This window comes from Coregonus clupeaformis, unplaced genomic scaffold (genome assembly GCF_020615455.1).
Source record: "Coregonus clupeaformis isolate EN_2021a unplaced genomic scaffold, ASM2061545v1 scaf0700, whole genome shotgun sequence".
Lineage (NCBI taxonomy): Eukaryota > Metazoa > Chordata > Actinopteri > Salmoniformes > Salmonidae > Coregonus > Coregonus clupeaformis.
The window spans coordinates 153,231-225,319 of NW_025534155.1; the positions used below are offsets into that span (position 1 = coordinate 153,231).

General features: G+C 42.9%; 1 protein-coding gene and 3 pseudogenes across 1 annotated transcript; all 4 read left to right on the plus strand.

The window, feature by feature from the left end:
• The first annotated feature begins 5,003 nt into the window (after positions 1 to 5,003).
• On the plus strand, positions 5,004 to 19,988 carry LOC123485459 (annotated as a pseudogene).
• A 3,416-nt stretch (positions 19,989 to 23,404) lies between these two features.
• LOC121543872 lies at positions 23,405 to 37,253 on the plus strand (annotated as a pseudogene).
• A 4,607-nt stretch (positions 37,254 to 41,860) lies between these two features.
• Positions 41,861 to 47,232, plus strand: LOC123481147. Its single transcript, XM_045216384.1, has 6 exons — positions 41,861 to 42,888; positions 44,692 to 44,771; positions 44,948 to 45,239; positions 45,733 to 45,887; positions 45,984 to 46,269; positions 46,904 to 47,232. The coding sequence occupies exons 2-6, from the start codon at positions 44,702 to 44,704 to the stop codon at positions 47,052 to 47,054; spliced, it is 954 nt and encodes a 317-aa protein (XP_045072319.1). The 5' UTR covers positions 41,861 to 42,888; positions 44,692 to 44,701; the 3' UTR covers positions 47,055 to 47,232.
• A 10,494-nt stretch (positions 47,233 to 57,726) lies between these two features.
• Positions 57,727 to 72,089, plus strand: part of LOC121543873 — a 19,465-nt pseudogene continuing 5,102 nt past the window's right edge.

Below are 72,089 nucleotides of genomic sequence, written 5' to 3' on the forward strand. Positions count from 1 at the left end.
CCAAGCATACTTCCAAAGTTGTGGCAAAATGGCTTAAGGACAACAAAGTCAAGGTATTGGAGTGGCCATCACAAAGCCCTGACCTCAATCCTATAGAAAATGTGTGGGCAGAACTGAAAAAGCGTGTGCGAGCAAGGAGGCCTACAAACCTGACTCAGTTACACCAGCTCTGTCAGGAGGAATGGGCCAAAATTCACCCAACTTATTGTGGGAAGCTTGTGGAAGGCTACCCGGAACATTTGACCCAAGTAAAATTTTTTAAAGGTAATGCTACCAAATACTAATTGAGTGTATGTGAACTTCTGACCCACTGGGAATGTGATGAAAGAAATAAAAGCTGAAATAAATCATTCTCTCTACTATTATTCTGAAATTTCACATTCTTAAAATAAAGTGGTGATCCTAACTGACCTAAGACAGGGAATTTTTACTAGGATTAATTGTCAGTAATTGTGAAAAACTGAGTTTAAATGTATTTGGCTAAGGTGTATGTAAACTTCAGACTTCAACTGTATAGCTAGCTGAACAATATGTAAACAATACGTGAGTTAAGCTATTCTCTGCTTCAGATGCACATTGCAAATGCCCATAAGGCTAATGCCATCATACTGTAGGCCAGTGGTTCCCAACTCCGGTCCTCGTGTACCCCCAACAGTACAGTTTTATTGTAGCCCTGGACAAACACACCTGATTCAACTTGTCAGGTAGTCATCAGGCACTCAATCAGGTATGTTTGTCAGGGGCCTCAACAAAAATGGGTGCTGTTGGAGGCACTCAAGGGCTGGAGTTGGGAACCTCTGCTGAAGGCCTATGGCTGCATTGGCGTTGCATTCCATTATCAGCTGCAAAATGGGTTCACATGGCTGATATCCTGAAAAAATAGTGACAATCAAATAAAAATAATTGGAGAGCATATGACTGAACAAAAAGGTCATGTTCATTTGAGAATATGAAACAGACAAATTAGAGACAGATTCCCTTCCCCTATTTATTGCAGGATTGTGATCTGTGATTAATCAACATCAACACTAGTTCACCTTGAATAATAGTTAAGTTAACAATTAAAACAAGTTTAAACACTTAACTTCAAAGAATCAACACTATTTCATATCATTTCAAAGTGTACAAGTAAGCTAACTCATCTGTAAAGGTTACATTTAAATATGTGAAATGGTATAAGAGAGCATGTAATGTAAGTACACTAAGTAGAACAGTTTCCTTGTTGCCCTCAGTCCACCCTTATTTTTCTGCAAATGTTTCCTGTTGTTGTATCACACATCATTCCACACATTTGATCACGTACTGTATAACTCCATAAACTGGAATCACGTTTTAGTTATTTATCTTGAATGTTATTGCACCTTATCTATTCTGAAAAATACCATGCGTGTTTTGCATGAAAAAACAAAGTAATAAACGTCACACTATCTTTGAATTGGTACTCTGACTGGTGTATACAGTCGCTAGTGAAAGTCTACACACCCCTTGCAGCCTTCACATTTTGCTGCCTTAAAATTACATCTAAAAATGGATGTTTTTTATTTTATTTTACCGATCTACCTACTCCACATTTTCAAAGTGAAAGAATAATTATAGATCCACACATACTAGAACACCAACATTGAAAATGCACAACAAAGAATATACACACCCTGACTCAACATATAAGAGTCCCTTGAGTCAGGGCGTGACAGTACCCCCCCTCCCCCCAAAGGTGCGGACTCCGACCGCACAACATAAACATAACAGGGTAGGGGCCGGGTGGGCATTCCGCCTCGGAGGTGGATCCGGCTCGGGGCGTGACGACCTCTCACTCTCCGCCTCCCTGTTGCGCCCCTGGTCTGGTCTGGACCTCGGTGCACTACTTCCCCTCTCCTTCCTCCCACGATACGCCAGGCCCTGTCTGGACCCTGGTGTGGGAGACCCCGAACCTGGAGAGGGGCTGACGTCATGGTCTGGACTGGAGCCACTGACCGGAGCTGGACTAGGCACCGGTGGAGCGGACTGCTCTGGCTCCGTAGTGGAACAGCTGACCGGCACTGGATCAGGCACCGGTGGAGAGGACTGCTCTGGCTCCGGAGTGGAGCAGCTGACCAGTGCCGGACCAGGCACCGGTGGAACGGGCCATGCCGGACTGGACAAACGCACCACTGGTCTGGTGCGAGGAGCAGGTACGGGCCGAACCGGACTAGGAACACGCACCACTGGCTTGGTGCGAGGGACAGGAACGGGCCGGGCCGGACGGGCGACGCGCACCACTGGCTTGGTGCGAGGAGCAGGAACAGGCCGGGCCGGGCTGGCGACGCGCACCACTGGCTTGGTGCGAGGAGCAGGAACAGGCCGGGCCGGGCTGGCGAAGCACACCACTGGCTTGGTGCGAGGAGAAGGAACAGGCCGGGCCGGGCTGGCGACGCGCACCACTGACTTGGTGCGAGGAGAAGGAACAGGCCGGGCCGGGCTGGCGACGCGCACCACTGGCTTGGTGCGAGGAGAAGGAACAGGCCGGGCCGGGCTGGCGACGCGCACCACTGGCTTGGTGCGAGGAGCAGGAACAGGCCGGGCCGGGCTGGTGACGCGCACTACTGACTTGGTGCGAGGAGCAGGAACAGGCCGGGCCGGACTGTGAAGGCGGACTGGAGGTCTAGAGCGGAGAGCTGGCACAACCCGTCCTGGCTGGCTGCCCACTTTCGCACTGCACGTGTGGGGTGCTGGCACAGGACGCACTGGGCTGTCCACGCAAACTAGCGATACAGTTCGTAGAATTGTTGCAGGATATGCGGGACTGAGGAGGCGTACTGGAGACCAGGAGCATTGAGCCGGCACACCCCGTCCTGGCTGGATGCCCATCTGGTGCAAGCACAGGACGTACAGGACTGTGCCGGCGCACTGGCGACACAGTATGTAGCTCCGCATAACACGGAGCTTGCCCAGTCATACGCCTCTTCGCGTGAGTACGGGGAGTTGGCTCTGCTCTAACCCTAGGCTCCGCCAACCACCCTGTGTGCCCCCCCAAAATTTTTCTTGGGGCTGCTTCTCGGGCTTCCTCCTCGACCGGCCTCCTCCATGTTGCCGTTGCTCCTATCCTGCCTGGGCATCTAACTTAGCCCATGGTCCTTTCCCCGCAAATATCTCCTCCCATGACCACAATTTGGCCACCTGTGACATGGCCATCCACTCCGCCTGGGCACGCTGCTTGGTCCTCGTTTGGTGGGATCTTCTGTCACGTTCGTTGAATGACGGGTCAGACCAAGGCGCAGCGTGATATACGTACATGTTTATTTACTGATAAACACCACGACAAAACAACAAACTAAACAAAACGTGAAGTCCAAGGTAGCACACACAACATACCTTACAAGGAACAAGATCCCACAACTAGACAGTGCCAATAGGCTGCCTAAGTATGGTCCCCAATCAGAGACAACGAGCGACAGCTGCCTCTGATTGGGAACCACACCGGCCAACATAGATCCACACATACTAGAACACCAACATAGAAAAAGCACAACAAAGAATATACACACCCTGACTCAACGTATAAGAGTCCCCTGAGTCAGGGCGTGACAATCTCAGAAAAGCCAAATGATGCCGAGAACAGTATAAACATATACAAATTATAAATATTGTAAACCCAAAGTCAGTAACAGTATAAAAATCTGTTCATTCATTTTGAGAGCAGCGAGATGCAATATGGAATAAGTAAAGTTTTGAGTTACCCAAATGTATCTAAGGAAATGGCTATGTTGTTGACCACTACCCATAATAACTCATTATTTCTCCTCAGGGCTAGGGTGATTTCCTTTATTCCAGCAGGTAGATCTCTCATTCTGAGGTGGACATCAGGTGTAGAAGGACGTTATGTGACCGTTGTTCTACCAGGCAAGAACAGAATTCTAACACTCTGTGAAGTGGAGGTTTATGGGTACCACACCCCACTGATTGGCTCAAACGCATTAAGAAGGAAAGAAATTCCACAAATTAACTTTTAAGAAGGCACACCTGTTAATTGAAATGCATTCCAGGTGACTACCTCATGAAGCTGGTTGAGAGAATGCCAAGAGTGTGCAAAGCTTTCATCAAGGCAAAGGGTGGCTATTTGAAGAATCTCAAATATAAAATATATTTTGATTTGTTTAAAACCATATGTGTTATTTCATAGTTTTGATCTCTTCACTATTATTCTGCAATGTAAAAAATTGTAAAAATAAAGAAAAACCCTTGAATGAGTAGGTGTGTCCAAACTTTTGACTGGTAGTGTATGTTTTATTGAAACTGTACATACTGTAATGGTTCCTATCATTGTACTGTATTGCATGTTAATGTATTTTGAGAAGATAAAGTGTAACACAACACCTACGTTTCAGAAGCATTTTATGGTTTCACCCAGAATGCAATTATCAAAGATGTTTTGCTAGTAATATTAAGTTCTATGGCCCTATGTTTTTTGTATTCTCAAAACCAAGACATTTAGCTGTGCATGCACTCATACATGCACGCACACACATACTGTATACACACTCACTTGGTCATGCAGAAGAGTGCTGATTGCAATTGTACCAGGACCGTATGGAAACATTGAAGTAATTTTATAATAGTCTACTTTTATCTAATGGAATTTAGTCATCAACTGCAGTAGAATATCTGATGTGGAATAAGTATATATACAATATGTTGCCTGCTCCTGTACATACTCTTGAGATTATATGTGTAGTAATGTTAATAACTACTCTGTTACAAGTTGAACATGTGTAGATGTTTCCTGTTATTCCCTTCCATACCACTATATCCTGATGATTCAATTATACTGTCTGTATATCGCCATAAATTGGAATCATGTTTTAGTTATCTATCTCAAAGATTACTCATCCTTATCTATTCTGATAATAGCATATGCCGCAAGTTTTACATGTACAGTATAAAACAATAAAGATCACAAGGTCATTGACTTGGTGACTGGTGTATAAATACCTCTGTGAGATTCAGCTTAGTCTACATAACCTTTACCTACATTAACATCAACAGTGACTTTGTTATTTTGAGTGTGAAGGTAAGAGGATATGACAATCTAATACTATTTGGAATTGCTTTATATTATATTATATTTTCTGCCTAACTACAACCCCTAATTTACATAACAGTTATGGCATAATAACGATGTAATCATTCAGCAGTGACTTGAATTGTAGATTTAATGAAACCTGCCATGGACATTTTTCTGCATTGTATACTGTATCTTTGTTTACACAACTAGAAGCTGCTTACCTGTGAGGAAAGTCTGTTTGTTATTTATTTTTTTACAATACAAACAAAAAGATAAAACAGGGAGCACTGCTTTGTAAAGAATAGAAATGGTATCAAACAAAAATGTATGTTTAGCTGGTGCAATATGGGTCTGTTTATAAGTTGTGAGCCCTGTGTGTGAGCCCTGTGTCTGAGCAATGTGTCTGTACCACTGAATCTGCAATGTGCCTGTACCACTGAATCTGCAATGTGCCTGTACCACTGAATCTCCTGCCACAGCATCTGTACATTTGCTTGTTCTGTGTTTCCCCTCCAGGAAGATGAGACAGGCCATGTTCTTCCTCTTGCTGGCTCTTGTAGGAATGCCTACTGGTGCCATTGTTCCAAGTAAACACTTTCTCTTGTTGTTATCTCTAGATATATGACTCCCTAGATTGACTGGGCAAAGCCTCTCATAATCAATACTAAGAGTGATATCAGTTTCTAAGTAGCCAAGAGTACTGGTGTCTCGTTATCATTTACGACACGTCTGTTATAGAATAGATAATAACCACACACAAGGAACTAGAAATTGGAATGAGCAGATTAGAATGTTATTGTCTCACGTGCACCATTAAAATGCTCTCCTGCAGTCAAACAATATTATCCTCCTGCAGAAAATCTTGCCTTGCGTGGAAAAGCTACTCAGTCAAACCTCATCGAGAACCCATGGTCAGGTTATAGCCATCCCTCAAATGCCATTGATGGGAACCGCAATTCACATTTCCATCATGGGTCCTGCGCTCTCACTGACTCTGAGACTAATCCCTGGTGGAGAGTGGACCTGCTTGATACGTACATAGTCACCTCTGTCACCATCACCAACAGAGGTGACTGCTGCCATACAAATATCAACGGTGCTGAAGTTCGCATTGGGAACTCCTTACAGGATGAGGGCATTCACAACACACTGTAAGACCACAATTACTTTCAGGAATGTTTTATGTATGATTGTTCTTTCGACTGTTCTTTCGATTGCTCATTCTCTCTCTCTCTCTCTCTCTCTCTCTCTCTCTCTCTCTCTCTCTCTCTCTCTCTCTCTCTCTCTCTGTCTCTTTCTAGAGCTGGGGTGATCTCCTCCCTTGCAGCAGGTAGATCTCTCACTCTGAGGTGGACATCAGGTGTGGAAGGACGTTATGTGACTGTGGTTCTACCAGGGACAGGAAGACAACTGACACTCTGTGAAGTAGAGGTGTATGGGTATCTCGCCCCAACTGGTAAGGATAAGAGCTATTACTTAAATTCATGCATGTCGTTTTGGAATTGTACATGTTATTAGCACAAGTATTATAATGTAGGCACATATAGTGAAAATTAAATACAGAAATATCTCATTTCAATAAGTATTCACACCCCTGAGTCAATACATGTTAGAATCACCTTTGGCAGCGATTACAGATGTGAGTCTTTGCACACCTGGATTGAACAATATTTGCCCATTATTCTTTTCAAAATTCTTCAAGCTCTGTCAAATTGGTTGTTGTGTCACGCCCTGGCTCTGGGGACTCTGTTATGTTGAGCCAGGGTGTGTAGAGTCTATGTTATGTGTTTCTATGTTGGCCGGGGTGGTTCTCAATCAGAGGCAACGTGAATCAGCTGTTGCTTGTTGTCTCTGATTGGGAACCATACTTAGGTAGTCGTTTGGCATTTGTGTGGTGTGGTATCTTGTTCCGTGTTGGTTTGTGTATGTACCCAAGGACTTCACGTATCGTTTTGTTGTTTTTGTTCGTGTGGTGAAATATAAATAAAAGATGTTCGCATTCCACGCTGCGCATTGGCCCGTTTCTTCAAATGACGATCGTGACATGTTGATTACTGCTAGACAACCATTTTCAAGTCTTTCCATAGATTTTCAAGCAAATCTAAGTTAAAACTGTAACTCGGCCACTCAGAAACCTTCACTGTCTTCTTGGTAAGCAACTCCAGTGTAGATTTGGTCTTGTGTTTTAGGTTATTGCCCTGCTGAAAGGTGATTTCATCTCCCAGTGTCTGGTGGAAAGCAGACATGTACCAGGTTTTCCTCTAGGATTTTGCTTGTGCTTAGCCCCATTCCATTTATTTTTTATCCCGAAAAACTCCCCAGTCGTTAACGATTACAAGCATACCCATAACATGATGCAGCCACCACTATGCTTGAAAATATGGAGAGTGGTATTCAGTAATGTGTTGTATTGGATTTTGCCCCAAACATAACACTTTGTATTCAGGACAGAAAGTTAATTACTTTGCCACATTTCTTGCAGTATTACTTTAGTGCCGTGATGCAAACAGGATGCATGTGTTGGAATATTTGTATTCTGTACAGGCTTCTTTCTTTTCACTCTGTCAATTAGGTTAGTATTGTGGAGTAACTACAATGTTGTTGATCCATCCTCAGTTTTCTCCTATCAGAGCCATTCAACTCCGTAACTATTTAAAAGTCACCATTGGCCTCATGGTGAAATCCCTGAGCGGTTTCCTTCCCCTCCGGCAACTGAGTTAGGAAGGACGCCTGTATCTTTGTAGTGACTGGGTGTATTGATACATCATCCAAAGTATAATTAATAACTTCACCATGCTCAAAGGGATATCTGCTTGTTTTTTACCCATCTACCAATAGGTGCCCTTGTTTGCGAGTCTTTGAAAAACCTCCCTGTTCTTTGTGGTTGAATTTGTGTTTGAAATTCACTGCTCGACTGAGGGACCTTACAGATAATTGTATGTGTGGGGTGCAGAGATAAGGTAGTCATTCAAAAATCATGTTAAACACTATTTTTGATTAATGATAAGAACCCGTCTGCGCTTTTTTAAGAATCCTGAAAGAGATGGAGATACACACTGTCGAAAAAATAAATAAATCCAAAACTGAGGCTTGAATGCAAAATAAATATGTTTATTAGAACACCATGGTGCCCAAAAAAAATCATAATTCAAGAAAGTACATAAACAAAAGGTAAAAACAAAACCACAGTTTCGCCTCAGGCCTCAGGCCATCATCAATGTAAATCGTCGGCACACACACACCTGGCTTCTACTTCAAGGATAATTGCATATGTCACATGATCAAGAAAACGTATCAGAAAATCTATAAAACAGAACCTATTACAATAGAATGCATGATCTACATTATAGATAAAATATACGCGGAAAGAGAAATATCATCAATTATTACTTTTACAAATATCATGTGAACATTTCCTCAGAATAAATAACACAGGATTGTAAGAGTTGGAGGCTAGAGACACCACTAGATGAGGGTATCGAACACCAACAAGAGACAGTAAACCAGTTACAGAAAACACATCAATAACAATTCTTCGTTCATGCCAGATGGGTGGAGAGTTTTTAAATAAAACATCCAGCTGCATTCTGTCTGGAGAAGACATAATTCAAGATGACCACCTCTATGTGAACGTTGTATCTGCTGTATAGCACAGAAGGACATGGAAAAGACGGGGTGAGAAATGACATGCAATAGGGGATTTAGGTTCATTTCTCCTTATACTGATGATGGCCTGAGGCCGAAACACTTGTTTTGTTTTCACCTTTCATTTATGCACTTTCTTGCACTAAGATTTTTTGGGCACAATGATGTTTTAATAAACATCTTTATTTGTGTATTATTTTTTTCAAGCCTCAGTTTTGGATGTATTCCTTTTTTTGACAGGTCTCCATCTCTCCCAAACACTATTATTGTACACAGAGTGAGTCCATGCGACTTATCATGTGACTTGTTAAGCAAATGTTTACTCCTGAACTTATTTAGGCTTGCCATAACAAAGGGGTTGAATACTTATTGGCTCAAGATATTTCAGCTTTTCATTTTTTATTAATTTGTCAATTTTGGGGAAAAACATAATTTCACTTTGACATTATGGGGTATTGTGTGTATGCCAGGGACAAATAAATCTGAATTGAATCCATTTTGAATTCAGGCAGTAACACAACAAAATGTGTTAAAAGTCAAGGGGTGTGAATACTTTCTAAAGGCACTGTACTTTGTATCCCTAATTTACTCAAGTGTTTCCATTATCTTGGCAGTTACCTGTACATAACACCTTCATGAAACCAGTCATAACAGCTTTATTCAACATAATTCATAAGAAATGTTCAAAATACTGTAAAGTCCCCTCGATTATAGCTCTTTATTTATCAGTTCAACAGAAATTCATATTTTCACTGTAACAGTACCCAACCCACTGACACATTATTCACACAGCACCGGGTAAGCCTCAGAGAATTACCCAGGTAGCAGTGAAGGGGTTTATATGCCTTGCTCAAGGCCACAATGACAGTAAGGCAGGTGTGTCAAAATCAACTCCTGGAGCATGTGTCTAATGGTTTTTGTTATTTCCTTTCAATTAGTATCCAGTTAACACCTAGACAACCAGGTGAGTGGAGTTCCTAACTAATCAATGACCTTAATTGATTAATAACAGAAGGCCCGAATACCCGCAGACACTCTGCCCTCCAGGAATTGGGTTTAACACACCTGCTTTAGGGGTTGCAATCAGACCTGCTTTAGGGGTTGCAATCAAATTATTATCTTGCAATGAAAACATTTTATTATTTTTTAAGGTTCTTTATGAATGATGTTGAATAAATGTGTTATGAAGGTTGTTATGAATGATACTGCAACATTGACGAAGGGGTCATTAATGGTTTCATAAAGGTGTTATGAATGCATTATGTATACCCCCTTCATATAAATTAGTACCGTTATTATAAAGTGTTTCACAGGACAAATAGATTTCTTCACATTTCTGTCTAGGAATGAATGTGGCGATGACAGGAAAGGCCACCCAGTCATCATTACATGGGTTTGGGTTTGCTAACAATGCTATCGATGGGAACCGAAATGGTATTTATGAAGATGGTACCTGCACCCACACCAAAGCCAACTATAACGCCTGGTGGAGGGTGGACCTTCTGAAGACCTACAAAGTGTTCTCCATCACCATCACCAACACAGTCAGTGTTCCCAGCAGACTCGATGGAGCTGAGATTCGCATTGGAGATTCCCTGGAAAACAACAATGGCAACAACAATCCCAGGTGAACAAAAGTGTTCTTCGGCTGTCCCCATAGGAGAACCCTTTGAAGAATCCTTTTTGGTTCCAGGTAGAACCCTTTTGAGTTCCATGTAAAACTATATACACAGAGGGTTCTACACAGAACCTAAAATAGTTATACCTGGAACCAAAAAGGGTTCTACCTGGAACCAAAACGGATTCTTCAAAGGGTTCTCCTATGGGGACAGCTTTTGGAACCCTTTTTACTAAGAGTGTAGAGTCTAACTGACTAGATTTGCTAAAGTGTGTGAGGTACATGTGACAGTGTGCAAACGGTGTCATAGATACCTTTGCTGCAGTGACTTATCAGTGTGTTTGATTGTGCAGGTGTGCTGTGATCTCCTCTATACCCGGGGGCTTCTCCAACACCTTCCAGTGTAACGGCATGGAGGGTCGATACATCAATGTGGTCATCCCAGGAAGAAGTGAATACCTGATCCTGTGTGAGGTGGAGGTCTATGGGTCACCACTGGACTGACAGATCCAGAGCATTTATTACCAAAATATAATCTGGAGCACAGTATACACTGTTTTCTGGGGGGGTTACAGGTACAAAGCAAAGAAAGTAACAAAAGTCTAAGTTAATATACAGTACATCATTGGTTTGTATGTGTGGGGCTTTGGCTGAGAATACTGACCTATATCACTGGTGACCTGGCTGCTCAATTGTTCCTTGACTAGCACCATGTCATTTTTTCACAGCACCTGACCTCTGTGATTGCCAACAAGGGTTTTGCCACCAAGTACTAAGTCATGTTTTGCAGAGGGGTCAAATACTTATTTCCCTCATTAAAATGCAAATCAATTTATAACATTTTTGACATGCGTTTGTTTGGATTTTTTTGGTTGTTATTCTGTCTCTCACTGTTCAAATAAACCTACCATTAAAACTATAGACTGATCATGTCTTTGTCAGTGGGCAAACATACAAAATCAGCAGGGGATCAAATACTTTTTTCCCTCACTGTAAATGCCTAGAATATTTCAATATTGGAGAATCTCTAATACAATGGGTTAAAGTTATGTATAGTAACCCTAGGTGTAAAATAGTAAATAATGGCTACTTCTCAGAAGGTATTAAACTGTCAAGAGGAGTAAAACAAGGTTGTCCACTATCGGCATATCTATTTATTATGGCCATTGTGTCACGAGTTACAAAGCCAGAACCCAGAAGCAGACCAGGACAAGGTAAGTTGAAACGAAGGTGAGTGTTTATTTACAAATTCACGAGTGATGCTGAATAATCCAGGGAACAGAGCGGGCGGCGTGGATGAGTTGTTGAGGGTGCAGTTGTTGGTCCAATGATGGCTCGGCAGCCGCCGACCATCAGGCAGAGGTAGGGTGAAGGTTCCGGACGAGTGACTGCAGATGGAACAAAACGGAGGTAAGTGAACAACAAACCAACAAGGTGCAAAACAACAAAACTAACGCTAGAAGCTCTAAGACTGATACTCTGATAAACCTACTGTTCATGGCTAACGATCCGGCAGGGAATGGATGTTAGGCCAGAGCCTAAGAAGGGTGATGATCAGGACCAGGTGTGCAGATTGCTGATGGGATGCAGGTGCGGAAATCAAGAGAGCTTCCCGGAGCGTTCCAGAACCCTCGGGAAACTGGAGATCCCGAGCAGAAAAACTAGTCCACAGACAGGACCCGACTCAGACTGCCGGGATCGTTACACATTGCAATATTAGCTATTAAAATCAGATCCAACAATAATATCAAGGGGCTAGAAATCCAGGGCTTAAAAACAAAGGTGTCATTGTATGCAGATGATTCATGTTTTCCTTTACATCCACAATTTGTATCCCTCCATAGTCTCATAGAGGATCTAGATACTTTTTTTAACCTCTCTGGATTACAACCAAATTATGATAAATGTACTATATTACGTATTGGATCACTAAAAAATACAACTTTTACATTACCGTGTGGTTTACCAATAAAATGGTCTGACAGTGAAGTGGACATACTTGGTATTAATATCCCGAAATAAATACATTCTCACTACAATACATTTTTATAGAAAGTTAGCAAAAATAGATAAGCTCTTGCTACCATGGAAAGGAAAAAACCTGTCCATTTGTGGAAAAATCACCCTGATTAACTCTTTATCCATATACCAGTTGACCTATTTGCGTATGGCACTTCCTAACGACTTGTTTTTTTAAATTATATGAGCAAAAAATATTCTATTTAATATGGAATGGGAAACCAGAAAAAATGTGACGGGCCTATTTATATAATTAATTCAAATTCAGAGGGCAGAAATTATTAAATATTGAAGCATTAGACCGCTCACTAAAGGCTTCAGTCAGACAAAAGCTATACTTAAATCCAAACTGGTTCTCTAGCAGATTAGTATGAATGGCTCAGCCGTGTTTAAGAATGGCCTGTTTCCCTTTATTCAGATTACAACCTCTCACTTTTGGTTATTTGAAAATGAAATATTGCTATTTTAGAAATGATATCATAATTTGGACTGGTAGAGTTATGTCACACATGCAGCTAACAAAAATATATGGAAATGTCTTCTCTATCCAAAATTACAACCAACTAATTGCAGCATTACTGCAAAAATGGAAAAGGCAAGTGGAAGGGGGAGAAAGTAAGGAACTTGTCTGTCGGCCCTGCATTAAATACTAAAATTGGTTAAAGAAAACTGTGATAAACAAAAAAGTATACCAGTTTCATTTAAGGACCAAAACATTGACAGCTGTGCCATAGAGATTGCAAAATAGTTGGGAAGAGATTTTTATGTACCGATGTACTGACACAGGAGGCGGATAGTACGAGTCTCAGAGTTTATTACAGTACAAGGGCAGGCAAAGAGTCGTAATCCAAATCAGAGTCAGGCAGGTACAGGACGGCAGGTGGGATCAGGGTCAGGCAGAAAGGTCAGAACTGGGAAGACTAGAAAAAGCAAAACAGGAGACAAAGGGCTGTGAGAAAGGGGTTTAATTCTAGATACATGGAAAGTGGGATGTACAGTTGAAGTCGGAAGTTTACATACATCTTAGCCAAATACATTTAAACTCAGTTTTTCACAATTCCTGACATTTAATCATAGTAAAAATTCCCTGTCTTAGGTCAGTTAGGATCACCACTTTATTTTAAGAATGTGAAATGTCAGAATAATAGTAGAGAGAATGATTTATTTAAGTTTTATTTCTTTCATCACATTCCCAGTGGGTCAGAAGTTTACATACACTCAATTAGTATTTGGTAGCATTGGCTTTAAATTGTTTAACTTTGGTCAAACGTTTCGGGTAGCCTTCAACAAGCTTCCCACAATAAATTGGGTGAATTTTTGCCCATTCCTCCTGACAGAGTGAGTCAGGTTTGTAGGCCTCCTTGTTCGCACACGCTTTTTCAGTTCTGCCCACATATTTTCTATAGGATTGAGGTCAGGGCTTTGTGATGGCCACTCCAATACCTTGACTTTGTTGTCCTTAAGCCATTTTGCCACAACTTTGGAAGTATGCTTGGGGTCATTGTCCATTTGGAAGACCCATTTGCGACCAAGCTTTAACTTCCTGACTGATGTCTTGAGATGTTGCTTTAATATATCCACATAATTTTGCCTGTTTCCTCCAGCATCTTCACAAGGTCCTTTGCTGTTGTTCTGGGATTGATTTGCACTTTTCGCACCAAAGTACGTTCATCTCTAGGAGACAGAACGCGTCTCCTTCCTGATGACGGCTGCGTGGTCCCATGGTGTTTATACTTGCGTACTATTGTTTGTACAGATGAACGTGGTACCTTCAGGCGTTTGGAAATTGCTCCCAAGGATGAACCAGACTTGTGGAGGTCTACAATTTATTTTCTGAGGTCTTGGCTGATTTCTTTTGATATTCCCATGATGTCAAGCAAAGAGGCACTGAGTTTGAAGGTAGGCCTTGAAATACATGCACAGGTACACCTCCAATTGACTCAAATTATGTCAATTAGCCTATCAGAAGCTTCTGAAGCCATGACATCATTTTCTGGAATTTTCCAAGCTGTTTAAAGGGACAGTCAACTTAGTGTATGTAAACGTCTGACCCACTGGAATTGTGATACAGTGAATTATAAGTGAAATAATCTGTCTTTAAACAATTGTTGGAAAAATGTATTGTGTCATGCACAAAGTAAATGTCCTAACCGACTTGCCAAAACTATAGTTTGTTAACAAGAAATTTGTGGAGTGGTTGAAAAACAAGTTTTAATGACCTAAGTGTATGTAAACTTCAGACTTCAACTGTATACGGAAGGTGCGGGGCAACAGAAGGCGAACCGCAGAGGGGCAAAGGACCTTAGAGATGGGGAAAGGGCTGATAAAATGGGGGGAAAGTTTGCGGGACTCCACCTAGAGGGGCAGATCACGAGTGGAAAGCCATACCTTCTGCCCAAGACGGTAGCGGGGAGCAGGGGTCCAGTGGCGGTCCGCCTGTCGTTGATATCTGGAGGTGGTCTTGAGAAGAATGGCCCGGGCTCTCTTCCGGGTACGGCGACAGCGACGGACGAACATCTGGACAGAAGGTATGCTGACCTCTTCCTCTTGCTCCGGGAAGAGCGGGGGTTGATATCCCAGGGAACACTCAAAAGGCGAGAGACCAGTAGCAGAACAGGGAAGGGTGTTGCAGGCATATTCCACCCACACGAGTTGCTGGCTCCGGGTGGTGGGATTGGTGAAGACGAGGCAACGAAGAGTCGTCTCAAGGTCCTGATTGGCTCCCTCCGACTGGCCGTTAGACTGGGGATGAAAACCAGAGGACAGGCTGGCCGACGACCCAATGAGGGTGCAGAACGCCTTCCAGAACTGGGATGAGAACTGAGGACCGCGATCGGAGACCATGTCGACCGGAAGACCATGGATCCGGAAAACGTGCTGCACCATGAGCTGGACCGTCTCCTTAGCTGAGGGCAACTTAGGAAGGGATATATTGGACCAGGGGCGGTGAGGAACAGGGAGTGGTTGAAGGAGGCCAGCCAGAGCTTGCCGCAGAGTCTTGTTTTGCACACACACAGTGCAGGTGGCAACGAATGCGGAGACGTCAGGATCCATGGTGGACACCAAAAACGTTGTCGGACGAAAGCCAAGGTCCGACTGGATCCAGGATGACAGGTGAGTCTTGAGGAATGTTCCCCCCCCCCGATGTCGTCGAGGTAGACAAACACAAATCGATTCAACATGTCATGGAGCACATCATTGACCAGGGCCTGGAACACAGCGGGAGTGTTGGTCAGTCCGAATGGCATCACCAGGTACTCGTAGTGCCCGCTAGCCATGTTGAAGGCTGTCTTCCACTCGTCTCCTTCCCGTATCTGAACCAGATGGTAGGCGTTCCGAAGGTTCAACTTGGTGAAGATGACCGCCCCTGGAGAGGTTTGAAAGCCGAGGAGATGAGTGGTAGTGGGTAACAGTTTTTAACCGTAATGTCATTAAGACCCCGGTTGTCGATACACGGACACAGGGTCTTGTCCTTCTTCTCCACAAAGAACAACCCTGCGCCGGCGGGGGAGGCAGATGGACGCATAATCCCTGCAGCGAGAGAGTCCTCAATGTACCCTTCCATTGGTCTCTGGACATAACAGGGAATAAAGTCACCCCCGAGGCAATGCGGTGCCTAGGAGATGGACCTAGACTTGGCTCTCCTGTACCACCTGCAGTGCGGTAGAAGAGAGAACAGTCTATGACTTGGGTGGCTGGAGACTTTGACAATTTTTAGGGCCTTCCTCTGACACCGCCTGGTATAGAGGTCCTGGATGGCAGGAAGCTTGGCCCCAGTTATGTACTGGGCCATATGCATTACCCTCTGTAGCCCCTTGCGGTCGGATGCCGAGCAGTTGCCATACCAGGCGATGATGGAACCAGTCACGATGCTCTCGATGGTGCAGATGTAAAACTGTTTGAGGATCTGAGGACCCATGACAAATATTTTCATTCTCCTGAGGGGGAATAGGCATTGTCATGCCCTCTTCATGACTGTCTTGATGTGTCCGGATTAGTGTCCCGCTCCTTGAAAGCGGCAGCTCTAGCCTTTAGCTAAATGCGGATGTTGCCTGTAATCCATGGCTTCTTGTTGGGATATGTACGTACAGTCACTGTGGGGACGACGTCATCGATGCACTTATTGATGAAGCCGGTGACTGATGTGGTATACTCCTAGGAGGCACAAAAGGTACAACCTTAATATATAACACTATGTCTTTTTAGTTCTCACATGCACACACGCACATACACACACACACACTTGGTCATGTAACAGGGTGGATTGCAATTGCACCAGGCCAGCAGATGTAAGGAAACATTGAAGTAATTTCATAATTGGACACTTTAAGTCTGACACCTACTACAAATCTTATTGAATTTAGTAATCAATCGCAGTAGAATATCTGAAGTGGAATAAGAATACATAGAGTGTATAACATGTTGCCTGGTTCCTGTATGCCCTTATAAAAATAATATGCCATTTAGCAGACGCTTTTATCCAAAGCGACTTACAGTCATGCGTGCATACATTTTCTTTTTGTGTATGGGTGGTCCCGGGGATCGAACCCACTACCTTGGCGTTACAAGCGCCGTGCTCTACCAGCTGAGCTACAGAGGATCACATAAGATCCCATGTGTAGCAATGTTAACAACTACTCTGTTACACATTGAACATGTGATGTTTCCTGTTATTCCCTTCCATATCACTCTATCCTGATCATTCAATTATACTGTCTTTATGTAACAGTGTTGCTTCCGTCCCTCTCCTCGCCCCTACCTGGGCTTGAACCAGGGACCCTCTGCACACATCGACAACAGTCACCCTCGAAGCACCGTTACCCGTCGCTCCACAAAAGCCGCGTCCCTTGCAGAGCAAGGGAAACAACTACTTCAAGGTCTCAGAGCGAGTGACATCACCGATTGAAACGCTACTAGCGTGCACCGCTAACTAGCCATTTCACACTGGTTACATTTATATCTCCATAAAATTTGAATCACGTTTTAGTTATCTATCTCAAAGATGACTCAGCCTTATCTATTCTGATAATAGCATGTGCTGCACATTTTACATGTAGAAAACAAAGGTCACAAGTTCATTGACATGGTGACAGGTGTATAAATACCTCTGTCAGATTCAGCTTAGTCTACATAACCTTTACCTACATCAACATCAACAGTGACTTTATTATTTTGAGTGTGAAGGTAAGAGGATATGACAATCTAATACTATTTGGAATTGCTTTATATTATATTGTATTTTCTGCCTAACTACAACCCTTAATTTACATAACAGTTATGGCATAATAACGATGTAATCATTCAGCAGTGAATTAAATTGTAGATTTAATCAAACCTGCCATGGGGAAAAAATTGCGGTATCTTTGTTTACACAAGTAAGCTGTTTACATGTTAGGAAAGTATGCGTTAAAAAAAATAAACAGGAGCAGTGTATAAATGGTACAAAAATGTGTTATGTGGTGGGGTCTGTTTATATGTTACTGCAATGTGAGCCCTGTGTCTGAGCAATGTGCCTGTACCACTGAATCTGCAATGTGCCTGTACCACTGAATCTGCAATGTGCCTGTACCACTGAATCTCCTGCCACAGCATCTGTACATTTGCTTGTTCTGTGTTTCCCCTCCAGGATGATGAGACAGGCCATGTTCTTCCTCTTGCTGGCTCTTCTAGGAATGCCTACTGGTGCCAGTGTTCCAAGTAAACGCTTCCTCTTGTTGTTATCTCTAGATATATGATGCTCTTTAGATTGACAGAGAAATGCCTATAGTTACCAACATTAAAAGTGGTATCAGTTCACAAGGAGCCAAGAGTTGATTGTTTTGTTTATGACACACCTGTAATATAATCAATCCTTATCACACACAAATAACAAGGAACTGGTGCACCAGTGTTATTCCTATGGTAGATCTCTCACTCTGAGGTGAACATCAAGTGTAGAAGGACGTTATTGTCTGTGGTTCTACCAGGCCAGAACAGTCTTCTAACACTCTGTAAAGTGGAGGTTTATGGGTACCACGCCCCAGCTGGTGAGGATAAGCCTCATCACGTTTAATTCCATTTGAATATTATTGAAGTAAATACTTTTAGTAAGTAACTCAGAGCAATCATGTCTTCTACTGACTCATTTAATGCAGACAAAGATTCAAGTGATGTCTTGGGTATACATACTGTATGATACGATACACTATAAATAATGTATCATTGCCTAAACAGTAGTTAAAAACTTGGTTTAAAGTCTGCTGCCAAATCTGTAAAATGTGAAGCTGTGTATCCTCTTTCAATTACAAGGGGATTACATGAACATCAGCATACTAATGCAAGCGCTAACAGGAAATAATGTAGTTTTACAGGGAAAACCCACCCAGTCATCATTGTATGGGTTTGGTTTTGCTTATAATGCCATTGATGGGAATCACAATGGTATTTTGGAAGATGGTTCCTCCTCCTGCACCCACACCAAAGTAAACTTTAACCCACACAAAGGGTTCTCTATCACCATCACCAACAGAATGGATGGGACTTTCAGTAGACTGAATGGGTCTGAGTTCCGCATTGGTGACTCCCTGAAAACAACAAGAACAATGGCAACAACAATCCCAGGTGAACTATGGGAGTTAGAGTCAATGCTATATTTATAGCAAACCTGTGTGCAGACCGTAGAGATAGTTACAGTGGCTTGCGAAAGTATTCACCTCCCTTGGCATTTTTCCTATTTTGTTGCCTTACAACTTGGAATAAAAATGGATTTTTGTGGGGTTTGTATCATTTGATTTACACAACATGCCTACCACTTTGAAGATGCAAAATATTTTTTGTTGTGAAAAAAACTAGAAATAAGACAAAAAAACTGAAAACTTGAGCGTGCATAACTATTCATTTCACCAATTAGGACTATTTTGTGTATGTCCATTACATGAAATCCAAATAAAAATCTATTTAAATTACAGGTTGTAATGCAACAAAATAGGAAAAATGGCAAGGGGGATAAATACTTTTGCCAGGCACTGTAGAGGACGCAACATTGTATCTGTCCCATTATGGTGTCTGTGAGAGCATGGGCAGTGCCATTGAGGCCATCTCCATTTTGAAGTAGTCCATTTTATTTTTCTACTACTTCTATGAGTTGGTAAACAAACCTTGAATGTGTTGTTTGAACAGGTATAAAGCCAAGATTGACGATTTACTGCCACCTGCAGTTACGGAATATTTGTTCACAAGTATAATTTATAGGCTGATCCCTCCTGGAATTATGTGATCCTTCCTTAACCCATAGGAAGTCCCACCCAGTTGACTACTTCAAAATGGTGAAAGTCCTCAATGGCGCTCCATATGCTAAAATGGGCGTTTGGTCACTTGAGTCCTCTATCTATCTCTATGGTGCAGCCTGACTACACCAGGAAATGTGTTGAATTGTCAACATTATTGAGTGGTTCACCATATGAGTCTAATGAGTTAACATGGAGCTGCTTGTGTCATAGTTACTGTTCTAAAGCAGTTTTGGTTTCCTCCTACATGTGTGCTGTGATCTCTTCTATTCCAGCTGGCTTCTCCAGCACCTTCCAGTGTAACGGCATGGAGGGTCGACACATCAACGTGGTCATCGCAGGAAGAAGTGAACACCTGATCCTGTGTGAGGTGGAGGTCTATGGGTCACCACTGGACTGACAGATCCAGAGCATTTATTACCAAAATATAATCTGAAGCACAGTATACACTGTTTTCTGGGCTTGATAGATAACTTATATTGTAGGTAATATTCTCTACACTCTTAGAAAAAAGGGCTCCAAAAGGGTTCTTCGGCTGTCCCCATAGGATAACCCCTTTGAGTTCAAGCTAGAACCGTTTTGGGTTCGATGTAGAACCCTCTTTAGAAAGGTTTTTACATGGAATCCAAAAGGGTTCTTCATGGAACCAAAAAGGATTCTTCAAAGGGTTGTCCTATGAGGACAGCCGAAGAACCCTTTAAGTGTCTAGATCGCACCTTTCTTTTCTAAGAGTGTATGTGTAGGGAAAATCCATGTTTAAATTCATTAACAGTTTAGCTTTTGTCAAACGGCTGATGTCGATGTGTGGTGGGAGTCAGGCGCAGGACACAGAGGCTCAATCAAAACGACTTTACTGGACTGAAAATAAACACTCAATACAAAAATAAAGACCTCGACACAGGAGGTAAAACGAACACGCAAACTATGCGTAACAATAATATCCGACCAAGGAAAACCAAACTGACAACCCCAGACAGGCGGACAATTACACACAAATACCCACAAACAAAGCGAGAAACTTATAGGGGACATAATGAACACTAAATAGAAACAGGTGTACAAACAAGACAAAACCAAACAAACATCGATAACATACAACGGTGGCAGCTAGTACTCCGGGGACGACGAACGCCGAAGCCTGCCCGAGCAAGGAGAAGGAGCAGTCTCGGCAGAATTCGTGACAGCTTTTTAATTTCACACTGTAAATATAGTTATATTGAGCACATTCATTTAGATCTGTTTTATTGAAACTGTACATACTGTAATGGTTCCTATCATTGTACTGTATTGCATGTTAATGTATTTTGAGAAGATAAAGTGTAACACAACACCTACGTTTCAGAAGTGTTTCATGGTTTCACCCAGAATGCAATTATCAAAGATGTTTTGATAGGAATATTAAGTTCTATGGCCCTATGTTTTTTGTATTCTCAAAACCAAGACATTTACTTAAGTCACCTGCGAATGCACACAAGCATGTACGCACGCATGCACTCACATGCACGCACACACATACTGTATACACACTCACTTGGTCATGTAGAAGAGTGTGGATTGCAATTGTACCACGACCGTAAGGAAACATTGAAGTAATTTTATCATTAGACCACTTTTAGTCTACTTTTATCTAATTGAATTTAGTCATCAACTGCAGTAGAATATCTGATGTGGAATAAGTATACAGTGCATACGGAAAGTATTCAGACCCCTTGACTTTTTCCACATTTTGTTACCTTACAGCCTTATTCGTGGTCCTCTGTAGCTCAATTGGTAGAGCATGGTGCTTGTAATGCCAGGGTAGTGGGTTCGCATGACTGTAAGTCGCTTTGGATAAAAGCGTCTGCTAAATGGCATATTATATTATATATTATTATATTATATTCTAAAATATATTCAATAAAAAATGTTCCTCATCAATCTACACACAATACCCCATGATGACAAAGCGAAAACAGCATTTTAGAATTTTTTGCAAATTTATAAAAAATTAAAAACAGAAATACCTTATTTACATAAGTATTCAGACCCTTTGCTATGAAACTTGAAATTGATCTCAGGTGCATCCTGTTTCCATTGATCATCCTTGAGATGTTTCTACAACTTGATTGGAGTCCAACTGCGGGAAATTCAATTGATTGGACATTATTTGGAAAGGCACACACCTGTCTATATAAGGTCCCACAGTTGACAGTGCATGTCAGAGCAAAAACCAAGCCATGAGGTCGAAGGAATTGTCCGTAGAGCGCCGAGACAGGATTGTGTCGAGGCACAGATCTGGGGAAGGGTACCAAAACATTTCTGCGGCATTGAAGGTCTCCAAGACCACAGTAGCCTCCATCATTCTTAAATGGAAGAAGTTTGGAACCACCAAGACTCTTCCTAGTGCTGGCACCCCGGCCAAACTGAGCAATCAGGGGAGAAGGGCCTTGGTCAGGGAGATGACCAAGAACCTGATGGTTACTCTGACAGAGCTCCAGAGTTCCTCTGTGGAGATGGGAGAACCTTCCAGAAGGACAACCATCTCTGCAGCATCCACCAATCAGGCCTTTATGGTAGAGTGGCCAGACGGAAGCCACTCCTCAGTAAGGGCACATACAGCCCGCTTGGAGTTTGCCAAAAGGCGCCTAAAGGACTCTCAGAACATGAGAAACAAGATTATCTGGTCTGATGAAACCAAGATTGAACTCTTTGGCCTGAATGCCAAGTGTCACATCTGGAGGAAACCTGGTACCATCCCTATGGTGAGACCTGAGAATAGCTATGCAGCGACGCTCCCCATTCAACCTGACAGAACTTGAGAGGATCTGCAGAGAAGAATGGGAGACACTCCCCAAATACAGGTGTGCCAAGCTAGTAGCGTCATATCCAAGAAGACTCAAGGCTGTAATCGCTGCCAAAGTGCTTCAACAAAGTACTGAGTAAAAGGTCTGAATACTTATGTAAATGTATATTTCAGCTTTTAATTAATTAAAATTAATTTTTAAAAACCTGTTTTTGCTTTGTCATTGTGAGGTATTGTGTGTAGCTTAATGAGGGGAAAAAAACGATTTAATCAATTTTAGAATAAGGCTGTAATGTAACAAAATGTGGAAAAAGTCAAGGGGTCTGAATACTTTCCGAATGCACTGTACATATCATATGTTGCCTGCTCCTGTACATGCTCTTGAGATTATATGTGTAGTAATGTTAACAACTACTCTGTTACAAGTTGAACATGTGTAGATGTTTCCTGTTATTCCCTTCCATACCACTATATCCTGATGATTCAATTATACTGTCTGTATATCGCCATAAATTGGAATAATGTTTTAGTTATTTATCTCAATGATTATGTCACAGGGTGGAAAAGTGACAGGCTCTAAGGTCTGAGTTGAGCAGGCAGAGGCAAAAACTATATTTTTAACATTTATTTTCATAGGGCATAGTTTACAGTTGTCACCGTTTCAGTAATCAAGTTTCAACACATGAAAAATTATTTACAATTCAGTGAGAATGCTTCATCTCCGTATCAAATCATCAGACAAGCATTCAATCCAAACCAAAGAAATAAAGGGGCACATTAAGCGGTTCAGGCCAGCAGGTAGGTTGCAACAAGGATCCACCCAAAGCAAATGTTTCACACAAAAATAAATAAACCCCCATATTTACTCATAGCAAACAACAAAGTCCTCTTGAGCATGAAGTCCTCCAATACCTGCTAGCAGCCCTCCCACATGGTGCCCTGGGGCAGGCAGGGCCGTTCTTGTAGTCTTCTACTAACACAACACATTATTTGATCTTGTCATCGGGACGTTAAGTGACGGTCACAAGGAAATGTTCTCTAGGAGGCTTTTGTCTAGTTCCCTCTGTGGTCCTGGGACGTCAATGAGGACCAGATAAATATGTTTTTAGGACGTTCTCAAGACATTCAGTCTATCAGTTGTCAGGATGTATATAATGGTCCCAAAGAAACGTCACTAGGGTGTTGTAACGGATCCTGTCCGTTAGTGGTTAGATTCCAGTATTTTGCAGAAGTATCTCTTGTGTTCCCTCCTTAAATGCCCGGTCATGATACAAGCAGCCCTGTTGATGATTCACTGGAGCTGGTTGAGACCTGTCTTATTGCACTGAAGTAGTGCTGGAAGTCAAACTATGGCACAGTAGTGCAGGTGATTAGTTATCATGGTATGGTAAATGATCAGGAGGATGTCCTTGGAGACAACATCGGACATTGGGGTGTATAAATGAATCAATCAGATTCAGTTGTCTACAGAATGTTTACCTACATCAACATCAACAGTGACCTTATTTTTGTTGAGTGTGAAGGTAAGAGGATATTACAATCTAATACTATTTGGAATTGCTGTCTATTACATTATATTTTCTGCCTTACACAACCTTACATTAACTGTTGATTTACATAACAGTTATGTCATAACAATAATGTCATAATTCAGCAGTGGGTTGAATTCAGATGGGCGTGATGTTCCCATAATCCAATCCTTTACTTAAATGCATGCTGTTTGCAAGTAGGCTATGTTGTTGACTCTCCTGGGGCTGGCAGGCTCTATTGGTGCGACTGTCCCAAGTAATCACATCTTTAATTCCATTTCCTCCTGTTAACTGACAGATATACAGCCTGGTCTCAGAGCATTTTGTATTATTCTGTACTTATATCTGAGAAGCTTCATTTAGTATGATATGTTACTTTTGGTATGTGTTCCGCATTTACTCACAGAATAATACGAAATGCTCTGAGACCAGGTTGAGATATAATGCCCTTTAGATTAACAGGTCAATGTCTCTTACTATGAAACGTGAGGTTATATTATATCTCAATGTATTTATGACACCAACAGGCAGATTTATGTACTAGGATCACAGTCCGGGGCCTTGGCGTAAAAAAATGATGAAAGCGTTACGGAGCCGATTAAAGCATCAAATTTGGTAGGGATGCTCTTTGGGATGTATTAATTGTCCCCAACGATGAAATCGGGGAGGGGACTGTGGATCGGTCTGCGTCTGTCCGTCCGTCCATCTGTCCGTTCGTTAGTCAAACCCGATATCTCAGACACCGCTGGGCCGATTTTGACTAAACTTGTGTGAATGATGCGTCTTGCCATAGAGATCCGGCATTTACAAAATTTCACTGATTGGCCCAAGGCGGGAGCTATAGCAAAGACCTGAAATGTGTGAGTCACACCAGAGAGCGAAGTGAGAGGGACAATTGGGACCAAAATCTGTGGTGTTTTTTATTTGGCACGTGACATGGAGTACAGGGAGTGGACTAGCTAAAGAGACTGGTACCCAGGCTAATCGCCTTCCATTTTTGAAGACATTTATTTTCTGAGCAGCCAATTGAGTATCTGGTCAATATAATGGATAATCTGTGGTCACACAAGATAACATACATTTGTTTGTCACACGCGATATCTCAATTGGCCCAATTGGCAATGCATCCTTTCTGGGGGAAGAGATGTTGTTGATATTAGAAGGGGTTCCCAAAAATGGGGGCATGGCACCCCTATTACATTTTTTTTTACATAATATAGCTGACAATATGGAATCAGATTTTGGAAATGTGATATTACTGTTGACTTTTTGTAGCCATGTACATGTATAATACAAATCTTGTGTATTTGTAAACTGGCAGAACTGGCCTGGAAACACCCCAACTCAACCTGTAAACCACTCAAATGTGGTTTGAATCACCTCAACAAATGTCCAAAAGGTTAAAAACATAATGTTATCAAGTTTTAAAATTGCCAACACACCCAAGGAGTTGTATTATGTAGCTTATTGATGTAGCTAAAAACATTTCTCCCCACGCTGCAGACGTCTGAATTGGTCCGCTAATACAGGAGAAGTAAAGACCAAGTGCACAACTTTTATGAGAAAAAATGTTTACCGCACTGCAGAGGGCTTTATTGGTCCGTTAATACAGGCAAGACCGTCACGCTAATTAGGCAGGATTAGATTGAAGAGGCCTTTTCTGTAGCCTACAGGCTGGAGATAAAATGTATGAAAATACAATGAGACAGACACATTTTAGATCATGCAGGTTTCTCCGATCATAGCGTAACCTAAATGGCGGCCAATCAAAACAAAATGTGCTGACACGTTAACAAACAACATATCCTAAAAACAGGACAGCAGTCTTTTTTTGGTGCATTCCAGACCTTGATTTGGCTCAAACATAGATGTCTATGTTCGGTTCAGATTTTGTCTGGTCTGGACCAGCCTTGATTTGCCCCAAACATAGATGTCTAAATGATGTCTTTTCAACTTTAATTCAGAACTGAAAATGAACCTGATTTCAACGTCCGGAAAATAATATTTTCAATGTCTGGAAAATAGGTATTTTCAACGTCCGGAAAATACGTATTTTAGACTTATTTTCAACGCCATTTGTATTACTGGGACTATTCTAGTTTTGTGGGGCTGCAATGTTGAATACAGGAGTAGCAAAGGCCCAGTACACTACTTTTGAAAGAAAAACTAAGGGAAAGTTGTAAGGTGCTGGGTATGCCCATGATGGGGTTGCCAATTTCAGGGACAGCAGACTCATTCTTGAAGGCAGCACGCTTGACCGAAACCAGGCACAGTCATCAAGTTACTTTGCTTTCATTGTCAAAACTCCTGAAAGATGCTTGGTTGTTGGAGTCCACATGCTCTTCTTTTGATACATGGAAAGCAGAAAGCAGGTATCCAACCTTCCAGCTCTGGAACTTTGTTCTTGAATTTGAAAGATTGACCGTGCACACAGAACTAGAGATTTTGGTCTTTGTGTTGATAAGATGCCTTGACACCCTGGTTCTTTGCACTGGACATAATAAACTACGCAAGGTGGATTCCTATCCACATTCGAGACATGAAAGCTCTACCAGCTAAAATCAGAGAAGAATTCTCAGACTTCTGGGTCCTGCCAAAAACACAAAACAAGTTCTAATACATGCCACTTGACCAGGCCCATGAGCAAAACCATTAGCTGGTAAAAAGGATCAGGGGGAGCCATTGGTCTAACAGAGAACCCCACTGCCTTCCAGAGATGGATGGTAGCAGGATCTGAGCAGACCAGACTACTGGTTGATTTTGAATTTCAGCTTTTGAATTTAGAGTCCCTTTTTAAAACAAAATCTTGAACACGAGCAAAGTTCATCACAAAAGCAAACATTCAAAAAACAAGTAGCCAACTGTGCAACACAATCTCAAGCATTGGGATTCCATTCCTGGATAAATGTCCAGAGCTTCTGGTTTTGGATACACTTAATTGTGCAAGTAAAGATGCCATTACCACTGTCTGCACCATTGAGCAACTATGCACTTAAAAACTACTACAATTGCTCAGAGAAAAAGTTTTTGTTTAACAAGTAATACTTTCTTTCTCTAAAAGGTAGGGGTCAAAATTATTGACAATCCTAAAGATTCTTATAAATAAAGTAGTCAAAAGTTTAGTATTTGGTCCCATATTCCTAGCACACAATGACTACATCAAACTTTTGACAATACAAACTTGATGGATGCATTTGCAGTTTGTTTTGATTGTGTTTCAGATTATTTTGTGCCCAATAGACATGAATAGTAAATGCATTGTGTCATTTTGGAGTCTCTTTTACTGCAAATAAGAATATATGTTTCTAAACACTTCTACATTCATGTGGATGCTACAATGATTACGGGTAAACCTCAATGAATCGTGAATAATGATGAGTGAGAAAGTTACAGAGGATCAAAGATCATACCCCCAAGCAGGGCTTGTGGTTGTCACGATCGTCGTATGGAGTAGACCAATGCGCAGCGTTAGTTGCGAACATACTTCTTTATTAAGTGAATAACGACAAAAACAACAAACACGATAACGTGACAGCCAACGGTCAAACACAAACCTAACTAGAACAAGATCCCACAAACACAAAGGGAAAACAGACAGTTTAAATATGGCTCCCAACATAGAAATACACCACATAGAATGACCACACCCTGGCTCAACATATAGAGTCCCAGAGCCCGGGTGTGACAGTACCCCCCCCTAAAGGCGCGGACTGCGACCGCGCCTCAACTTGAACAAAACAGGGGAGGGCTGGGTGGGCATTCCTCCTCGGCGGCGGTTCTGGCTCCGGGCTTGCCCACCACCCTCCAATAATCCCCCCATAGCGCCCCTGGTCCGATCTGGCCCCGCTGGCTGGAGCTGGACTGGACATAGTAGGAGCGGATAGCTTCAGCTCCGGTGTGGAGCAGCCGACCGGTACCTGATCAGGCACCGGTGACCCAGGCACGGGTTGTGCCGGACTGACGACGCGCACCCCTGACTTGGTGCGTGGAACAGGAACGGACCGGACCGGGCTGACGATGCGCACCCCTGGCTTGGTGCGTGGAGCAGCAACTGGCCAGACCGGGCTGACGATACGCACCCCTGGCTTGGTGCGTGGAGCAGGAACGGACCGGACCGGGCTGACGATGCGCACCCCTGGCTTGGTGCGTGGAGCAGCAACGGGCCGGACCTGGCTGACGATACGCACCCCTGGCTTGGTGCGTGGATGAGGAACGGGCCGGACCTGGCTGACGATACGCACCCCTGGCTTGGTGCGTGGATGAGGAACGGGCCTTACCAGGCTGACGACTCGCACCCCTGGCTTGGTGCGTGGAGGAGGAACGGGCCTTACCAGGCTGACGTCTCGCACCCATGGCTTGGTGCGAGTAGCAGGAACAGGCCGGGCCGGGCTGGCGACGCGCACCCCTGGCTTGGTGCGTGGAGGAGGAACGGGCCTTACCAGGCTGACGTCTCGCACCCCTGGCTTGGTGCGAGTAGCAGGAACAGGCCGGGCCGGGCTGGCGACGCGCACCGTAGGCTTGGTGCGTGGAGCAGCAACGGGCCTTACCAGGCTGACGTCTCGCACCCCTGGCTTGGTGCGAGTAGCAGGAACAGGCCGGGCCGGGCTGGCGACGCGCACCGTAGGCTTGGTGCGTGGAGCAGCAGCGGGCCTTACCAGGCTGACGTCTCGCACCCCTGGCTTGGTGCGAGTAGCAGGAACAGGCCGGGCCGGGCTGGCGACGCGCACCGTAGGCTTGGTGCGAGTGGCAGGAACAGGCCGGGCCGGGCTGGCGATGCGCACCGTAGGCTTGGTGCGAGGGGCAGGAACAGGCCGGGCCGGGCTGGCGACGCACATCGTAGGCTTGGTGCGAGGGGCAGGAACAGGCCGGGCCGGGCTGGCGACGCACACCGTAGGCTTGGTGCGAGGGGCAGGAACAGGCCGAGCCGGGCTGGCGACGCACACCGTAGGCTTGGTGCGAGGGGCAGGAACAGGCCGGGCCGGGCTGGCGACGCACACCGTAGGCTTGGTGCGAGGGGCAGGAACAGGCCGGGCCGAGCTGGCGACGCACACCGTAGGCTTGGTGCGAGTGGCAGGAACAGGCCGGGCCGGGCTGGCGACGCGCACCGTACACTTGGTGCGAGGGGCCGGAACAGGCCGGACCGTACTGGGGACACACACCACTGGCTCTACACCGGGATCTGGAACGGGCCGGACCGGACTGGTAACACACCCCAGTACCTCTCGCCGTGCCTCTACACCTCCCTTCCCTACTTTGACCAGTGGCCCCCGTAACCTGGTGGCCTTCTGAATTCGCCCCTTTTCTGCCTCCGTCAGCCCCGTCGTCCATGCCCTGTGCCCCCCCCCCTAATTTTTTTTGGGGTTGCCTCTCGTCCGTCCGACGACGACACTGTTGACGCCGTTGCTCCTCTCTCCGTCGCGCCTCTACCGTCTCACTCCATGGCCGGCGATCCATCCCGGCCAGGATTTCCTCCCAGGTCCAGGACCCCTGCCCGTCCAAGATCTGCTCCCACGTCCAGGCTGCCTGCTCCTGGACACGCTGCTTGGTCCTGGTATGGTGGGATCTTCTGTCACGATCGTCGTATGGAGTAGACCAATGCGCAGCGTTAGTTGCGAACATACTTCTTTATTAAGTGAATAACGACAAAAACAACAAACACGATAACGTGACAGCCAACGGTCAAACACAAACCTAACTAGAACAAGATCCCACAAACACAAAGGGAAAACAGACAGTTTAAATATGGCTCCCAACATAGAAATACACCACATAGAATGACCACACCCTGGCTCAACATATAGAGTCCCAGAGCCCGGGTGTGACAGTGGTCCTCTGTAGCTCAGCTGGTAGAGCACGGCGCTTGTAACGCCAAGGTAGTGGGTTCGATCCCCGGGACCACCCATACACAAAAAAAAATGTATGCACGCATGACTGTAAGTCGCTTTGGATAAATGCGTCTGCTAAATGGCATTATATTATTATAAAGTGCGACCATTTTTGGTTGCATATGCTCCTAAATATTTTGCTGTGCGACCTGTCATTTTAATTTGAAATCTGCGTCTAGAAAAATAATCACCCAGATACAAATTGTTGTAATGATTAGGCTTCGCTGTTTTCGAGTGAACTGGAGATAAAATTGAGCACAGATTCATTACTATCATCGTTGCACCATTACTACAGTGAAAACTGATAGGTTTCTAGCACAAACAGGTACAAATATATTCTCATATTACCGTGCATGCTGTCGTCTTTTTCTTCCTATCATGAATTGGCTATACATTCATAAACCATTTGGCAAGATGTCCCAAAACAACCCACGGGGCATTTGTTTATACCTTGTTCAGTCATGTAAAATCATTAGCTAGTTAGCTAACAATCTGGTTACTGAATTAACACTATATACAAACATTTGTGGGCACAGAAAGAAAGGAAAAGGGATAGCTTCTTCGGGAAATCAATGATCCTATCAGACCAATGAACTTGACGCTCTTAAAGAGAGTGTACAATTGTCCATTCAATAGGTAGTGCTTTTACACAATATAGAAACCTAATATTTAAAAAATGACTGTGATTTCAATGACAGGTTTTTGTCTCAACATTTTAGCTTTTTATAATAAATAAATGTCTTTATAGGGTTAAAATATTATTTTATAGGGCACAAAGGTAGCTAGACATTCGTATAGGCCCAATATAGGCTATATCTCAATCAATTAAAACAATCTTATTTTCTGGTGCTCCTAAATGTTATGTTGTGCTCCTAACTTTTTAATGTTGTGAGCACCAGTGCTACCAATGTAACATGTTAATCAAGAGCCCTGCCCCCAAGATATGTTAATCTCTCACCATTACCAATAACATGGAAGGTTTGTTAAAAGTAGGGCCCTTTCTTAAACAAGCCATACAAAGCTGGTTACAATTTCAATTTTATCATCCAGAAAAGACAGAACAAATATTACAACAAACATTATGGTTAAACTCAAACATACTGATTGATAAAAAAAAACATTATTTATGGATTTTTTAAAAATTCAAATGGTATTATTTTTATTAATGATATTATGAGTTACAGTGCCTTCGGAATGTATTCAGACCCTTTGACTTTTTCCACATTTTATTACGTTACAGCCTTATTCTAAAAGTCTTTGGGGACCTTTAACAAAATGTGACTGTCAGAACGGGTGTTGAATGTGGAGGATGAGGGCTGCAGTAGATAAATCAGATAGTGGGGAGTGAGGCCTAAGAGGGTTTTGTAAATAAGCATCAACCAGTGGGTCTTGCGACGGGTATACAGAGATGACCAGTTCCACAGAGATTATATAATTTTGTACCCCACTGTACATTATGCACATAGCAAAGTAATGCCATCTGCACTGTTATTTTAGTTGTCAGTTAATCTGACTATTCTCTGATCATTGATTTTACTACTTATTTCAGAATTATTTTAAGGTTTTCTGTATAGTTGTCTGATGTTGGTGGGGCATACCATAATTTGTTATGTTAATCCTGAATCACTATGATAAATATATACAGTACCAGTCAAATGTTTGGACATACCTACTCATTCCAGGGTTTTTCTTTATTTTTACTATTTTCTACATTATAGAATAATAGTGAAGACATCAAAACTATGAAATACCACATATGGAATCATGTACTAACCAAAAAAGTGTTAAACAAATCAAAATATATTTTATATTTGAGATTCTTCAAAGTAGCCACCCTTTGCCTTGATGACAGCTTTGCACACTATTGGAATTCTCAGAGAGGCAACAAAGAGACCAAAGATAACACTGAAGGAGCTCCACAGCGGAGATTGGAGTATCAGTCCATAGGACCACTTTAAGCCATACGTTCCACAGAGAAGGGCTTTACAGAAGAGTGGCCAGAAAAAAAGCCATTGCTTAAAGAAAAAAATAAGCAAACACGTTTGGTGTTCGCCAAAAGGCATTTGGGAGACTCCCCAAGCATATGGAAGAAGGTACTCTGGTCAGATGAGACTAAAATTGAGCTTTTTGGCCATCAAGGAACACGCTATGTCTGGCGTAAACCCAACACCTCTCATCACCCCGAGAACACCATCCCCGCAGTGAAGCATGGTGGTGGCAGCATCATGCTGTGGGGATGTTTTTCATCAGCAGGGACCGCAAAACTGGTCAGAATTGAAGGAATAATGTAAGGCACTAAATACAGGGAAAATCTTGAGGGAAACCTGCTTCAGTCTTCCAGAAATTTGAGACTGGGACGGAGGTTCACCTTCCAGCAGGGCAATGCATACTGCTAAAGCAACACTTGAGTGGTTTAAGGGGAAACATTTAAATGTCTTGGAATGACCTAGTCAAAGCCCAGACCTCAATCCAATTGAGAATCTGTGGTATGACTTAAAGATTGCTGTAGACCAGCGGAACCCATCCAACTTGAAGGAGCTGGAGCAGTTTTGCCTTGAAGAATGGGTAAAAATCCCAGCGGCTAGATGTGCCAAGCTTATAGAGACATACCCCAAGAGACTTGCAGCCGTAATTGCTGCAAAAGGTTGCTCTACAAAGTATTGACTTTGGGGGATGTGAATAGTTATGCACGCTCAAGTTTTCTGTTTTTTTTGTCTTATTTCTTGTTTGTTTCACAAACATTTTTTATTTTGCATCTTCAAAGTGGTAGGCATGTTGTGTAAATCAAATGATACAACCCCCCAAAAAATCTATTTTAATTCCAGCTTGTAAGGCAACAAAATAGGAAAAATGCCAAGGGAGGTGAATACTTTCGCAAGCCACTGTAAAATATATTTTGATTTGTTTAACACTTTTTTGGTTACTACATGACTCCATATGTGTTATTTCATAGTTTTGTTGTCTTCACTATTATTCTACAATGTACAAAATAGTAAAAATTAAGAAACACCCTTGAATGAGTAGATGTTCTAAAACTTTTGACCGGTAGTGTATATATATATATAATATATCTTCTTCTTTGGAGTTTAAGGGCGGTTGGCATCCAATATGTTGCATTACCACCCCCAACTGGACTATGACATAAATCCATTTTACTTTGTGATAGAAAATAAAGCAAATAAAAATAAATATTATTAATAATAATAATAATAATAATAATATGTAAAAACACCCTTCCAACTAACCCAACATTCATTAATAACCCATTACCCCATTCCACTACTTTGACCATATCTGCTCCTGCACCATGCCAACGGCCTGGGAGGACGGGACACCACCACTCAACACACACTGTAACTCTTCTGAAGTAAAATCTCGTATGTCCAAATACTTCTCTGCAGCTGCCACCACAAAATCTATTTTCTATGATTTTCGTTCCATTTCTGCGGTACAGTTGATAACCATTGCAATGAATGCTAAGAAGCCAACCTTACTGAAGCATATACTGTATCACTCGTTGGCCTATCCCTCTGTGCTGGCACAGATCTACTACTGTAGATTCATTACATCTACATCGGTGGCCATTTTGAATTCCGCATCCTCGTTAAGTTTGCAATGAGCACCCTGTCTAGGATGTTCATATCACCTGAGGAATGTTTGTACCAAATGTCATGCTTTAATCCATGACATTTTAGATTAGAAAACTATGTTATTCTGTTTTGACTGCATCATTAAATTGCTCCTCTATACTCACTCAAGTATATATTTCACTGCAGGAAATCTTGCCTTGCGTGGAAAAGCTACACAGTCAGACCTCATCGAGAACCCATGGCACGGTTTTAGTCATGCCTCCAATGCCATTGATGGGAACCGCGATTCACATTTTCATCATGGGTCCTGCACTGCCACTGATGAATCCACTAACCCCTGGTGGAGAGTGGACCTGCTTGAAACCTACATGGTCACCTCCGTCACCATCACCAACAGAGGGGATGCTGTTCCTGAGAGGCTTAACGGGGCTGAGATACGAATAGGAAATTCTTTAGTGGACAATGCCATTCATAACCCTTTGTGAGTCAAGATACTGTGTTTAAATTTTTTTTTATATACAATGTGTTGCTACTGTTTACATCCTTGAAGAGTTAAATTAGAGTGACCACAGTATAAATAGCAGACATACTGTACATAAAAACCCATGCAGACAGGACAGATAGAATCAAGCAATGCTAGTGAAAAGATTCAATCCCACTCATAGGTTACCAACAGACCAGAGGCACAGTTGTAGACATCAGCATATCATCTCCTGTGCCTTGTTTATTTAGTTTAAATAAAGTTATGTAGTATATGATGCAGTATCTTGACAGAGGTCAGTAAAAATTAATTTCTCTCTCCAGGGCTAAAACAATTGCCTCTGTGCCAGCCGGCAGTTCTCTCACCCTGGACTTTGACCCAGCATTTGAAGGACGTTATGTGACTGTGGTTCTACCAGGCCAGCAAAGACTTCTGACACTCTGTGAAGTGGAGGTTTATGGCTACCTTGCTCCAACTGGTAAGAACTTATATTATATATATATATATATATATATATATATATATATATATATATATACAGTGGGGAAAAAAAGTATTTAGTCAGCCACCAATTGTGCAAGTTCTCCCACTTAAAAAGATGAGAGAGGCCTGTAATTTTCATCACAGGTACACGTCAACTATGACAGACAAAATGAGGAAAAAAATCCAGAAAATCACATTGTAGGATTTTTAATGAATTTATTTGCAAATTATGGTGGAAAATAAGTATTTGGTCAATAACAGAAGTTTCTCAATACTTTGTTATATACCCTTTGTTGGCAATGACACAGGTCAAACGTTTTCTGTAAGTCTTCACAAGGTTTTCACACACTGTTGCTGGTATTTTGGCCCATTCCTCCATGCAGATCTCCTCTAGAGCAGTGATGTTTTGGGGCTGTCGCTGGGCAACACGGACTTCCAACTCCCTCCAAAGATTTTCTATGGGGTTGAGATCTGGAGACTGGCTAGGCCACTCCAGGACCTTGAAATGCTTCTTACGAAGCCACTCCTTCATTGCCCGGGCGATGTGTTTGGGATCATTATCATGCTGAAAGACCCAGCCATGTTTCATCTTCAATGCCCTTGCTGATGGAAGGAGGTTTTCACTCAAAATCTCACGATACATGGCCCCATTCATTCTTTCCTTTACACGGATCAGTCGTCCTGGTCCCTTTGCAGAAAAACAGCCCCAAAGCATGATGTTTCCACCCCCATGCTTCACAGTAGGTATGGTGTTCTTTGGATGCAACTCAGCATTCTTTGTCCTCCAAACACAACGAGTTGAGTTTTTACCAAAAAGTTATATTTTGGTTTCATCTGACCATATGACATTCTCCCAATCCTCTTCTGGATCATCCAAATGCACTCTAGCAAACTTCAGACGGGCCTGGACATGTACTGGCTTAAGCAGGGGGACACGTCTGGTACTGCAGGATTTGAGTCCCTGGCGGCGCAGTGTGTTACTGATGGTAGGCTTTGTTACTTTGGTCCCAGCTCTCTGCAGGTCATTCACTAGGTCCCCCCGTGTGGTTCTGGGATTTTTGCTCACCGTTCTTGTGATCATTTTGACCCCACGGGGTGAGATCTTGCGTGGAGCCCCAGATCGAGGGAGATTATCAGTGGTCTTGTATGTCTTCTATTTCATAATAATTGCTCCCACAGTTGATTTCTTCAAACCAAGCTGCTTACCTATTGCAGATTCAGTCTTCCCAGCCTTTGACAGCTCTTTGGTCTTGGCCATAGTGGAGTTTGGAGTGTGACTGTTTGAGGTTGTGGACAGGTGTCTTTTATACTGATAACAAGTTCAAACAGGTGCCATTAATACAGGTAACGAGTGGAGGACAGAGGAGCCTCTTAAAGAAGAAGTTACAGGTCTGTGAGAGCCAGAAATCTTGCTTGTTTGTAGATGACCAAATACTTATTTTCCACCATAATTTGCAAATAAATTCATAAAAAATCCTACAATGTGATTTTCTGGATTTCTTTTTCTCAATTTGTCTGTCATAGTTGACGTGTACCTATGATGAAAATGATAGGCCTCTCTCATCTTTTTAAGTGGGAGAACTTGCACAATTGGTGGCTGACTAAATACTTTTTTCCCCCACTGTATATATTCTCTGTAATCATAGTCTAAATATTATCCACTCTTCTTAAAGTAACCTCTATGATTACAGTGAATGAATATGCTTACACAAGTTCAAACAATTGTTTGATAAGATGACTCATGAGAGTTATTGTGCATTATGCTCTATTTTGTCCAGGAGATAATGTGGCTCTATATGGAAAGGCCACCCAGTCGTCTTTGTATGAGTTTGGCATGCCCAGCAACGCTATTGACGGGAACCGCAACGCTATTTGGATAGGAGGGTCCTGCACCCACACTCTCGAGGACATGAACGCCTGGTGGAGGGTGGACCTTCTGAAGACCTACAAAGTGTTCTCCATCGCCATTACCAACACAGTCGACAGTGTTCCCAGCAGACTCAATGGAGCTGAGATTCGCATTGGAAACTCCTTGGAAAACAACGGCATCAACAATCCCAGGTGAATTACTGTAGTAGAGTTGAGGTCCTTTTTATACGTTTTAAAGATTAGTTGAAGCAAAAAAGGATGGAAAACCAACCTAGCCAATCAGGAGCCAAGTTGGAACTATAACCATATTCGTACATTTATCCTGGCTAAGGTACTTACCGGGTACCTTAAAGGGGCAATCTGCGAATGGTACATCCATTTTTTGACTTTTAAATTAATGATTTTATACCCATTGATTGTTGAAGTATATAGCTCATAAATACCTCATGAGCTTAGTTCAGAACCCAAAATATAAACTTGTTTTACTCCAATGTTTGTAAACAATGTAGATGTAAATTGACACGGTATAGTCTCAAAACATTGTTTAAACTATAATGTTGATATCATAGTTGGTCAGTACTTGCATCCATAGCTCTGCCTATGATTTTGAAAGAGGTTACATTAATCCAGCCTCATCCCTCAGTTTTTTTTACCAAAACAGTTGCGGGGTGCCGCTTTGTTATTGTTTGAACTGCAGATGGGCGGCTAGAGATAGCGGCTAGATATCAATTTGAAATTGAGCAGAAGTTGCTATAGTAGTTTGTTTATCTTTTATCCTGCAGGTGTGCTGTGATTTCCTCTATCCCAGGTGGCAATTCAAGCACCTTCCAGTGTAATGGCATGGAGGGTCGATATGTCAACGTGGTCATTCCAGGGAGGAAGGAGTACCTGACCTTGTGTGTGAGGTGGAGGTGTACGGGTCACCCCTGGATGGGACTGGGCCTACATGTAACTAAATCAGATCATTAAGTCTTAACAGCACCCTGCAATGTTTGGGGGCTGTATTGTCTTACAGAAAACAATTAAACATGTTTTGTATACTTTCACTATGTTAATTATCAAAAATGTGTATTTACTTTCAGTATACAAAAACGAATTTGGTACACTATTCTGGAAGTTCTGTTTGTACACTGTTTTTGGATGTTTGGGTATAAATTGGCAAACATTTTTTGTAAAACTTTTAGCCTAATTATTGGTTAGATGGTTATTATTAATACCTAGAAATACATGTAATGCTGTAATACTAATGCTATTATGTTAGAATTAATGGTCCCGCTTTAAATGACGTTCAGATTATAAAGGCTTCGTAAAGCCTTCATAATGCCTTCATAAGCACTATATACTTCTGTTACAAAGCATCTATAACCGTATGTCATCCTTTATAAAGGGTTCATAAATGTGGCATAACTGTGTGACATAATCGCCAATGTCAAATGTGACATAATCCACTAGGTCGAATATGATGTAAACATGTGCTTTATAAAGGGTGACATGCTGAAGGATGGCAACGCTCTAAAGTGATGTCATGTTAGTCACATTACACCTAATCTCGTTCCCAAACACTTCCGCCCAAATGCTCAGAAGGTCACTTCCTGGTGAGGCCTGATCACCCTCACTAGAAAGACTGGAGACATTGGGTGAGATGTAAACACTAATAATTAGAAGAAGTTTATAATTCATCAATAGTCCTATGTGTATTTCGAATCAAGAGAAGGACAGAGAGAGAGTGCTGCCTCTGAATGAGGGACACCTGTCTCTAGTCTATTTTACCATTACCTTATGGGATACAATTATTTCCTTATGGAGTTATCAAGAGTTGTAATTCTAATTTGATTTGTTTTTGATTTAACAGGCAGTGTTGTTGTTTATTGGGTCTCGTCATCTTTTGGTCATTTTTTGGTCATTTCCCTCACGCTTCATAACATGTGCCGCCGGTTTTCCTCGCAGACCCCCACTGGAAAGCTCCGCAGGCAGAATCAATCATCGCCAAATTGTCGTGGAAATTCTTACACAGGGACACTTGAAGTCAATCTTAAATTAATGTCACGATCGTCAGGGAGAGACCAATGCGCAGCGTTGAAGGTGAACATATTTATTTAATTAATGATCACACGATCAAAACAACAGACGATAACGTGATGTCTACGGTTCAACACAAACCAAATAAGAACAAGAAACCACAAACACAAAGTGAAAGACAGACAGTTAAATATGGCTCCCAATCAGAGACAACCAGCTGACACTCGTTGCCTCTGATTGGGAGTCACTCAGGCCAACATAGAAATACAAACATAGAATTACACACCCTGGCTCAACATAACAGTGTCCCCAGAGCCAGGGCGTGACAATTAATCATTGTCTACTGTCAACGTGCTGGAGAGGTTCTAACAAACAATGAACCATAGTGAACATCTGTCAGAATCTCTAACGGGGCAGTCCCGTTAGTTCCCTTATATACTGACAAGTTATATTTGCATGATTTAGCTTATTCATGATTAATTAATCATTAACGTTTGCTTCATTTATGTGACCGACCAATTCTGGGTCATGCATGTGACAGACCAATACCTCACGAGGCTTCTTCTCTCTAAGCTGAGACCTTGAAACTGAGATATCCCTTTCTCTAAAGAAGGTTCTGGGCGTACTGTCAAATTGCAGACACTGGATAGTGAGGATTCGTTCAATCAGTCACTTGCATGAATACAGAAATTGGTTTATGGAAAAGCACAAACATAGAACATAGAAATTGGTCAATAGAAAAGCACCAACATAACATTTTCCATCACACAACTTTAAATGGTTGATATCCCAGGCTTATGTGTGCTGTGTGTGCAATAGCCTGGGGATGACGTTACACCAAGAAACACTTACCTTGATGAAAGCCCCCAACCTAAAGAAATTGAAAGTGTCTTTCTTCTGGAACCAAGTTACATGTTCTTTAGAAGACAAAACATCCAGACAACAAAAACGAGCCTTACCGCGTGGTGCTGGACCCAGTCAAATCTTTGACACATTCACTCACTCCCCCGCTGAAAGATCAGCCACAAAATGTTAGCACCATTGTAACATGTTGTAAACAAGCTCTGGTCTCCAGCATGGGAACAGAAGAGGAAAATCTGGTGCGGTAGTCTCAGGTTGGACTACTCCAAATCATCTTGGTTCTGACACACAAACGCAAGCTTTGCAGGTCCATCATCCCATTTAAAAGCCTCTCACACACTACTGTAACCTGTGGATCATGACAGAAACTTCATAAATCAGCAGAATGTTAATAACCTATTTATTTACACTTTATGTAGTGTCCAGTAATACTTAATTTGAAATGAGACACCTTCGCATGATGCTGTACTTAATTTAAAGTCAGACCCCTTTGGTCATTTATAACACATACAGAAATGCCTTGTATCATATGATGCTGTACTTACTATAAAGTCAAACCCATTTGGTCATTTATAGCACATTAAGTACCAGTCAAACATTTGGACACACCTACTCATTCAAGGGTTTTTCTTTATTTTTACTATTTTCTACATTGTAGAATAATAGTGAAGACATCAAAACTATGAAATAACACATATGGAATCATGTAGTAACCAAAAAAGTGTTAAACAAATCAAAATATATTTTATATTTGAGATTCTTCAAAGTAGCCACCCTTTGCCTTGATGACAGCTTTGCACACTCTTGGCATTCTCTCAACCAGCTTCACGAGGAACGCTTTTCCAACAGTCTTGAAGGAGTTCCCACATATTCTGAGCACTTGTTGGCTGCTTTTCCTTCACCCTGTGGTCCAACTCATCCCAAACCATCTCAATTGGGTTGAGGTCGGGGGATTGTGGAGGCCAGGTCATCTGATGCAGCACTCCATCACTCTCCTTGGTCAAATAGCCCTTACACAGCCTGGAGGTGTGTTTTGGGTCATTGTCCTGTTTAAAAACAAATTACAGTCCCACTAAGCGTAAACCAGATGGGATGGCGTAGCGCTGCAGAATGCTGTGGTAGCCATGCTGGTTAAGTGTGTCTTGAATTCTAAATAAATCACTGACAGTGTCACCAGCAAAGCACCCCCACACCATCACACCTCCTCCTCCATGCTTCACTGTGGGAACCACACACGCGAAGATCATCCGCTCACCTACTCTGCGTCTCACAAAGACATGTCGGTTCGAACCAAAAATGTCCAATGGTCTAATGTCCATTGCTCGTGTTTCTTGGCCCAAGCAAGTCTCTTCTTCATATTGGTGTCCTTTAGTAGTGGTTTCTTTGCAGCAATTCGACCATGAAGGCCTGATTCACGTAGTCTCCTCTGAACAGTTGATGTTGAGATGTGTCTGTTACTTGAACTCTGTGAAGCATTTATTTGGGGTGCAATTTCTGAGGCTGGTAACTCTAATGAACTTATCCTCTGCAGCAGAGGTAACTCTGGGTCTTCCTTTCCTGTGGCAGTCCTCATGAGAGCCAGTTTCACCATAGCACTTGATGTTTTTGCGATTGCACTTGAAGAAACTTTCAAAGTAGAAAATAGTACAAATAAAGAACAACCCTTGAATGAATAGGTGATCCAAAATGTTTGACCTGTAGTGTACATAATGGCTTAATGATGTAAACACAAATGTATTAACACTTAGGGAATTGTCACTGACAGCTAAAACAAGTGTCTAAACTATACATTTCTTTTTATTTGATGTTTCAAAAAGTCCAGCAATGCGATTACATTGAACATTACACAGGGCTGTGAATAGTGTGGCTTGTCCCTGAGCTGGTGGACGAATGGTTCTTGCCTCCGTTCTTGCTGGAGGTACTGCATGTTGGTTCCAACCTTAAAGTAACAACAAATAAAGTTAATAGGTCTGTTAGGAAATGCCGTTGTCACACCATCTGGATAAGGGCATATCTGTGCCGTACCAGAAACTCAAAAATGTGAAGATGGGAATCTCCATTAAATTTGTTTATTATATTCTTCTTTCATTTACAAATCTCATGACGTAACTATGAGACATAGCTGTATCTAAGGGATATGTATTTAGCTGAGCCTGCTAGCTAACTATATTTCGAACTCATCACATGATCAGCATCTCATTAGCAACACTAAAAAAGGCCTTCCGGAGTCACAGAATTTCTGAAATTTTCTAAATAAAAGTCCCCCATGTAATAACAGAAAAGTGTCAATAACTATTTATGATATATGACAAATAATTATCTAAACATTAACAATGATTCATATTTGTTGATATTTAAGTGACATTTGCATTAAATGTGGGTTTTAAAACATGTTCCAAGGTCAAATAAATGCCCCCAATGCGAATCACTGTATATGGAATACATATTGGCTTAGAGCAAGAACTATTCTGGGTGCAGCAGTAAAAGTATTGTAGGGAATACTCAATAGAATGTATATATGGTGTCATTTCATGGGGCTCTAAATAATACGGAGTGTGGCGGGCCTTTTACTCCACCCATTCCATTGGCGGCCCAATCACATCACATGTGTGCTTACTGCACTACAGAAAACCTGCTACCCAAACAACAATGCAGGGCATGCTCACTGAATTAAAGGAAAACTACACTCAAAAATCTAAGTTTCTTAGATTTTTCCCAAAACTGGAGTAAACCAGAAAAAATGGGGGAAATCCGAAACCTGGAAAAACAAAACCAAGAAAACGGAATTTGGGAAAAAACTGAAATAGGCAATGAATAAAAAACTATTATAAAAGGCCCTACCAATGTTTTTTGCTGTGCATGACTGCACTTTGGAGTCTGTGTTCTCCTGCAGCACAGCATTTTGTGGGGAGTTGAGGTCAGGTCCAATATTGACTATGTACCCAAGAGGGAAAGAGGTTGGGCCATTCTATAAATGTTTTAGTGAAATATAATCTAATATATAACATTTTGCAGAAACTTTTATCGAAAGCGAATTACAGTCATGCATGAATACATTTTTACGTATGGGATGGTCCCGGGAATCGAACCCAATATCCTGGCGTTGCAATGCTCTACCAAGAAGTATGACAGGGTTATAAATGTTTTGTGAAGCCTCAATTTAATATGATTTATAAGGTCTTTATTAAGCGGTTCTTATGCCAACCTTTATAAAGCACAGGTTTATATCATATTTGACATTGGTGGTTATGTCAAACAGTTATGCCACATGTATGAACCCTTTATAAAGCATGACATATGGTTATAGATGATGTGTAACACATTTATGTAGTGTTTATGAAGGATTTATGAAGGCTTTATGAAGCCTTTATAAGCTGCACGTCATTTAAAGCGGGACCGAATTAATTAATGGTGAAATCTGGAAAGTTTCCATTGTGTATTTGGTTGTTTGTGCTTGTAGTCTGTAAATAGCTAAATAAATTGGGCAATATGCGCTCCTTCGTCCTTTGAACAACAATCCACTCTTTGCCATAGCCTGTTCCCTCTGAAGTTGTAACACTATCTTCTACTCGAAATTATTAGGGCCCTAAGTTATGGTCGGGATGACTGCAGATGACTTTATTGCTTGCAGCTTTATTACTTGCCGGCTTCATATCATAGCACATGGTTTGAAGTTTGAAGAACCATAAACATAAGAAATTATTAACCAGCTGCATTCATATATGGCTGAGTGTTACCAGACCAGGACAAGACCAAATCAAGCATATATCAACATACGTCTAAACTCCGCTGGACATTAAGGTAAGATAATATGACAGAATCCACCAGTAGTCCATTGAATGCCTTTACCCTTATTTGGACATAATAGTAGTGATGTTAATTTGTTTACATAATGTGTATTTTAATTGTACTTAATAAAACAAGACGTCAAAAGATGAAAAATCAACACTTGAAAGTAGGCTTGAAGTGAATACTACCAAACTACCTTGAAATGAATAATGCCAAAACGTCTACACCATGGGGTAAACAGTGCCCATGACCACGTTTCCATCCACAGTTTTCGTGTGAGTAAAGTCATACCATATAAAAAATAATCACGACAGCTGTGATGGAAACAGGACGTTTCGGTACAATTTAATAAAATAAAAAAATAAAAATAGGCTACATTGTGAAACGAGTAGGTGATTACTGTGTAAGGGTTTGATATAGGCTATCTGAAAATGTTGTACAGTAAATTACTTACTGGTTGATTCACCTTGGAATTTGAAATTAATCTCATGTTGAATAGCGACCTGGACGTTTTACGTCATATTATGAGGCATGTTTTACCTTGCTTCAAAGTAGCCTATAGCCATAATCCCACCATAGAAACAGGCAATTATTTGTATAAAGATTTACTCATATGCGTTCTCCTGTTCTATTGGTTTTCTTTCAACTTTATTTTATTGTCTAGCAGCCAAATACATTATTCTAGTCATATTAGCAACCCATGAGAGTTGCATCTTTAAATCCCCCCTCTTTCTAAATTTCGAATGGATATTTCCATCTCTGTCCATGAAGCCGCTCACATATGTGGTGCACATTTTAGAAGGGTGTTTTCCTGCAATTGCATTTTGGAACATTCACGCGTAGGCCTTCCAACTTGTGTACATTGCTGCGCCTAAAATGTGAAGAAAAAATAGTTTATCAACATTTAAGCTAAACATTCTAATCTGTTCCATCAGCCTTATTAATTGATACAGTGTATACTTCCACTACACTACTTTGATTATTATCAGTGGTGATTTAGAATTGAGTATAAGCAATGCCCACTGGAAAATAAGTGGGTATGTGGCAGTGGAGGCTGCTGATGGGAGGACGGCTCATAATAATGGCTGAAATGGAGCGAATGGAATGGCATCGAACACATGGAAAACATGTGTTTGATGTATTTATTTGATACCATTACACATATTCCGCTCCAGCACACTTGCTGTTGATTGATGAGATAATGCTGCTGCGCTCAGCCATGAGGAAGTTATGATTTACCCAGTATGTCAAAGTTAAATATGATTGGATAATTTATCTAGCAAGTCATCAGATGATATTTGGGAGTTCTATATACTTTATTTTAGTACACTGAACTATAAATAAATAAGTAACCATAAGGCATATTTTTGTGTTTCATGAACTCAAATCTGAGTTGATCATCAGACTCCAGATAGCTGTACTCCCGAGTGGCGCAGTGGTCTAAGGCACTGCATCGCAGTGCTAGCTGTGCCACTAGAGATCCTGGTTCAAATCCAGGCTCTGTCGTAGCCGGCCGCGACCGGGAGACCCATGGGGCGGCGCGCACAATTGGCCCAGCGTCGTCCAGGGTAGGGGAGGGAATGGCCGGCAGGGGATGTAGCTCAGTTGGTAGAGCATGGCGTTTGCAACGCCAGGGTTGTGGGTTCGATAAAAATAAATAATGTATGCACTAACTGTAAGTCGCTCTGGATAAGAGCGTCTGCTAAATGACTAAAATGTAAAAATGTAGATACATACAGTAAGTTCACCTTACTTAATTGAATTACGGCAATTGGATTCCATACTTTAAAAAAGCCATCTTATTTGATTTCACAGTGCCTACAGAATGATAAGAAAGGCAATACTCCACCTCGTACTGGGAGTGCCAGGTCTCCTTTGTGCTGTTGTTGCCCCAGGTAAACAGATTGATTAATAACATATAAATGTCACTGACACCATAAGAATGTCAGACTACCAAGGCATGGGTATTTAACACACTGATCAAATGACAAGTACTAATTTCCTTCATTTGTCCACATAATGTTGCTTGTAATACAAAACTTTAATGCTAATAGTTTAAATCTGCCTGCAGAAAACATTGCCTTACGTGGAAAGGCAACCCAGTCGTATGTGATAAATAACGCATACACAGGTTATAGTCTTGCATCAAATGCCATTGATGGGAACCGTGAGTCAAATTTCATGGCTGGGTCTTGCACTGCCACTGAGACTCAGACGAACCCCTGGTGGAGAGTGAACCTGCTTGGTGTGTACATGATCACATCTATCATAGTCACCAACAGAAATGAAGATTCTGAGCGGCTCGATGGGGCTGAGATCCGCATAGGAAACTCCTTACTGGACCATGGTGTTCGCAACCCTCTGTAAGACACATATTCACTCAGGGTTCCACACTCTGTGTGTTTCTTTGATGACATTACATTTTGATCACACACATCACAAAAGCTAGATTAATGTCTACACAATCATGTAAAGACAGATAGATAATTAAACATGCTTTGCTCTATTTCTTTGAATAGAGTAATAATCTGATATGGTTCAATGTGTACAGTATGATAAGTGTACACTCTTAGAAAAAAAGAGTTCCAAAAGGGTGCTTCGGCTGTCCCCATAAGTTAACCCTTTTAGGTTCCATGTAGAATCCTCTGTGGAAAGGGTTCTACATGGAACCCAAAAGGGTTCTACCTAGAACCAAAAGGGTTATACCTGTAACCAAAAAGGGTTCTTCAAAGGGTTTTCCTATGGGGACAGCAGAATAACCCTTTTAGGTTCTAGATAGCACCTTTTTTTCTAAGAGTGCACTCTACTGTTCTATTGCAGACTCTTCCTTCAGGATAACTTATTATTTCTCTTCAGGGCTGGGGTCATTAAATCCATTCCAGCAGGTAGATCTCTCACTCTGAGGTGGACATCAGGTGTAGAAGGACGTTATGTGACTGTGGTTCTACCAGGCAAGAACAGAATTCTAACACTCTGTGAAGTGGAGGTGTATGGGTACCATTCTTCAACTGGTAGGACTCAGTTTTCTTAAATGTATTTTTATTTATCTTCAGCATATTAATATAGTGACCAGTAAACAAAGTATAATGTCCTGCTATTGTGTCCAGGAGAGAATGTGTCGTTGAAGGGAAAAGCCACCCAATCTTCACTTCATAAATTTGGATCTGCGTACAATGCCATTGACGGGAACCGTGATGGCCGTTGGGCACATGGCTCCTGCACCCACACTGAAGTTGAACTGAACCCCTGGTGGAGGGTGGACCTTCTGAAGACCTACAAAGTGTTCTCTGTCACCATCACCAATAACTTAGACGTTATTCCCAGCAGACTGAATGGTGCTGAGATACGTATTGGAAACTCCCTGGACAACAACAATGGCAACAACAATCCCAGGTGAAGTATGGGACTTAGATACTACACTGTGTTGGAGACCGTGTTGGGGAGTACTGAACTAGATGTAGTTCAACTAGTAATTCAACTACATTTTGCAGTAGCCTGGTGGTAGTTTAACTAAATTCATATCTTGGTAGTGTTTTCAGTAGTTAATACTTTTTTTTTGCGGTGTAGCCAACTACTAGAACTACACACTACTTCTTTTGTAAAAAGAAAAGTAAATATGGGTGAAGAATTTCCTTTCTTTTTCAGCATCAGACCTGTTTAAATCTCACTTGAAACATCGTTTTTGTTTAGTAGGCTAAACTACACATTCTGTTAACATATGACCCCAAAGTGATTTGTTCTTACAATTTGTAGTCTGTGACATTTCGAATTTTCACAAAGTCGTTTGGATATAGTGAACTACTTTTGCAAAGTAACTTTATATTTTTCTTAAGGGTAGCTTTAGTGTAGCTTAATTTCTTCCATTGTGAATAATCGGTAGCTTGGTAAACTATATTTTTAGAGTAGCTTCCCGAACACTGGTGAGAGAGTAGTATTCAGCTGGGTTAATCGGCCAAAGCTATTGCTCTTACTGCTGTTCTAAATCAGATTCAGATCGATTCAGATCCATTTATTTTGCATCCTGCAGGTGTGCTGTGATCTCCTCTATCCCAGCGGGCTTCTCCAGCACCTTCCAGTGTAACGGCATGGAAGGACGATATGTCAATGTGGTCATTCCAGACAGAAGAGAGTACCTGATTCTGTGTGAGGTGGAAGTGTACGGAGCACAGCTGGTTTGATAAATCAGTACTCACGATACTACCATGGCTTGCTAGTTCCTTGCAACCTGCCAAGGATTACATTAACCTGAAACACTGTTTTTGTATACAGTATGAGATTGAATTGCATGAGAATATAAAATCCACTCATTTTCTTGTTTACATTCAAAATGTTTTCTTTATTAAATCATATATTACATTTTTGGTTTGTTTTTCTTCCACCAAGACCCGATGTTTGGGGTATAAAATATATATATTTTGAACCATCTGATGGTGTTGTTGTATTGCACATGTTGATTCCCCTGGTGTAATAGTGGACTTCTCCAGCACATTCCAGTGTAACGGGATGGAGTGACAATACATCAATATGATCATTTCAGGAAGAAGTGAACACCTGACCCTGTGTGAGGTGGAGGTCTATGGGTCACCACTGGACTGACAAATCCAGAGCATTTATTTCCATAACTAAATCTGATGCACAGGATACACTGTTTTCTGGTCTTAATATACGTGGATAACACATTGTAGGTAACATTTTCTGTGTGTAGGGAAAAAGCATGTTTAAATTCAGTTGAGTTTTTTTCTTTTCACACTATACATATTGATACACTAAGTACAGTGCCTTCGGAAAGTATTCAGACCCCTTGACTTTTTCCACATTTTGTTATGTTACAGCCTTGTTCTAAAATGGATTAAATAAATAAAAATCCTCAGCAATCTACACACAATACTCCATAATGAAAAAGCAAAAACAGGTTTTTAGAAATCTTTGCAAATGTATTAAAAAAATTAACAGAAATACCTATATCAGGTTCTTGGTCACCTCCCTGACCAAGGCCCTTCTCCCCCGATTGCTCAGTTTGGCTGGGCGGCCAGCTCTAGGAAGAGTCTTGGTGGTTCCAAACTTCTTCCATTTAAGAATGATGGAGGCCACTGTGTTCTCGGGGACCTTCAATGCTGCAGACATTTTTTGGTACCCTTCCCCAGATCTGTGCCTCAACAGGTGGACTCCAATCAAGTTGTAGAAACATCTCAAGGATGATCAATGGAAAATGGATGCCCCTGAGCTCAATTTCGAGTCTCATAGCAAAGGGTCTGAATACTTGTGTAAATAAGGTATTTCTGTTAATTTTTTTAATACATTTGCAAAGATTTCTAAAAACCTGTTTTTGCTTTTTCATTATGGAGTATTGTGTGTAGATTGCTGAGGATTTTTATTTATTTAATCCATTTTAGAACAAGGCTGTAACATAACAAAATGTGGAAAAAGTCAAGGGGTCTGAATACTTTCCGAAGGCACTGTACATGCATTTAGATACATTTGTACTGAATTTCAGGACTCTAGGTCACAAGGGGGTGTAACCTTTAAAAGTTAGCATTTTTAATCGCTTGTTGTATGTTCATGTACTTGGAGAAGATAAAGTGTAATACAACACCTGCGTTTCAGAAGCATTTCATGGTTTCACCCAGAATGCAATTATCAAAGATGTTTTGAAAGGAGTATTACACCCTATGTCTTTTGCACTCTCAAACCCAAGTTATTTAGCTGCACATGCTCAGGCACATGCCCACACTCATGCAATACACACACACTTGGTCATGTAACAGTGTGGATTGCAATTGCGCCAGGCACGCAGATGTAAGGAAACATTGAAGTAACTTCATAATTAGACACTTCAAGTTGGACACCTACAAACAAATCTTATTGAATATCTGAAGTAGAATAAGTACATACTGTATAATATGTTGCCTGGTTCCTGTACATGCTCTTGTAATTCCATGTGTAGCAGTGTTAACAACTACTCTGTTACACGTTGAACATGTGTCACTGTGACATTAGGGTCAACTTTTGGCCCTCCAACACCACTTCCAGCCCCAACCAGATTTCCATAGGTAGTCTCCAATCCAGCGACCAACCAGGCCTGTATTCGGAGTATACAGTTAATGTTCACAGTGGTGTTGGCATATCTCCAGTACCTACCTCTTGGAGTGTGTAACTGAGGTGCTCTTTCGGTGGAGGTTTCAGAGTGGAGGCACACAGATTGGTATGGTTCAAACTCAGGATTAGGGTGTTTATACAGGAGGTGAAATCAAGCTGGGGAAAACTGTACAATAAGTACATTATGTAAAACAAATATAACAAACATGATGATAACTGAGACAGAAAACATAAAACTGGAAAAAACTAAGAATAAATCAAAATATAACTGCAAGCAGCCTTGCCGGGTTTCAAGCTGTTACACACAGTGAGACCATTTGGGTACATTTCCCTAGGATGAGTTACATTGCTGCTATAAGCCAATGAGCTGGCATGTATTGTTTATTCTATTTGTGTGTAGTTAAGGGGCGGCAGGTAGCTTAGTGGTTAAGAGCGTTGTGCTAGTAACTGAAAGGTCGCTGGTTCTAATCCCCAAGCCGACTAGGTGAAAAATCTGTCCTATGTGCCCTTGAGCAAGGCACTTAACCCTAATTGCTCCTGTAAGTCGCTCTGGATAAGAGTGTCTGCTAAATGAAAAAAAAGTATATAATGTTTTGCAACACTACTGCCTATTGGCCTCATAGCGCAACCATCAAACGTCTTCTTCTCCAGAACCGCTGGACCGATCTGCAACACATTTGGTATGTTTCATCTATGGACATACGTCTTTAAACGCAATATTTTCCAAGTCTCTAGCTCAAAGAACATGGCCGCTACAAGCCAATGAGCTTGCATGATTCGTTTTTCCTGTCCAACAGCTCCACAAATTTCATCATGTCAAACAGATCAAGAGATACTGTATAAATATATGCCATTATAGTGCCACTGTGTGGTTGATTTGAATGTGCTTGCATACGTTGAGTCTTGACAGTGTTTGGAACATATGTGTCAAGTTTTGTTACAATATGAATCTGTCTGATTTATAAGCATTTATGTGCCAGGTCAAGCCCACTTTAATGTTTATTGGTTAGTAGCGGCCATGTTGTTTGAAATGCCTTCCTGGAAAATGTTGCGTTGTGAGACTTTGGTCTATAGATGCCATGTATCAAGTTTCGTGCAGATCAGTCATTCGGTGCAAGAAGTGTTTTTCACAAAATTCAAAATTCAGGAAAATCCATAGTGGCGGACCTTAAGTGTCCTTGAGACACATTTCATCCTTGTGAGGAGAAGGACCTACGTATTGAATTTCAGGACTCTAGGTCACACGGGGGTGTAACCTTTCAAAGTTAGCATTTTCAATCGCTTGTTATAGTGCCACCATGTGGCCAATTGGCATGGCATTGCATGAGAGGGTGTGGCCCTTGGCCCTTTACCATCTTACAAAGTTGCACTCTCCTGGGTCTTACCATCTCACAGGAATGTGATTTTTTTCCATAAAATTGGCAGAAGAAGGAAAATAATAATCAACGCCAACAAATACAATAGGCTTTTACCCAGCTTTGCTGTTTGACCCCTAATAATAAGCTGAGCTGAAATAAATTAGGCATCAATCATGCCTGCAAACTGGTAGTATGCCAACCTTACCCCTGTCTGACTAGAAGAGGAATGACCAGGGTTTTGTAGTTTACCTGAGATAGGCCTACCTGGAAAATACCATTATCAACTAATCAAATATCACTGGCATGAAATAAATACATGAAATGACCAATAACAACATACAGACATTCACATTCCATAAATACATAATTCTCAATAACAGTGTAGAACAATGCTTAAAGCATACAATAAACCCGGGTAACATTAATTTCCCCCCTTCGGACATGGCCAACCGAATTGCAGTCCTGGTTTGGCCCGCTCTCTGCCAGAGCATTAACCTTCAACAACCAGGAAAATACAGGTAAGTTCTAAATATATGTAGATATAGAGATCTAATTACCAGAACATTTGCATTTTGTAGTTAGTCTTGGAAATCTCAGAATTTGGGCAACAGCACTAGGTCTGTAAGACTGCAGCTGGATGCATCTCCACTGATTAACCAAAGGCTCATTATAGACTATTACGACAACAGAGAAATTGTGCAATATTTTAGTTTTTTTGTGTGTCCATTTCGACCGGCCCACCCAACTAAGAGATGGTCCATCTGGCATCTGCCAAAATTGCAAGATGGCCTATCCGTCCCTGCAGACAGAGCATCAAGGGAATGCACACAGCAGTACAGGACAGACAACTTTTTTGTCCACGGTTGGGGTGCGGTTATCTGGGAAACAAAGACTTGTAAACAAACATGCTCAGGAGATCATCCTTCAATGGGATGGCCACTGTCACGGTTTCGGCCGAGGCTGCTCCTCCTCCTTGTTCGGGCAGGTTTCGGCGGTCGTCGTCCCCGGAGTACTAGCTGCCACCGATCTATGTTTCATGTTCGTTTGGTTTTGTCTGGATGTTGTACACCTGTGTCTAGTTAGTCCTCATTAGTGTCCTATTTAGTTCTCGTTGTGTGTGTATGGTGTTGTGTGTGATTGCTCCTCTGTTTGGTGTTCGGAGCTACGTATTCTTCCCTCCGTGTTTGGAGAGGTTTTCGCACATGTTTGTGCGCCCTTTTGTTTGACGCCTGTGTGCGCCGTTATTTCGCCTCCGGGCTTAGTGTTCTCGTGTACTACGTGAATAACTCACTAAAGTCTTTTGGACTTAGCTTCTGCGTCCTGCGCTTGATTCCTGCACCACACCCACCTTCAGCACCCCATGACAGAATCACACACCCATTGAATGGAATCAGCAGGAGCAACCGTCACGCCTGAGTCGCTGGAGGAGCATGTCCGCGGCCAGGATGACCAGATACGACAACTGGGGACCGCTCTTCAGGACGTCATCAACACCCTGCACCGATGGGAGTCCAGAGGGGTACCCACACCTCCACCTACCCTGCCACCCCCATCGGCCGGTCCACCAGTCCCAGGTCCGGAACCCAGTGGGATTCGGCTCTCGCTCCCGAGGGCGTATGACGGAACAGCTGCCGGGTGTCAGGGGTTCCTCCTGCAGGTGGAGCTCTACCTGGCCACTGTACACCCGGTGCCCTCGGGACACGGAGCGTTTCCGCCCTCATCTCCTGTCTCACGGGCAAGGCGTTGGAATGGGCCAACGCCCGAGTGGAGGAGGATGGACGCCACCACCATCTCCTACGCCGAGTTCTCCCGTCGCTTCAAGGCCGTGTTCGACCATCCACCTGAGGGCAAAGCGGCGGGGGAGCGTCTAGTCCACCTGAGACAGGGGAGGAGGAGCGCACAGGAGTTCGCGCTGGAGTTCCGGACTCTAGCGGCAGACGCAGGGTGGAATGAACGGGCCCTCATCGACCATTTTCGATGTAGCCTACGGGAGGACGTTCAACGTGAGTTGGCCTGCAGGGACACCAATTTCACCTTTGACCAGTTGGTCGATATGTCCATCCGTCTGGACACCCTGCTGGCCACCCGTGGACGTCCCGAGTGGGGTCCGTCCATTCCACCCTCCGGCACCTCCGAGCCGAGCCCTATGGAGCTCGGGGGTGCTGGCGCTAGAGGAAGGAGGAGGAGGAGCCCGAGGGGGCCTGTCCCCTGCACCAAGTGTGGTTGTGGAGGGCACACTGCGGCCAGGTGCTGGGGAGGGTTCCCCGAGGGAGGAGACAACAGGCCACGCACTGGGGAGGCTTCCCAGGTGAGTAGACGCCCCACTTACCCAGAGCTCTCTGTTGCGCACTTTTGTATACCTGTTTGTTTTCCATAGGTTGCACCTCATTCCCAGCATAAGGCGCTAGTAGATTCAGGCGCAGCTGGGAATTTTGTTGATTGGAAGTTTTGTTTAGATTTAGGGATCCCTCTCCTACCTGTTGACAAGCCTTTTCCCGTTCATGCTTTAGATAGCCGCCCGTTGGGGTCGGGGTTGATTAGGGAAGTCACAGCGCCACTTAGGATGTGTGCGCAGGGGGGTCATGAGGAGACTATACAGTTGTATCTGATCGACTCTCCTGCGTACCCGGTGGTGCTGGGAATTCCTTGGTTAAGCACCCATAACCCTGCTATTTCGTGGCAACAGAGGGCTCTCGATGGGTGGTCTGCTCAGTGTGAGGGGCGATGTCTGGGTGTTTCCGTAGGGGCGACTTCGGTGGAAAGTCCAAACCAAGTGCCCGCACTGCACATTCCGCCTGAATATGGGGATTTAGCTCTCGTGTTTAGTAAGGCTAGGGCGACGCAGTTGCCTCCTCATAGACAGGGGGATTGTGCGATTGATCTCCAGGCAGGAGCAGCGCTCCCACGGAGCCACGTGTATCCTTTGTCTCAAGAGGAGAGAAAAGCTATGGAAACTTACATAGACGAATCTTTGAGACAAGGATACATACGGCCCTTCACTTCTCCCGCCTCCTCGAGCTTCTTTTTTGTGAAGAAAAAAGATGGAGGGTTGCGCCCGTGCATCGATTACCGTGGTCTCAATCAGATTACTGTGAAATACAGTTATCCACTCCCTCTGATTGCGACCATGACGGAGTCATTGCATGGAGTGCGGTTTTTCACAAAACTGGATCTCAGGAGCGCGTATAACTTGGTGCGCATTAGAGAGGGCGACGAATGGAAAACAGCTTTTAGTACCACGTCAGGTCATTTCGAGTATCTCGTCATGCCATATGGGTTGATGAATGCTCCATCAGTCTTCCAATCCTTCGTAGATGACATTTTCCGGGCTATGCAGGGGCAAGGGGTGGTCGTGTACATTGATGACATTCTAGTGTACTCGTCTACCCGAGCCGAGCATATAGCCCTGGTGCGTCGTGTATTGAGGAGGCTGTTGGAGCACGACCTATATGTCAAGGCAGAGAAATGTATGTTTTTCCAGGAGTCGGTCTCCTTTTTGGGTTATCGGTTGTCCGCGTCAGGGGTGAGAATGGAGGTGGATTGTGTGTCAGCTGTGCGTAATTGGCAAACCCCAACCACTGTCAAAGAGGTGCAGCAGTGCTTGGGCTTTGCGAATTACTACCGGAGGTTTATCCGGGGTTTTGGACAGGTGGCAGCTCCCATCACGTCCCTTCTGAAAGGGGGTCCAGTGCGCCTGCAGTGGTCAGCTGATGCGGACAGGGCCTTTAAGAGACTGAAGGACCTGTTCACGTCGGCTCCGGTGCTGGCGCATCCGGACCCCGCATTACCCTTTCAGGTGGAGGTGGACGCGTCTGAAGCCGGTATAGGGGCCGTGCTCTCTCAACGGTCCGGCACGCCACCTAAACTCCGCCCCTGTGCATTTTACTCAAAAAAGCTCAGCCCGGCGGAGCGAAATTATGACGTCGGGGACAGGGAGCTGTTAGCTGTAGTTCAGGCCCTTAAGGTGTGGAGGCATTGGCTTGAGGGGGCTCAACACCCTTTCCTCATTTTGACTGACCATCGGAACCTGGAGTACATCCGGGCAGCGAGGAGACTGAACCCTCGCCAGGCTCGATGGAGTATGTTTCTCGCCAGGTTCGTATTTAAAATCACGTACATCCCTGGGTCCCAGAATGGTAAGGCAGATGCACTGTCCCGGCGGTATGACACGGAGGAGAGGTCCGTTGAGCCTACTCCCATACTACCGGAGTCTTGTCTTGTGGCACCGGTGGTGTGGGAGGTCGATGCCGAAATCGAGCGGCGTTGCGTGCACCGACCCCAGCCCTCCACAGTGTCCTGAGGGTCGGAAGTACGTTCCGCTCGAGATTTGGGATCGACTCATTTACTGGGCTCACACGTCACCCTCCTCTGGACATCCGGGTATTGGCCGGACATTGCATTGTCTTAGCACTAAATACTGGTGGCCCACGTTAGCCAGGGATGTGAGGGTTTATGTCTCCTCCTGCTCGGTGTGCGCCCAGTGTAAGGCGCCCAGACACCTGCCCAGGGGTAAGTTACAACCCCTGCCCGTTCCACAACGACCATGGTCCCACCTCTCGGTGGATTTTGTGACAGACCTTCCCCTCTCTCAGGGGAATACCACCATCCTGGTCGTTGTGGACCGGTTCTCTAAGGCCTGTCGTCTTCTCCCTATGTCGGGTCTTCCTACTGCCCTACAAACCGCAGAGGCCCTATTTACCCACGTCTTCCGGCATTACGGGGTACCCGAGGATATAGTGTCTGATCGAGGCCCCCCAGTTTACCTCCCGAGTATGGAGAGCGTTCATGGAACGTTTGGGGGTCTCGGTGAGCCTTACCTCAGGGTACCACCCGGAGAGTAACGGGCAGGTAGAACGAGTCAACCAGGATGTGGGTAGGTTTCTGAGGTCGTATTGCCAGGACCGGCCTGAGGAGTGGGCTCGGTACATTCCCTGGGCAGAGATGGCCCAGAACTCTCTCCGCCACTCCTCTACCAACCTAACCCCCTTCCAATGTGTGTTAGGTTACCAGCCGGTTCTGGCACCTTGGCAGCAGAGCCAGATCGAGGCCCCTGCGTTGGATGATTGGATGAGGCGCTCGGAGGAGATGTGGAACGCTGCACACGTCCATCTGCACCGGGCCATCCGTCGTCACAAGGCGAGCGCCGATCTCCACCGCAGTGAGGGGCCGGTGTATGCACCCGGAGATCGAGTCTGGCTCTCTACCAGAAACCTACCCCTCCGCCTGCCCTGCCGGAAACTGGGTCGGCAGTTTGTGGGGCCTTTTAAAGTCCTGAGAAGATTGAACGAGGTGTGTTATAGGTTACATCTGCCTGTTGAATATAAGAATATTAACCCCTCGTTCCATGTGTCTCTTCTCAGGCCGGTGGTAGCTGGTCCACTCCAGGAAGGTGAGATAGGAGAGACTCCTCTGCCCCCACTGGACATCGAGGGGGCTCCGGCGTACACCGTTCGGTCCATCTTGGACTCAAGACGCCGGATGGGGGGTCTCCAGTATCTCGTGGAGTGGGAGGGGTACGGCCCGGAGGAGCGGTGCTGGGTGCCGCGGAGGGACATCCTAGACCCATCTCTCCTGTCGGAGTTCCACCGGGACCATCCCGCGCGCCCTGCTCCGCGCCCTCCTGGTCGTCCCAGAGGCCGGGGTCGGCGCACGGCTGGAGCCGCGCGTCAAGGGGGGGTACTGTCACGGTTTCGGCCGAGGCTTCTCCTCCTCCTTGTTCGGGCAGGTTTCGGCGGTCGTCGTCCCCGGAGTACTAGCTGCCACCGATCTATGTTTCATGTTCGTTTGGTTTTGTCTGGATGTTGTACACCTGTGTCTAGTTAGTCCTCATTAGTGTCCTATTTAGTTCTCGTTGTGTGTGATTGCTCCTCTGTTTGGTGTTCGGAGCTACGTATTCTTCCCTCCGTGTTTGGAGAGGTTTTCGCACATGTTTGTGCGCCCTTTTGTTTGACACCTGTGTGCGCCGTTATTTCGCCTCCGGGCTTAGTGTTCTCGTGTACTACGTGAATAACTCACTAAAGTCTTTTGGACTTAGCTTCTGCGTCCTGCGCTTGATTCCTGCACCACACCCACCTTCAGCACCCCATGACAGCCACCTGGTCATGTACATCACACACGGCGAACCCATTTGGAGCAGTGGTGTCTACTTTGCTGATAACCTCACCTTCAACAATCACCTCACCCTCACTGATGAAGGTGCCTAATCCTACAGAGACTGAAAGGTGATATGGTGCTCTCATGATCATCGCCGTACCTGTCAGTAACATTATCACCATACTTGTCTATGTTTACTACTAAAATCTCCTTTGGAGGCTCTCTTACCCTCATATTTGATAAATAAAGAAGACTGAATATTCATATTCATTGCTTTTCTATTAAACAGTTGCAATCCTCATACCATCACCCCACACTGACAGAACCCAGATCCTATTTAAGTTATTAAAGGAATAATCCACCCAAAACCACAAATTCCTATCAATTACAGTGTTAAATAACAAGAACATTATTTTTTTGTGAAGGAATGTTTAATTTTGCTGTTAATGAGGCTGGTAGCAACGTGTAAAAAATCGTTCTGGAAATCTGTTGCAACTCAAGTCGCCTACAAAACCCACAATGTAATGTTATCTCTCTGGGCTGGCAGGGTAGCTAGCTAGCAAACGTAGCTACACACAATAATACCAAAGTCAATATCAGCATGTGAAGTAGCTAGCTAGCTGTAAAATCCCCAGAAAGACAACTCCTATATACGGCCCCATAGAGAAGTCAAATTAGAAAATTCATAATAAGACATCACCTTTGTGCACAAAACATCCATTACATTATTCAGATAAATGTAACCGAGGCCAAATCTTTCCCCATCACTCACAGACGAAGATATTAACATTTTATATTCATGCTTGTTTACCTGTCCACGTGCTTAGTATGAAGATATGTAGAAACTGCTTCTCTAATAGAAATCCCTGATCACGCTTGTAGGCGATGTCATGGCGATGTTTGCTAGCTAAGCTCATGCGCAGAAACACGTCATCACGCCGAACTGCGCATGTGCAGGCCTTCAAATCAAAGGCACTCCTTCGATATGAAGTTGTTTTTGACGAAAATTTTAATGTGTCAGTTTGTCACTTTGACGAGGTTGGAATAATAACACGTTCAGCTACTTAAGACATTGGCTTGAATCTAGGATGTGCCTTCAGATTAAAAAATAAATAAAAAATAAGGAAGGATTTTTCACTTCTCTCACTGACTTCTCAAACCCCAAACCCCGGTCTGGTCTGCCAAGTCTGCTTCGCAAGCTTTCCCAGAAGTCTTGCGATGTTGGGCCTCTGGGTCTAGAAACTCTGTGGTGCTAGTGCACAGGCGTAGTAATCCCAGTAAGAAAGATGGCAGCAACCACGAAATGGCCAATGTGAACGTGAGTAGATTACATCGAAGACAACGGTAGGCCATCTTGGATGCCGTCTCCAGTTCTTTTATACTTCAATGACAGCCACAGACTAAGGCCACGGCGAGGAGCCAGGGGAGAAAATCACATTGCATGATGGTCATTGAAGGAAAAACTGAGTTGAATAATTTTGTCCACTGTTTAGTTTGAGCACATCTAAGCAAAATACATACTTTGTCATGACGATATAGACGGATGGATGTGTTCTAGATAAGTGTGCCCATACCATCTATTGGCTGATTTGGCAATCTGGAGTGAAGGTAATAGTTTTAAAAGCGTTATGAAATGTGACAGTGTGTTATTCCCTGTCTCCAGTGACGAGAACCTTATCGTGACGATGCATTACAACACGATTTCCTGATTTCACAGACGGACCAGTTATATAATGGTGAAAATAGTCTATGTTCTATGAGGCATAAACGACATACATTTGCTTGCGAAAGTATTCACCCACCTTGGCATTTTTCTATTTTGTTGCCTTACAACCTGGAATTAAAATATATTTTTTGGGTGTTTGTATCATTTGATTTACACAACATGCCTACCACTTTGAAGATGCAAAATATTTTTTGGGGATGAAACAAACAAGAAATAAGACAAAAAAACAGAAAACTTGAGCGTGCATAACTATTCACCCCTCCAAAGTCAATACTTTGTAGAGCAACCTTTTGCAGCAATTACAGCTGCAAGTCTCTTGGTGTATGTCTCTATAAGCTTGGCATATCTAGCCACTAGGACTTTTGCCCATTCTTCAAGACAAAACTGCTCCAGCTCCTTCGAGTTGGATGGGCTCCGCTGGTGTACAGTAATCTTTAAGTCATACCACAGATTTTCAATTGGATTGAGGTCTGGGCTTTGACTAGACCATTCCAAGACATTTAAATGTTTCCCCTTAAACCACTCAAGTGTTGCTTTAGCAGTATGCTTAGGGTCATTGTCCTGCTGGAAGGTGAACCTCCATCCCAGTCTCAAATCTCTGGAAGACTGAAACAGGTTTCCCTCAAGAATTTCCCTGTATCCATCATTCCTTCAATTCTGACCAGTTTCCCATTCCCTGCCGATTAAAAACATCCCCACAGCATGATGCTGCCACCACCATGCTTCACTGTGGGGATGGTGTTCTCGGGGTGATGAGAGGTGTTGGGTTTGCGCCAGACATAGCATTTTTCTTGATGGCCAAAAAGCTCAATTTTAGTCTCATCTGACCAGAATACCTTCTTCCATATGTTTGGGGAGTCTCCCACATGCCTTTTGGCAAACACGAACTTATTTTTTTCTTTAAGCAATGCCTTTTTTTCTGGCCACTTTTCCGTAAAGCCCAGCTCTGTGGAGTGTACGGCTTAAAGTGGTCCTATGGACAGATATTCCAATCTCCGCTGTGGAACTTTGCAGCTCCTTCAGGGTTATCTTTGGTCTCTTTGTTGCCTCTCTGATTAATACCCTCCTTGTCTGGTCCGTAAGTTTTGGTGGGCGGCCCTCTCTTGGCAGGTTTGTTGTGGTGCCATATTCTTTCCAGTTTTTAATAATGGATTTAATGGTGCTCCGTGGGATGTTAAAAGTTTCAGATATTTTTTTATAACCCAACCCTGATCTGTACTTCTCCACAACTTTGTCCCTGACCTGTTTGGAGAGCTTCTTGGTCTTCATGGTGCCGCTTGCTTGGTGGTGCTCCTTGCTTAGTGGTGTTGCAGACTCTGGGGCCTTTCAGAACAGGTGTATATATACTAAGATCATGTGACAGATCATGTGACACTTAGATTGCACACAGGTGGACTTTATTTAACTAATGATGTGACTTCTGAAGGTAATTGATTGCACCAGATCTTATTTAGGGGCTTCATAGCAAAGGGGGTGAATAAATACACTACCGTTCAAAAGTTTGGGGTACTATCCAGGTCTGTGCCCAACCAGCTCCTACTTCTAAAAATCCACCTTTCCAGAAATAAGTCTCTCACTGTTGCCGCTTGCTACAGACCCCCCTCAGCCCCCAGCTGTGCCCTGGACACCATATGTGAATTGATTGCCCCCCATCTATCCTCAGAGATTGTACTGTTTGGTGACCTAAACTGGGATATGCTTAACACCCCGGCCATCCTACAATCCAAACTAGATTCCCTCAATCTCACACAAATGATCAAGGAACCTACCAGGTACAACCCTAAATCCGTAAACATGGGCACCCTTATAGATATCATCCTGACTAACTTACCCTCTAAATACACCTCCGCTGTCTTCAACCAGGATCTCAGCGATCACTGCCTTATTGCCTGCGTCCATAACGGGTCCGCGTAACAGGTAAACGACCACCCCTCATCACTGTCAAACGCTCCCTAAAACACTTTAGCGAGCAGGCCTTCCTAATTGACCTGGCCCAGGTATTCTGGATGGATATCGATCTCATTCCGTCAGTAGAGGATGCCTGGTTGTTCTTTAAAAGTGCTTTCCTCTCCATCTTAAATAAACATGCCCCATTCAAAAAATTCAGAACTAAGAACAGATATAGCCCCTGGTTCTCCTCAGACTTGACTGCCCTTGACCAGCACAAAATCATCCTGTGGTGTACTGCATTAGCATCGAATAGCCCCCACGATATGCAACTTTTCAGGGAAGTTAGGAACCAATATACACAAGCAGTTAGGAAAGCAAAGGCTAGCTTTTTCAAACAGAAATGTGCATCCTGTAGCACTAACTCAAAAATGTTTTTGGACACTGTAAAGTCCATGGAGAATAAGAGTACCTCCTCTCAGCTGCCCACTGCACTGAGGCTAGGCAACACTATCACCACCGATAAATCTACAATAATCGAGAATTTCAACAAGCATTTTGCTACGGCTGGCCATGCTTTCCACCTGGCTACCACTACCCCGGCCACCAGCTCTGCACCCTCCGCTGCAACTTGCCCATGCCCCCTCCGCTTCTCCTTCACACAAATTCAGACAGCTGATGTTCTGAAAGAGCTGCAAAATCTGGAACCCTACAAATCATCTGGGCTAAACAATCTGGACCCTTTCTTTCTAAAATTAGCTGCCGAAATTGTCGCAACCCCTATTACTAGCCTGTTCAACCTTTATTTTGTAACGTCTGAGATCCCCAGAGATTGGAAAGCTGCCGCGGTCATCCCCCTCTTCAAAGGGGGTGACACTCTAGATCCAAACTGTTACAGACCTATATCCATCCTGCCCTGCCTTTCGAAAGTTTTTGAAAGCCAAGTTAACAAACAGATCACCGACCATTTCGAATCACACCGTACCTTCTCTGCTATGCAATCCGGTTTCCGAACTGGTCAAGGGTGCACCTCAGCCACGCTCAAGGTCCTAAACGATATTATAACCGCGATCGATAATAGACAGTACTGTGCAGCCGTCTTCATCGACCTGGCCAAGGCTTTTGACTCTGTCAACCACCGCATTCTTATTGGCAGACTAAATAGCCTTGGTTTATCAAATGACTGCCTCACCTGGTTCACCAACTACTTCTCAGATAGAGTTCAATGTGTCAAATCGGAGGGCCTGTTGTCTGGACCTATGGCAGTCTCCACATTGTTCAATTCTTGGGCCGATCTCTGTTTATATCAATGATGTCGCTCTTGCTGCTGGTGACTCTCAGATCCACCTCTACGCAGACGACACCATTTTGTATACATCCATCCCTTCATTGGACACTGTGTTAACAAACCTCCAAACGAGCTTCAATGCCATACAACACTCCTTCCATGGCCTCCAACTGCTCTTAAACACAAGTAAAAGTAAATGCATGCTCTTCAATCGAACGCTGCTGGCACCCGCCCACCCGACTAGAATCACTACTCTCGACGGGTCTGACCTAGAGTATGTGGACAACTACAAATACCTAGGTGTCTGGTAAGACTGTAAACTCTCCTTCCAGACGCACATTAAGCATCTCCAATCCAAAGTTAAATCTAGAATCGGCTTCCTATTTTGCAACATAGCCTCCTTCACTCATGCTGCCAAACATGCCCTCGTAAAACTGACTATCATACCGATCCTTGACTTCTGCGATGTCATTTACAAAATAGCTTCCAACACTCTACTCAGCAAATTTGATGTAGTCTATCACAGTGCTATCCATTTTGTCACCAAAGCCCCATATAGTACCCACCACTGTGACCTGTACGCTCTTGTTGGCTGGTCCTCACTACATATTCGTCGCCAAACCCACTGGCTCCAGGCCATCTATAAATCACTGCTAGGCAAATCCCCGCCTTATCTTAGCTTATTGGTCACCATAGCAACACCCACCCGTAGTCTGCGCTCCAGCAGGTATATCTCACTGGTCATCCCCAAAGCCAACACCTCCTTTGGCCGCCATTCCTTCCAGTTCTCTGCTGCCAATGACTGGAACGAACTGCAAAAATCTCTGAAGCTGGAGACTCTTATCTTCCTCACTAACTTTAACCATCAGTTGTCAGAGCACCTTACCGATCACTGCACCTGTAAACAGCACCTCTGAAATTTGCCCACCCAACTACCTCATCCCCATATTGTTATTTATTTTGCTAATTTGCACCCCAGTATCTCTATTTGCGCATCATCTTCTGCACATCTATCATTCCAGTGTTAATACTCATTGTAATTATTTTGCACTATGGCCTATTTATTGCCTTACCTCCATAACTTACTACATTTGCACGCACTGTATATATATTTTCTGTTGTATTTTTTTGACTTTATGTTTTGTTTTACCCCATATGTAACTCTGTGTTGTTGTTTTTATCGCACTACTTTGCGTTATCTTGGCCAGGTCGCAGTTGTAAATGAGAACTTGTTCTCAACTGGCTTACCTGGTTAAATAAAGGTGAAATAAAAAAAATAAAAAACAAAACATGTATATTCTTGTTCTGAGAAATGAAGGCTATACCATGCGAGAAATTGCCAAGAAACTAAAGATCTCGTACAACGCGGTGTACTACTCCCTTCACAGAACAGCGCAAACTGGCTCTAACCAGAATAGAAAGAGGATTGGGAGGCCCCGGTGCACAACTGAGCAAGAGGACAAATACATTAGACTGTCTAGTTTGAGAAACAGATGCCTCATAGGTCCTCAACTGGCAGCTTCATTAAATAGTACCCGCAAAACACCAGTCTCAACGTCAACAGTGAAGAGGCGACTCCGGGATGCTGACCTTCTAGGCAGAGTTGCAAAGAAAAAAACATATCTCAGACTGGCCAATAAAAAGAAAAGATTAAGATGGGCAGTCTGAAATATGGCTTTTTCTTTGCAACTCTGCCTAGAAGCTCAGCATCCCGGAGTCGCCTCTTCACTGTTGACGTTGAGACTAGTGATTTGCGGGTACTATTCTTATCATTTGATTTGATTTACTTAATTCAGCAATTTAAGGCTTTTCTGTATATTTGTCTTATATTGTTTTACTGTTACTCCTGAATCACTATACAAAAAATTAAAAGATTATTGAGTGTATTTTTAACACATCTGATATTTACTTTGTAAAGTGTAGCAATACATGTGAATTCAGGCATTGACACAGACATGGTGGCGTAGCAGGGAGATCGGAATGCCTGGAACCAAGAGGTTTTGAGTTCAAATCTCAGGTGAGGACATGTTGAATGATAACTACTGTATAAATTAACATGCACAATGTAATCATTATGTTAAAGTGTTTCAAATATGTAAGTTAAAAGTTAAAACACTTTGTGTGGTAGTCCCTAACCTTGTCAACAGACAAAGTACTGTGACTGGATCAGTGGTTCACCAACCAGGGCCTTGACGGGCTCTGCAACAGTAAAAAGGGGTGATGTGTAATGAAACGAGGGTGTGCATGCCAAGGTACATGGGTAGAATGTTTTCTTTTTTGGAGAACATTTCTCTGGGACCGGGAACTAGACAAAAACTTCCAGGGGACCATCACAGAATGTTCTAAGAACATCCTAAAATCGTCCTTGGGGACGTCCCCAGAACAAACCAGGAACTAGACAAAAACCTCGAAGGGACCATGACACAACATCCTGAGAACGTCCTGAAATCGTCCTTGGGGACATTCCCGAACAAACCTGGAACTAAACAAAACCTCCAAAGGACCATGACACAACGTCCTGACGACTTAGGCGACTATTTCATGATGCTCCGTGGAAGTCCTAACGACTCAGTATTGTTTGCAGGGCCTTGACCCTTGAGACCCTGGAGGTATGAACCAATGGTAGGGTGCTAGTAGGGGAATATCTCATGTGAAGACTATCCTTTAGTACCAAAACGTTTGGCACATGATAAACAGTGCTTAATCAACGAGAGACAAGATACAGCCAACAATTACAGCAAAAACAAAGAAAAACTAGGTGTGACTCAGTTTATCTACATGATTACATATCTGTTTTGGAATGTTTTTCCTTTCGATGGTTCCTCGTTCTCAGTGTCACTGTCTCCTCAAAGTGTCATTGCCAAGGCATTTAGTGGTTCCGGGTTGACATTCTTCAGGTCTCAGGAAGGCGGTAGAGTTGACCAAAAACAGTGGCAAACACAAGAAGACCCAAGATTGATGTGGACAATTTGTGCTGATGATCTGTCTGCATTATGAATATTGACTGGAGGGCTGAGTTACTTACCTGAGAAATAGCTGCCTGAAGACGGGTGGCAGGAAGTCTGGATCTCACGTATACGGGTCGTTCCACCAATTGGGTGCCTTTTTAAATAGTGTAACTAGATCAAAAATGTCCCCTAATTTTAACATTCTGTCATAAAAAGCACATGTTCAACTTCATAAAAACACATTTTCCCATCTCAAAAAGATTATGCCAAAGTCTCTAGTCATGTAAAATGTAGAATTGCATGAATTGCATTTATAAAAGGCCACATTTTTCCCGGACCCTAGGCCACTAGAAATGTTCTCCGTGTGTGCAACTTCTGTTAGTGCCTATACTCTGCTGCTCTATGCCACTACACAAATGTGATGATATGCATGCAATGTTTTACTATAAAGGTGATTTTTTTGTTTCATGCGTTCCGGTACCTCAGAGCTCCCTAGGTTACCACCCTCTTGCACTCACATTTTGCTCTGGCACCTCCCGATTTACAAATTAAGCACTGCATGGGGAGCTATGTCTCTGCAGGTGATCTGTCTATTTGGTAAAAATCACTGATACAGTTCCCCCTCCACCCTTTGGTGGTATGGATAACTTGTTATTATGTCTCCAGAGAAACCTAGATATGAAATTACTATAGGCAGAATTGGGTGTTTTCAAAATGACCCCAAATGACTATATTGATAGAGAAACACACACAAAAATTATTTAGATTTTTTAAGAACAAGCTGATTGACAAAATCATGATTTTTCTTTTGCCTCTGTTAAGTGGTGTAATCACTAGAGTGGAATAATAATAATAATAATAAGTATAAAATAAATCTAGTGGTGTTGCTTTTAACTTTCTACTACAAATCATATAGAACACCGCAATAAGTGCAGCCTACTGCCTCACAAGTTGTTAGGAGAAAAATACATTTCCAAAGCAAAAGACAACCCATCACTAAAGCAAACAATAGAAGAAGCAATACCTTACAAGGACAATCCTGTCTCCACCCTACTGGACACCTGACCTAGAAAGGTCCACAACGCCAGGGTTGTGGGTTCGTTTCCCACGGGGGACTAGTACGGAAAAGTACAAACCTGTATGCACTCACTACTGTAAGTCGTTTTGGATAAGAGCGTCTGCTAAATGACTAAAATGTAAATGTAAAGAAAACGACTTAACTTTACCCCTTATCCTAAACCGTGTCCGTAACCAAACACCCCTATCCAAGCCCCAACCCTTTCCCCGACTCGGGCTCCCAAAATAGAAGAAGCAAGACAATTTAAGGATGCTCTCCTTCCACCGAAAGGGCCCCCCCAAAATATCATTTTATAATTTCTATATTTCTTTATCTTATCCTATAAGCTTATAATTTTTATCTATTTTATTTACTTATTGCCCAGACTTATCTGCTTATTGACTTGCATCCCTAGAAATTGAATTGTATAACAGTTTCATTCACTCCTCCTTTACACACATACACAAATGCCTTGCCAACCATGCTCCACCCCCTCCACGAAGCCAACCAATCCAAGACAGAAGCAATGGATAGAAAAAGAGCTGACACTCTGAGCTATCTCACCAAGACCAAGCTACTAACCTACTACTACCTGCAGTACCACTGCTCCTCACCTGCCTGTCTACCAGCCCAGGCCAGCCCAGAGTACCACTGCAGTTAACCTGTCTGTCTATCCGTTCACAATGAAGCGGATCCTGACTCTGTCATCTGCACTCTCTTCTGCTCAGGTAACACCTCTGACCTCTCACACTGAGACGGGCATCTACCGAGATAAAGAGTTTCTTGACTGCATCACTCCCAAATACCTGTGTAAATATTCTTCATAGCTAAATTGCCTTTACAGAATATAAGTACATTTTCTTATTTGATGTGTATTTGTATTTTCATGTTTTTCAGTTGAGATGCTGCAGTGTCTCAACTGCATTGATCCAGAGTGTATAAACTCATCTTTAGTTACCTGCCCAGCCTCTTTCAACGAAACATGTGTCACTAGTGTGACTACTATCATAACCGTAACAGGTGTGTTTAGAGTTTGTTATCTACTTAAAAATGCTTCAAGCAAAGCCATGATGCTGTTAGCTTCCTTATGAAGGATGTTTTGAAACCTGATGTAAAATTACAATGTACAATATTTATGGGTAATTTACTCTTTGCTCTATACTACTATTTCATTAGATTCTATTCTAAATTGATCTATTTTTATCTTGTTTTGTAAAGGGCCTGTTACTGGTGAAGGTTCCATGAAGGTAATCAGGGCATGTGGCATTAAAGCAACATCCATCACTACCTCCAACTGTGGAACTCCTCTGAGCACTACAGCCACAGTGTCAAAGAACAAGGGCTTAATATGCACTGCCTCTAACCAGCTCTGCTGTAACACCAGTGGCTGCAACAATCATACACTGACTGGTAAGATACCTGTGTCTATTACCTAAATAAGGTTTGGGTTTCCAACAATGTATTTGATGTCCTAATTTCAGCAGTCATAGTTTGAAGAAATACAGTATACAGTGGGGAAAAAAAGTATTTAGTCAGCCACCAATTGTGCAAGTTCTCCCACTTAAAAAGATGAGAGAGGCCTGTAATTTTTATCATAGGTACACGTCAACTATGACAGACAAAATGAGAAAAAGAAATCCAGAAAATCACATTGTAGGATTTTTAATGAATTTATTTGCAAATTATGGTGGAAAATAAGTATTTGGTCAATAACAAAAGTTTCTCAATACTTTGTTATATACCCTTTGTTGGCAATGACACAGGTCAAACGTTTTCTGTAAGTCTTCACAAGGTTTTCACACACTGTTGCTGGTATTTTGGCCCATTCCTCCATGCAGATCTCCTCTAGAGCAGTGATGTTTTGGGGCTGTCGCTGGGCAACACGGACTTTCAACTCCCTCCAAAGATTTTCTATGGGGTTGAGATCTGGAGACTGGCTAGGCCACTCCAGGACCTTGAAATGCTTCTTACGAAGCCACTCCTTCGTTGCCCGGGCGGTGTGTTTGGGATCATTGTCATGCTGAAAGACCCAGCCACGTTTCATCTTCAATGCCCTTGCTGACGGAAGGAGGTTTTCACTCAAAATCTCACGATACATTGCCCCATTCATTCTTTCCTTTACACGGATCAGTCGTCCTGGTCCCTTTGCAGAAAAACAGCCCCAAAGCATGATGTTTCCACCCCCATGCTTCACAGTAGGTATGGTGTTCTTTGGATGCAACTCAGCATTCTTTGTCCTCCAAACACGACTGAGTTGAGTTTTTACCAAAATGTTCTATTTTGGTTTCATCTGACCATATGACATTCTCCCAATCCTCTTCTGGATCATCCAAATGCACTCTAGCAAACTTCAGACGGGCCTGGACATGTACTGGCTTAAGCAGGGGGACACGTCTGTCACTGCAGGATTTGAGTCCCTGGCGGCGTAGTGTGTTACTGATGGTAGGCTTTGTTACTTTGGTCCCAGCTCTCTGCAGGTCATTCACTAGGTCCCCCCGTGTGGTTCTGGGATTTTTGCTCACCGTTCTTGTGATCATTTTGACCCCACGGGGTGAGATCTTGCGTGGAGCCCCAGATCGAGGGAGATTATCAGTGGTCTTGTATGTCTTCCATTTCCTAATAATTGCTCCCACAGTTGATTTCTTCAAACCAAGCTACTTACCTATTGCAGATTCAGTCTTCTCAGCCTGGTGCAGGTCTACAATTTTGTTTCTGGTGTCCTTTGACAGCTCTTTGGTCTTGGCCATAGTGGAGTTTGGAGTGTGACTGTTTGAGGTTGTGGACAGGTGTCTTTTATACTGATAACAAGTTCAAACAGGTGCCATTAATACAGGTAACGAGTGGAGGACAGAGGAGCCTCTTAAAGAAGTTGCTACAGGTCTGTGAGAGCCAGAAATCTTGCTTGTTTTTAGGTGACCAAATACTTATTTTCCACCATGATTTGCAAATAAATTCATTAAAAATCCTACAATGTGATTTTCTGGATTGTTTTTCCTCAATTTGTCTGTCATAGTTGACGTGTACCTATGATAAAAATTACAGGCCTCTCTCATCTTTTTAAGTGGGAGAACTTGCACAATTGGTGGCTGACTAAATACTTTTTTTCCCCACTGTATGATCTGAGTGTGTCTTACAGATCTAGTATCTTCATTTGAGCCAGTTTGCTACAGCAGGAAAATAATCCTGCAGCCACAGGAAATGTGAATTATTATGTGGATTATAAGTAAATACTTTTTTTGTAGGGTTTGATAAATTTTTTGTTAGGGCAAATCAAGTCTCACATTTTAAAGTGGAAATTACAAACTTTAGAAGCATTTTTAAACCTCGAATACAATACAAGTTTGCATTTCCTGCTGTGCAGGTAAATTCTCAGCAACAAAAGAGTGATCAAATTAAGATTCTACATCCGTACTTACATAATAACAGAACGCTTGTGCAAATACAGCAGCTGAGATTTATTGCCTGTTCTGGAGATTTTCTCATTTAGTACAGTCTGAAAGCAACCGATGTCCCTGATGGGGATTTTTCTTATAAAAAGACAGTGTTCACTTATACATACTGTAGCCAGAAGTTGAAATCCTTTGTTGCTGCCCTTTATGCCAGAGTGAGTGAGTGAAGTACATAGCTAAATCATTAGAAGGGTATTTATGATTTTTTTTTAGCACAGGAGGAAGATTTGAGCAATTGATGTAGTCAGCAATGTATGTAGTCAGTCACGTAGGTGGTTAAGGGTTTTAACCAGTTAGGCCACTGATCTAACTGTCCAGTCAGTCTTTGGAGTTGAGCACATACTGTAGGTAAGACATCAGATTTCACTACCTTTCTTAGGAGGGTTATACATTTTATATTTCACATTTTAGTCATTTAGCAGACACTCTTATCCAGAGCGATTTACAGTTAGTGCATTCATCTTAAGATAGATATGTGGGACAACCACATATCACAGGCATAGTAAGTACATTTTTCCTCAATAAAGTAGCTATCAGCAAAGTCAGAGCTACTATACTGTAATATCACATTGCCTCAATTCCACTCTCAGAACCAGGACAAATTAGAACTAAGGAGAACCAGACAACAAGGTTCTTGAATGTCTTTCCATTGCCCTACCAACAATGAGATCAGAACAATAGTTATTTATAGCTACTGTACAGTAGCTAGCTATATGACCCCTGAATGGAAAATACATATCCACTGATATCCATCTCTGTTCTCCACCTACAGCTCTCCTCCCCAGTTCACTGGCTAAAGGACTACAATGTAACACAGCCCCTGTAACTGTAACTACAGCTCCTGTACCAGTAACTACAGCCCCTGTAACTGTAACTACAGCCCCTGTAACTATAACAACAGCCCCTGTAACTGTAACTACAGCCCATGTAACTATAACAACAGCCCCTGTACCTGTAACTACAGCCCCTGTAACTATAACAACAGCCCCTGTACCTGTAACTACAGCCCCTGTAACTATAACAACAGCCCCTGTACCTGTAACTACATCCCCTGTACCTGTAACTACAGCCCCTGTAACTTTAACTACAGCCCGCTAACTACAACTACATCCCCTGTACCTGTAACTACAGCCCCTGTAACTGTAACTACAGCCCCTGTAACTGTAACTACAGCAACTGTAACTGTAACTACAGCCCCTGTAACTATAACAACAGCCCCTGTAGCGGTAACTACAGCCCCTGTAACAGTAACTACTGCCCCTCTAACTGTAACTACAGCCCCTGTACCTGTAATTACAGCCCCATGTAACTGTAACTACAGCCCCTGTACCTGTAACTAACTACCGCCCCTGTAACTGTAACTAACACCCCTGTAACTGTAACTACAGCCCCGCTAACTACAACTACATCCCCTGTAACGGTAACTACAGCCCCTGTAACTGTAACTTCAGCCTCTGTACCTGTAACTACAACTCCTGTAACTGTAACTACAGCCACTGTAAATTCAGCCTCTGTACCTGTAACACAGTCCCTGAAACTATAACTACATCCCCAGTACCTGTAACTACAGCCCCTGTAACTGTAACTACAGCCCCGCTAACTACAACTACATCCCCTGTAACGTCAAGAGTGTGCAAAGCTGTCATCAAGGCAAAGGGTGGCTATTTGAAGAATCTCAAATATAAAATATATTTTGATATGTTTAACACTTTTTTGGTTACTACATGATTCCATATGTGTTATTTCATAGTTATGATGTCTTCACTATTATTCTACAATGTAGAAAATAGTAAAAATAAAGAGAAACCCTTGAATGAGTTGGTGTGTCCAAACTTTTGAGACAGTTTAGGCTCTGTCGCTGCACTCTCCTGGAAGTGCAGATCCACATATTGCAGGATGGAGCAGATGGAGCAGAAGGGTGTTGTGTTCTCATCAATGTTCAACACAGATGAGTAGTACTTCAGTGGGACGATGTAGGCGGTGGACATGCCAAGCAGAGCCCCAATCTTGGTCATCTACACACACACGTGTGCATGCACAATCACACATGTGCACACACACACACATGTTTGTTTTACTATTCCAGTGGGACAAAAAAATGTATTCCCATTCAAAATCCTATTTTCCCTAACCCCTAAACCTAAACCTAACCCTAACTCCTAAACCTAACCCTAAACCTAACCCTAACTCCTAAACCTTCCCCTAAACCTAACCCCTAACCCGAATTCTAACCCTAACCCAACCCTAACCTTAATTGTAACCCTAACCCTAAACCTAACCCCTAAGCCTAAAATAGTATTTTTCCTTGTGAAATGTCCCCACTTGTCCGAATTTTCCTCGTTTTACTATCCTTGAGGATTTCTGGTCACCACAATGATAGTAAAACCAAAAACACACACACACAGGTATTAAATCATATACTTGATTTTTTAGATGAAATGAAGCTCCTCTTTTGAACCATCTGATGGTGCTGTTGTATTGCAAACATTTATTCTGCTTGTGATATCTAGTGGGTGAAGGACGTGGCATACCGTGATTCTGCAATGCTGCTATATTTATTCAGTGGTGTTCAGTGGTCTTCCTGGATTTTGTTGTTGTTGCAAAACATAAAATTAGTTTTAAATGACAATTTCAGACTGATTTAGCAGTGTTTTCTGGACTATATGCATGTGTATACTACATTATTATATGATTATAGGGCAATGGCCAGGATGATGTCACCAGGTTGTTCCACTGAGCCTTTACAACAATCAAGGCCATCTTAGTGTGTCTGTGAAGCTGCATCATGTCTTATAAACATACTTATAAGCATACTGTACAAGGAATATAAAAAGTGCAGTTCAAACAAAAAGTATAGAGATTGGAATAAGATTACTAAATGTGACATGCCTGTGTTAGTGCTCTGTATATGTAATGCTCCATGGCACAGTCTTGTTTGCCTCTTTTGAAAAGTGAACAGTTCTTTGTACATTGCAAACATAGTGACTTAGTGGTCAGTGGACCCTTCCTATGTTCAATCCATTTTTGCCAGTCTCTTAAGACTTAAAGAAATCCCCTCTAATGCTGGGCATGCAAACACATTACATACAAGGTAAGTTCCCAAATGTATATGATAACTTCATTTTGAGTAATCTACTGCAAAATGTGTCAGTCACATGTTTTATCTGATCTGTGAAATTTCAAAGAACTGTCTGGTGAACAGAACATATGAACCTGTTGATGTTTATCTGTGAACCTCTCCTATTTGTCTCTATCAACAAGATTAAATAAGTTATTATACTCTCCCTACTGGGATTCTGGGAATGGGAAGG

Bases quoted from the DNA above. Each gene is read 5' to 3' on its own strand.
- LOC123481147 (XM_045216384.1), top strand. From the start codon at position 44,702: ATGATAAGAAAGGCAATACTCCACCTCGTACTGGGAGTGCCAGGTCTC. The intron at 44,772-44,947 runs GTAAACAGATTG...ATCTGCCTGCAG, and splicing joins TTGTGCTGTTGTTGCCCCAG to AAAACATTGCCTTACGTGGA. The intron at 45,240-45,732 runs GTAAGACACATA...ATTTCTCTTCAG, and splicing joins CATGGTGTTCGCAACCCTCT to GGCTGGGGTCATTAAATCCA.